This window comes from Henckelia pumila, unplaced genomic scaffold (genome assembly GCF_033568475.1).
Source record: "Henckelia pumila isolate YLH828 unplaced genomic scaffold, ASM3356847v2 CTG_461:::fragment_3, whole genome shotgun sequence".
NCBI lineage: Eukaryota > Viridiplantae > Streptophyta > Magnoliopsida > Lamiales > Gesneriaceae > Henckelia > Henckelia pumila.
Window position 1 is genome coordinate 15,229,218 of NW_027331831.1, and position 72,089 is coordinate 15,301,306.

Genomic DNA, 72,089 nt, shown 5'->3' on the forward strand with positions numbered 1-72,089 from the left:
TTTTGTGTTATTGCATGTAATTGTGTTTTGGGGTTCAGAGTAATTTTGAGAAAAAAATATGATTAGAACTTTCAAATTTCATTGAATGTTAATTCCTTTTCAAAGTTTAAAGTAAGGTCAAAAATCAAAATAAATTGGGAGAAGAGACTATATATATCTAATTGTCCCGAAAACAATTTGGTGAGATATGTTCAAATTACTAATAAGTTTACAAAAGAAATCTACACATAATAATTTTTAAAAATTGTGAATATTTCGAGTTCCGATGCATGTTTCACATGGACACATTTTAAAGTCATCCTCAACACTCGCTTTAGATTTCATATTCAACATAATTTATTATTATTAAGATCATCATCATGTTTATTTGGGGTGATTTATTAGTATTAAGATCATCATCATGTTTATTTTTTTTAACCAAATCCCGTGTTTATTTAATTTAAAAATAAAAATTTCTTAAACTTTAAGACACGTTAATGATTGGATTTGAGCATGATCTTTAGTCCTTAATTTCAGTAAATATAAATAATATATGATTGTTAGTTGTTACAAATGAGTAGAAAATTTTAAAACTCCTAATATTCATTTTCGTCCATTCTTTTCTATCATATTTAATAATAAAAAATAAAAATTGTGAATGTTTGTTTAGTCGCAATTCTAATCACATGTCTTAGAGAGTGTTTGTAATCATTAAAAAAATGATTGTTAGATTTTTGGCTTTAAAAAATACTTTTCTGTAGATTATGTGTTAGCTTATGCTTAACTTAATTGAAATCCAAAAGTTAATCAAATGGTGATCATGATTCTCCAAAAGTGATTCTAATAAAAAGGTCAATGCTAAAATCACTCAAATCACTTATTTATCGAACACTACCTAACTTTAATTTTTCGTTTTTCACTTTTGTTTTCAAACACTACAAACTTCTGATTTTTCTTCACTTTTTTATAATCTATAAATTTAATCACTTCTATAAAAGTATAATCTTTTGCAAGCATTCCCTTATCAATCAAACTAAACAGATTATTATTTATCTATAATCACTCTATATCATATATAACTAGTTTGATAATTACTTTACAAATTATATCATATCTAATTATATATATATATATATATATATATAGTTTCTTTCAAGTGCCCACCTATCATGCCCACTATCATGCCCACCAATAATGTGACACTATTCAATTGGATGTGATAAAGATGTGATAAATTGTAGGTCCAATAGAATAGTGCCACATCATTGGTGGTAGTGAACATGATAGGTGGGCACTTGAAAGAAACTCTATATATATATATATTAATGTTCTAAAAAGAGGTAGACGAGCGGTCACCCATCGCCTAGAGCCTAGACGATTAGGCGGTCGTCTAGGCGGTTTTTTTAAGCCTAAATATCTAATTCATCTGGATGATTTTTAGCCTAAATAACTCATTCGTCCTAAACAAATTTTCTTTTTAGCCTATATATCTAATTATTCTTGTTCATTTTAATATTCTCCAATAATTCATCTTTATTGAATTCAAACTCAAGATTCATAGCATATTCTCCTCATCTCCGTCAGATACAAATTTATTGAAAATCTGTCAAATAATCTTTTTAAAAAAATTAAAATTAAAAAAATAAATAATATATATGTTATCAAAATATGCAAACTCAAAACGCGAATATTACAGAAATAATATTATAAAAATGAATAATGATATTAGTACAACACAACAGTATAAAAGAAAATAGTTAAGCAAATCGAGGCCTGTAACTAGTACAGTTTTCTTAAAACAGATTCGTCCCCTCCGGAGTGTGCTTTGAGGATTATACGGACGTCTGTTTCCCAAGATACAACGGAGAAACCTTGTAGACACCTAGCACAAAGGAACTACACCGGTGAACTGAAAATGTACCTAAACAATATCACAACGGGACAGAAAAGCAAGAATAGAGCAACAACGAAAGCAGAGTGCAGGAACTGAGAGGGATTCATGAGCTGTGTTAGATTGTGATATCGTGTTCTGAAGTACTAGAGTCTGCCTCTATATATAGGCACTTGAGTTCCATATGGACAGTCACAGCAGCCAGCTGAAAAGTCAAAGGTCAGGCAGATGAAGCACCAACAGTCAGCAGCCAGATGGAGCACCAACAGTCAGTCAGACTGAAGGTCACATCTAGAAGGTTCGAAATTAAAATTCAAAAATTAGAAAAAAAAATTAACAAAAGGTGGCCAACACTGGGTAGACAATTTTGCCTTGATCGGTCTGACATTCGACGCACCCAGGTCGCGCTCGTACGCTTGCACATAAGTCAAGCCTTTTTCAGTGCAAATCGGGCCTTTGATTTGGACCCCCCTGCGCAGGCGCGCGCGAGAGAGAACCTCTTGACCAATCATTCTTACAACTTCATAAAGTGTAACATATTATAAGTTCACCAATTTTTCCTTTCCTATTCAATGTGGGATACTCCCACATTCCTTCCACATGGCAAGACCAATTTTCATTCATTATGGAAAAATCCCAATATAATCTGACCCAATAAATCTCAAAGTCCAACAATCCCCCACATAAATGGAAATTGAAAGACAAATGAAGATAGTCGTGATAAAGTTTAACAGTTGAATCTTGCATATGATAGGTAGGCATTATCCTTTGAACCTTCCCTTGTGAAAGTATAATAATTCATTGGTTGACAGTAGACGCGATCTTTTTGAACTAGGGGTGGAAAAAATTTCCGAAATCCCGACTGATGTGAATCAAAGTATCACGAACGCCAGAATTGAGAGAAATTCTCGATTTTCAATTTTATAAAATATCAAAAACTATTCCAAAACCCTCACAATAACCGTTTAAATAGAAAACTCAAACCCTAAGGAATTTCGACTTAACCAAAGAAAAGAAACACAATCTTAACTAATTCAAATTAAGGAAATAATCTTAAAGATAAAGCAAAAATAAAGAATAAAATAATATCCTAAGTGTCGGTTGCATCAGCTCCCCAGGGGTCAGAAAGATTTGTCCTCGAATCGGAAGGCACGTCGACTTCGCCCACATAAGGAACAAGATGTTTGACATTGAACACATCATAGGTGTGGTATCCAGACAAAAGTCGGAGACGATAAGCATTAGGATTAATCTTTTCAATAATCTCAAGGGGCCCAATCTTGCGAGCAACAAGTTTGTTGTACTCGTGAGCGGTGTAACGATCCTTAGTAAGCACAGCCCAAGCAAGATCACCAACAGCAAATTCAACATGGAGACGCTTCACATCCGCCGCCTTTTTATACTTATCAGTAGTAGCAAGCAAATTATCATACGTCTGGCGATGAATATCACGCAAATCGGCAACAAAGTCAAGGGCAGACGGATTAGAACGTTGAAGATCTGGAACTGGGGCTAAATCTGCTGGACAGCGAGGGACAAAGCCATAAACCACTTTGAACGGACTGAAACCAGTACTTCGATTAACCGCATGATTGTGAGCGAACTCTGCCAGTGGAATCTTTGTATCCCACGACTTGACATGATCTCCAACCAAACTGCGGAGGAGATTGCCCAACGAACGATTGACCACCTCCGTCTGCCCATCTGTCTGCGGATGGTAGGCGGAGCTAAAATCAAGATGAGTGTTCACAGAGCGCCAGAGACAACGCCAGAAATGACTGAGAAATCTAGTATCGCGATCAGAAACAATGGACAGAGGCAACCCATGCAAACGATAAACCTCCCGGAAATAAAGTTGAGCGACATGAACCGCATCGGTAGATTTAGTACAGGGAACAAAATGTACCATCTTTGAAAATGGTCAACAACCACAAATATGAAGTCATGATGCCGCTGGGTTCGAGGAAGACCCATAACAAAGTCCATGCTAACATTCGTCCAAGGTTGAGTCGGTATAGGCAGTGGTTGATATAAACCCGCATTAGTAGACATGCCTTTGGACACCTGGCAGACCCGACACCGTGCCACGTATGCCCAACATCCCGACGCAACGTCGGCCAAAAGTATGAAGCAGACAAAAGCTGGAACGTTTGGTTCACTCCAACGTGTCCCTCACAGTGCAGCTCTTGCAACAACTTAAGGCGAAGGCTTCAATCTGGAATACAAAGCTGGGAGCCTCGGAAAAGAAAACCAGCATGTAGGACATAAGTGGAGTCCAAACCAGCACGCACAAATGGCAACAACTTGAAAAAAAAAGGATCATCGGCATACACCTCAGGAAGAGAATCAAACCCGATAACAGAAACATGCAAATCCGTGAGAAGCGAGTGAAATCTGCTTAGGGCGTCAGCGACGCGATTCAAATCATCGGACTTGTGTTTAATGACAAAACTGAACTGTTGAAGATAGGCCACCCAAGAGGCATGGCGCGCAGAGACTTTATCCTGGCTCCCAAAATTCTTCAAAGCATCATGATCAGTGTATAAAATGAACTCACGATGAAACAGATAATGATGTCAATGACGAACGACATGAACTATTGCATAAAACTCGACATCGTACGTGTTGTAGCGTGCACGGGAACCTTGTAATTTTTGACTAAAATAAGAGATGGATGGCCTCGCTGACTAAGCACAGCCTCGATACCCAATTTAGATGCATCGCAATATAGCTCAAATGTCTCGACAAAATCTGGTAAAGCCAAAATAGGGGCGGAAATTAGCATGTTCTTAATAGTAGAGAAAGCACTAGCAGCCGCCGAAGTCCAATGAAACTGTCTAGAACGGAGGCAGTCCGTAATGGGGGCCATAATGGAACTGAAGTGCGGAATAAAGCGACGAGAAAATGATGCTAAGCCATGAAAACTACGAGCCTCGGTAAGCGTCGTGGGAGGAGGCCAGTCCCGAATGGCCTCAACTTTCGATTGGTCAACAGCAAGGCCAGCACTGGAGACAACATATTCTAAGAAAAGAACCAACGCCGTCATGAAGGAGCACTTGGGAAGAGCCGCATACAGTCGTTCTTGGCGGAGTGTAGTTAATACAATACGAAGGTGTGTAAGATGGGTCTCAACAGACACACTAAAAATAAGAATATCGTCAAAGTAGACAACCACAAACTTACCGATAAAAGGCCGTAAAACCTGGTTCATGAAATGCATGAAGGTGCTGGAAGCATTGGAGAGACCAAAAGGCATGACAAGCCACTCAAAGAGGCTCTCACGTGTCTTGAATGCCGTTTTCCATTCATCGCCCGGTCGAATACGGATTTGATGATATCCGCTTTGAAGATCAAGCTTAGATAAAATGGTGGCACCACTGATCTGGTCCAATAAATCATCCAGACGCGGGATTGGAAAACGATAGCAGACTGTAATCTTATTAATTGCACGACAGTCAATACATATATGCCATGTACCATTTTTCTTGGGCACCAGTAATGCAGGGACATCACAAGGGCTTAAGCTTTCCCGTAATAGGCCTTTACGCAACAAATATTCCACCTGACATCTTAGTTCCTCGTGTTCACTCGGACTCATGCGACAGTGTGCGCGATTGGGCAGGGCAGCACCCGGACATAAATCAATCTGATGTTGAACATCTCGTATTGGCGGGAGACCATGCGGAAGCTCTGTCGGGAAAACATCTTTAAACTCAGTAAGAATCGGCAAGACTTGAGGAGACGGAGACATACTGTCAATGGGGGCCGAGGAGGCGGATGGCATAACTATGAGAGCAAAGATCACAGATGTATCTTTCATAGCCGATTGAAAAGATGCACGAGATAAAAAGGCTGTAGTATTAGTAAGATGTGGCGGTATAGGAGGAGCGCTGACTGTGGAGGTGAACGGAGACGACGTAACCAATACAATAGTAACCCCATTGAATTGGAAAGTGTAGGAGTTAGTCTTCCCATCATGAATTGTGTGGCGATCAAATTGCCAAGGGTGACCAAAAAGAAGATGACACGCATCCATAAGAACCACATCACATAAGATTTCATCCGCATAAAGACGACCAATAGAGACTGAAATTAGAGCACGATGGGTGACATCAATTTCAGAACCCTGTTTCAGCCAGGCCAACCGATATGGGTTGGGATGCTTTTTTGTCGGTATCTGGAGTTTGGCAATTACGTCCGAAGACACCACATTCTCGCAACTACCAGAATAAATAATAAATCGACAGACACGGCCAGCTATAGTACAAGTGGACTGAAAGAGATTGTTGCGACACCAATCAGGCACGAGACGTGGGGTGAAACACGCACGACGAACGATCAAGGCGTGCCCCACATCACCTTCCACAAATTCTGTGGCACTCTGAGGTTCCAAGTGTTGTGTCGGATCGCCCATATCAAACTCCGGCTGTGATTCATCAGCAAAGAGACCCTGTTTAGCGGTAGCTGGACGCACAGAAGCACGATGGCCAAGCTCACCACAAGAAAAACATCGAAGCCCCGAAGTAGAGGCGCATCCCGGAGGGGGTAGCGCAGGGGTTGGGTTTCGCGGCAGGAGGGATGGTGGACTGGTCTTGGTCTCAGGGATTCCGCTAGTAGAATTATTTTGGCGTGGCAAGCTGTAGTGACCCTTACCGAGATCACCTACTAAACAGAACTTAGACATGCAATTAACTTAATAAAACAGTAATCAGAATTAAACTGCGGAAACCAAAAACAAAAATACAATCCTAAGGAAAGGAATCTGTAAATATCCAAATAGTTATACAACCAAATCGAATGCTGTATCAACCCAATACAAAGAATAAACCTAGACAAAGCTCCAGCTGGCCAACCATTGACTAGCCCCTCTTGGATCCACCCGCCTCGTCCAATCGCAAACCTGCCCCATGGAATAGGGTGTCCAGAAACACAGAGTACGAGTCGTGAGTATAAAATGCTCAGCATGAGAGTATGATTATACATGCTTACAAAGTGAACTCCCTAAAAACTCGAGGTCAAGGATCAGATAACAAAGACAGACCGGGCCCTGGTATGTAGCACGCTGTGCCGTCGCTTCAGGAGGTGGCTCACATATTGAAATACCAGTGGATACGCGGGACCCAAATCGATGGAAGTCCATCCACTAACAGGATAGTGTAAACCCTACTAACAGACATCTCAATAGAGATAGCTCAAGATGTAAATGTATGCAGCTTAAAATCATGGCATATAAATCATGCAGTCACATAATACATGCATACTCAGTCAGGATATCTCGAACAGTACTTTCATACCTCAAATACTAGGCGCGCTCTACCAGCTCTAGGTCTACGCTTATAATCCGCACTACACTGCCAAATGATACTAATATCATTATAGAGCTCTAAAAGCCTTAACTAGGCTATTGCATACTCCTAAATATTTTTAGGAATCAAAAGCTATACCTTCGTCCGTCGTTAGCCCTTTGTTGTCGATTGCCTCACAACTAGGCCACAGCTCCGCTACGATGTCAGGATCGCTATTGCACTTCCGGATTCCCGATTGGACGCCTAGAATTCCCTAGATCTGAGTTAGAAGACTAAGGAATCGAGAGAGAAGAGGTGAATGGTGTGCTTTGAAATGAATCTCGGCACCTCTATTTATAGACCACGAACGGAACGTCCGTTCCTCAACGTTGCGTCCGTTCTGCCTGACGAACGTTGCGTCCGTTCACCATCGTTGCTTCCGATGGTGCCAATGTCACATCAAGTACGTAATTAGTGACGTATTTCTGATGGCACAAACGTTGCATCCGTTCCTAAAACGTTGCTTCCGTTCTGCTGACCCTCCGAACCATTTCTGATAATTCTGGTTCTAATCCCGGGCTCCGTTAATCCATTAGAAGTCTTCTTAATCCTGTTTATTGGTTTAATTAGCAATTACTTACTAAAAATAGGTATGGGCTACTACACAAGCCTTGTGACGGATTGAACCAAGTAGTGCGGCGTGCGAACTGTGATTCAAGGGAAAGAGCTCGTTGGTGTGCCTAGAAAATGGTCACGGGATCAAAGAGATTTAAAACATCCTGGAATTGTTGACGGAGGCCACCGATAAAGCGAGAGACCAATTGATCCTCGGTTTCATTAATAGTTGTGCGATTAAGTAGTAAGAAGAACTTTGTAGCATAATCATCCATCGAAGTAGAGCCCTGGCGTAGATTATGAAGTCATTGATAAAGCACATGAGTGTAATTATAGGGCAAAAACATACTCTTCATGTGTTTTTGCAGCTTGGACCAGGATTCAATCGGTGTTTTCCCCTCACGAGATCGTGATATTTTTAGTTGTTGCCACCAAGCCGCGACGCGGCCCCGAAAACGGGTCGCCACAAGAGCAGTCTGCCTGTGATCGGGTACCTCTTTGAACGACAAAATCTCCTCCACCATCGCAATCCAATCGAGAAATTCATCCGGTTGCAATTTTCCAAAGAACTCAGGAATATCCACCTTAAAGGAAGCTTCCCATCGGCGATCCTCATTGACGTGAGGAGGCGCAAACAGATTCTCGTCGGCATCGGAGTCAACGGGGTGAAGGGGACGATTATCACGCAACTGTTCAACCTCCTGTCGAATAAGAGCTAACTCGTCAGCAAGGTTGGCAAGCAGTTCTTGATTAATTGTGGCGGGGAGGCATGATGGAGAGAAAATTTTCCGGGTAGAATCGTGGCTCTGAATACCAACTGATGTGAATCAAAGTATCACGAACGCCAGAATTGAGAGAAACTCTCGATTTTCAATTTTATAAAATATCAAAAACTGTTCCAAAACCCTCACAATAACCATTTAAATAGAAAACTCAAACCCTAAGGAATTTCGACTTAACCAAAGAAAAGAAACACAATCTTAACTAATTCAAATTAAGGAAATAAACTTAAAGATAAAGCAAAAATAAAGAATAAAATAATATCCTAAGTGTCGGTTGCATCACCGACCCTTCCCGAATCCCATCCCATTCCCGTCCCGAAAAAATCCCAACCCAAAATTTTTCCAACCCAAAATTTTGGGATTTTTCCCATCCCGATTAATATCGGGAGAGGGATCGGGAATAAAACCTTATCCCGACGGGATTTCCGACCCGTCCTGAAATAATATAATAAGGTAAATATTATTAGGTTTCAACTCATATAACACTTAATTGTGGACTTAATTCGCATAATTTTTATTGTTGGAACGATAAAATTGTAAAATCACGAAATGACATTTTATTTTTGTATATTTTTTTTAAAAATAAATTAATAATTTAATTAATTCATATTTATAATTATCTAATTAGAAAAAATATGTAGAACAAGACTCAAGAGATTAATTTGACAATATATTTAACAAAATTTATTTAGTAATTGTATCCGAACATTTTATTAATAATTATCCGATACATTTTTTCTCTTAGCAAAACCTTGAAACATCATCCAAAATATTTTAATATTATATATTTTAAGTTAAATATTTATTTTTATTTATAAATATAAGTTTCTAAATAGAATATTTAATAAAATAAACACATTTTTTTTATAATTCGGGATTTTCTCTCCCTACCTGACGAAATCCCGAATGTTCGGGTCCCAAAATGTTTCAGGTACGTGATCGGGAGAAAAAAATGTTTCTCGATTCTTTTCGAGACGGGAGTTGGGTAGGGGGTTTACGGGACGAGTCCCGATCCTATTTCACCCCTACTTTGAACTGTACATCCGTTTGTGTAAATTAAGATATAATTCACACAGGACTCTCCCTGATACAATTCAATTCTCATGATTGTGTTCGTTTTGGCCATGAACACACGTCTGGTTCTGTAAGAAGGTCTAGAATTGAGCCTTGCAATTTCTTCGAAGCGGTCCCATTTGTCTCTGACATAGATGATTCTATGTTGAATTCCATCAGAATCATTAAAAGCAATAAAATTATCCTCAATATTCACTGTTTGCAATAGGAATAGACTAGGGATAACCCCTACAGTGATCTACCCAACCAGTTCGATTAAGTTGTCCCATTGAACCTAGTTCTTGGGATCTCTAGTCAGCATAGGTTGGGTTTTTCTTTGTACCAATTTATTCCATAGGCTTCAGTCTCATTCCTTTTGAAAAATTTTCAACTAACTCTCTGTTTAAACTTTTGGTTAACGGATCCGCTATATTATCCTTTGACTTTACATAGTCAATAGAGATAACTCCAGTTGAGAGTAGTTGTCTAATGGTATTGTGTCTACGACGTATATGTCTAGACTTTCCATTATTTATCTTGCTTTGTACCCTTCCGATCGCAGATTGGCTATCACAATGAATGCAAATAGTCGTACAAGTTTCACCCATCCCGGAACTTCTTCTAAGAATAGACGCAATCATTCAGCTTCTTCAGCACACTTATAAAGTGCAATAAACTCAGATTCCATCGTGGATCTGGCTACTACAGTTTGTTTAGAAGATTTTCAAGCAATTGCTGCACCTCCTAAAGTGAATACAAATCCACTTGTAGATTTTGAGTCTTTCATATCAGATATCCTATTTGCATAACTGTATCCTTCAATAACAGCGGGATATCTGGTATAGTGCAACCCATGGTCACGAGTATATCTTAAATACCTGAGCAATCTGATCATTGTTTTCCAATGTTCAGCTCCTGGATTACTCGTGAATCTGCTCAATTGCTTACTGCATAGGCTATGTCTGGACATGTACAACTCATTAAGTACATCAGACTACCAATTACTCGATAATATTCTAATTAGGAGATACTCTCACCACGATTCTTCGATAGATGTTGACTCGTATCTATCGGGGTTCTAGCCAATGCATAGTCATCCTTATTGAATTTCTCAAGAATTTTGTCCACATTAATGTGACTGACATAGAACCATCCCTTCTGATGTTCTATGGATTTTAATTCCAAGAATGACATTGGCTAATCCCAAATCTTTCATGTCGAATTTTGAGTTCAGCAGTTTCTTAGTGAATTTGATCATCTTATCATTGCTTTCGATGATAAGCATGTCATCTACGTAAAGACATAAAATGACATAGCCACTTTCAGTTTTCTTTACATATACACATTTGTCACACTAATTGACTTTAAATCCACTTTCTAGCATGGCTTTGTCAAATTTTTCGTGCCATTGTTTTGGTGCTTGATTTAAGCCATACAAAGACTTCACCAATTTACAAACTTTATTTTCTTGCCCAGGTGCAGAAAATCCCTTAGGTTGTTCCATGTAAATTTCTTCTTCTAAATATCCATTTAGAAATACAATCTTTACATCCATTTAATGTAATTCAAGATTTCGCAATGCGGTAATTGCAAGTATCACTCGAATGGAAGTTATTCTCGTGACTGGAGAATAAGTGTCAAAGTAATTAAGCCCTTCACGTTGACGGTAACCCTTGATTACCAATCTGGCTTTATACTTATCTATTGTTCCATCTGATTTCATTTTTCGTTTAAAAATCCATTTATAACCTAGTGGTTTGATTCCCGGAGAAGGTCCACTAGTTCCCACGTATGATTTTGCAAAATGGATTCTATTTATGAATTTATAGCTTCTTTCCATTGAGGTCCTTCAGATGAATTCACAGCTTTCTTGAAGCTTTGAGGTTCACTTTCCATCATGGAAGTGATGAAATCCGGACCTAATTATTTCTCAATTCTAGCTTTTTTGCTACGTCTAGGTTCAACTTCGTAGTTAACCTCTTTTTATTTTTTCCATTGTCTCATGTAATCTTTTGGATGAACTTGGTTCTTCCTTAGATTTGCAAGGGAACACATGTTCAAAGAACGAAGAATTTCTTGATTCCATTATCGTATTCTTATGAATGTCAAGAATTTGAGATTCATACACAAGGAATCGATAGACGCTACTATTGTGTGCATATCCTATGAAAATGCAATCAACAGTTTTTGGTCCAATTTTTTCCTTTTTCGAAGTAGGTACCGCTACCTTGGCAAGACCCACACTCACAAATATTGGTATGAAGGTATTCTTCCTTTTCATAATTCATATGGACTTTTATATTGCTTCTTCCGGGGTATCTTATTTAAAAGGTAATTAGCTGTTAAAACAGCTTCCCCCCACATGTTCCGTGGTAAACCAGAACTCAATAACAGTGCATTCATCATTTCTTTCAAAAGTGCGATTCTTTCGCTCTGCGACACCATTTTGCTGAGGAGAGTAAGGTGAATTTCTTTTGCGTCTGATACCATGTTGAACACAAAAATCAGTAAATGGTGATTCATACTCACCTCAACGATCACTTCTTAGCACCTTAATTTTCTTGCTAAGTTGGTTTTCAACTTCACTTTTGTAGTGGACAAACTTTTCAATAGCTTCATCTTTACTTTTAAGAAGATACATATAACAATATTTTGTGCTATCGTCAATAAAAGTAATTAAGTATTTGTTTCCACCACGTGTTTGTATTCCTTTTAAATCACATAGATCAGAGTGTATCAAATCAAGGGTTCACTTTTTCTTTCAACTGTTTGAAAAGATGATCTTGTTAGTTTTGCCTCAACACAAGTTTCACATTTGTGTTGTGTATCAATTTTGAATGTAGGAATGATTTTCAAGTTAATTAATCTACGAATCGTATCATAATTAACAGGTCCTATTCTACCATGCCACAAATTGGAAGACTCAAGCAAGTAAGCAGAAGATTTCATTTTATTGATCACGTGCTTAATAGCCATTACATTGAGTTTGAACAAACCATTGCTTACATAGCCTTTTCCAACAAACATTCCACTCTTAGACAAAACAACTTTATCTGACTCAAACACAATACGAAAACCATGCTTGTTAAGAAGTGACCCAGACACCAAGTTCTTACGAATTTCTGGCACATACAACACATTGTTCAAAGTCAGCTCTTTTCCAGAGTCATCTTCAAAACCACTTTTCCTTGTCCCTTGATTTCAGAAGTTGCAGAATTTCCCATGAACATCATTTTCCCGTTCTCGGATTTCTCAAGATTTGCAAACATCTCTTTGTTAGAGCAAACATGGCAAGTGACACCAGTGTCAATCCACCACTCCCTTGGGTTTGAACCAACCAAATTCACTTAAAAAATTACAACACAGAGGTTCATGTTTGAAACCTCATGGGATATGTTCTCCACCATATTCACCTCTCGGTTTTTCTTTGGCTTCTTGCACTCAGAGGCCTTGTGACCAGTACCATCACAGTTGTAGCATTTTCCGAAGAAATTTTTTTCGAAATGCCTCCTTTTGGTCCCATTTTCATCCCTTTGTTTGAAGGATTGAAGTGTTTCTTTTTTTAGATTTGGCCATGCTTGACAAAATTTGCTTTAGCAGCAACTGGAGAAAACAGTCGTCTTTCAGAGCTTTTGTTGTCTTCCTCGATACAAAGTCGAACAATGAGTTCTTCAACATTCATCTCCTTTCTTTTGTGTTTCAAGTAGTTCTTGAAATCCTTTCATGCTGACGGCAGCTTCTCAACAAAGGCCGCCACTTGGAAGGATTTGCTCAACGTCATCCCCTCAGAGTGAATTTCGTGAAGAATCACTAGGATCTCTTGAACTTGGCTGATAACCGGCTTGGAATCCACCATCTTAAAATCCAAAAAGCGGCCTACAAGAAACTTCTTGGCCCCCACATCCTCGATTTTGTACTTTCTGTCAAGGGATTCCCACAGCTCTTTGGCCATTTTCTTTTCGCAATACACATTGTAGAACGAATCTGTCAATCCGTTCAGTACGTAATTTTGGCATAGAAAATCAGAATGATTCCATGCCTCCAAAGTACTGACGGATACAACATCTCCCTCACCCTCCTTGAGCTTAGGAGCATCCTCCGAGAGGAATCTGGTCAGGTTTTGTGTTGTAAAGTAGAAGAGCATTTTCTGCTACCACCTCTTGAAGTCCGCACCAATGAACTTCTCTGGCTTTTCTTCGTGATTATTTGGAACAGGAACGGCAGCACCACGTGGGGAAACAGGAGGAACGACACAATTTTGAACCGTGATAATAGGGGCAACCGGAGTAGTCTCACCTGAAGCAGAAGCCATTTTTGAAAAAATCACGTAATGAGTACCGAAAAATCTGTTTTAAGTTTGTTATCAAAATATGCAAACTCAAAACGCGAATATTACAAAAATAATACTATAAGAATGAATAATGATATTAGTATAACACAACAGTATAAAAGGAAACAGTTAAGCAAACCGAGACCTGTAACTAGTACAGTTTTCTTAAAACAGATTCGTCCCCTCTGGAGTATGCTTCGAGGATTACACGGACGTCTGTTTCCCAGGATACAACAAAAAAACCTTGTAGACACCTAGCACGAAGGAACTACATCGGCAAAATAAAAATGTACCTGAATAGTATCACGACGGGACAGAAACGCAAGAACAGAGCAACAACGAAAGCAGAGTGCAGGAACTGAGAGGGATTCGTGAGCTGTGTTAGATTGTGATATCGTGTTCTGAAGGACTGGAGTCTGCCTCTCTATATATAGGCACTTGGGTTCCATATGGACAGTCACAGCAGCCAGCTGAAAATCCAAAGGTCAGGCAGATGGAGCACCAACAGTCAGTAGCCAGATGGAGCACCAACAGTCAGTCAGACTGAAGGTCACATCCAGAAGGTTCGAAATTAAAATTCAAAAATTAGAAAAAGGTGGGGTCAGGCAGATGAATCACCAACAATCAGTCAGACTGAAGGTCACATCCAGAAGGTTCGAATTCAAAAATGGTGGCCAACACTAGGTAGGCAATTTTGCCTTGATCGGTTCGACATTCGATGCACCCAGGTTGCGCTCATATGCAAGTCAAGCCTTTTCCATTTCCTATTCAATGTGGGATACTCCCACATGCCTTCTGTTAGATTGCCGATAATTACTACTAATTAACATGTGTATATAGCTTGATTGTAGGCATTACTTGATTGTAGCAGTCACGTGATTATAGGAGATTTGATAGCTTAATTGTAGGAGTTAATTGTATGAGTGTGACTAAGAGATCCTCTTTTTATATTGATGTACGTACAGATTGTAAAAGTGAAGTGAATAAAAATGTTTTGTTCATCCAAACTCTCAAAGATGGTATCAGAGCGCCAGCTTATTCGTTCCATCCCATAAACTTTATTCACTTTGAAATCCTATCATTTCACCTTATTCCTTACTCATTCCACAACCCATTGATATATATATATATATATATATATATTAAAAAAAATGAGTGAAAAAATGTTGAATCATCTGGAACAAAAACTGTTCCGGTCATTGTACAATCTGAAGGAGTATTTAATGCTGGAATCACTCTCAATGAATCAAACTATGATGTTTGGTCTCAAATAATGGAGATGCATCTTGCCGAGAGGGAAAAAACTCTCATATGTTCGTGGAAAAAAAAGTCCACCGGCAGAATCAGAAGATGGTTACGAAAAATGGTATACAGAAAATCAAAGAGTCAAAAGATAGTTGCTAATGTCCATGTCTTTAGAAATTATGAAGCGTTATTTACGCATACCAACAACATATTAAATTTGGAATGCGCTGTCAAAAGCATTCTATGATGGAAGTGATGAATTACAGGTTTTCTATTTGAACCAGAAAGCTTTCTCGGCCAAACAAAATGGAAAATCAATCTCCGTATATTATGGAGAGCTTACTGAAATTTTTCGAGAACTAGATCACCGTGATAAAGTGGTCATGAAAAATCCGAACGATGTGAAGACGTACCAGAAGTCGATTGAGCGACTGAGAGTGCACATGTTCCTTGCGGGATTAGACGATGATTTTGAACAAGTTCGTGGAGAAATTCTGTGAAAAGAATCGATCCCGGATCTAGAATAATGTTATTCTCTAATTCGTCATGAGGTCGTACGTCGTACTACTCTAAGCAGTGACTCCACAAACTTCGAAGCTTCTGCAATGGTGGCTCATAACCAATCTAATCAACAAGAACGATCAAGGCCTAACCATTCTAAAACAACAAAAGATTTCGATAGGTCTACCTACAGATGCACTCAATGCAAACGACCTGGTCACACAAAGAGTAGATGATTTGAAGTTGTGGGATACCCAGAATGGTGGGATCATAATCGTGATTCACAAAAGAAAAACTCAAAAGGGACATCTCTTGATGCAGTTGTTGACACAAAGGTGGAAGATGATGGAATGAAAAGACATCGGCATTAGCAGCAGCAACATCAAACGGTGGTAAGGGTCTTAATCTGCATACATTTATGTCTAATAGTACATGGATAATTGATTCGGGGGCCACAGATCATATGACATTTGATTCCAGACAGGTCTTAAACCTTAATCCATCATCACAAAAATTTGTCTCTACAACAACTGGTACCATGATCCCAGTTACCGGGGAAGGATCTTTATCTCTCACAAACAATATAAACTTGGATTCTGTTTTAGTTGTTCCATCATTGGATTACAATCTTTTATCAATTTCTCAAATAACTGCAACTTTATCTTGTGTTGTCATTTTTTGGCCTGAATTTTGTGTCTTTAAGGATATTCGAACAAGACAGACGATTTGTTGTGGTGTTAAGTGAGGGAAGCTATACTATTTGGATGTAATGCCTTTAGACAAGGTGCAGAAGGCTTTTATTGTGGACATCATCGAGAAGAATAAAAGGAAATCTGAAATTTGGTTATGGCATCGACGTCTCGGGCATGAATCATTTGGTTATCTCAAAAGATTGTTTCCTAGTTTATTTTCAAAGTGTGATATCTCTGCTTTTCGATGTGATATTTGTGAATTGGCAAAAAGTCATCGTGCTTCATTTCCTTTGAATTTAAATAAAAGTACAATTCCCTTTATGATCATACACTCTGATGTTTGGGGTCCATCCAAAGTAACTACTCTCGGTGGCTCACGTTGGTTTGTTACTTTTATTGACGACTGCACTAGAATGACCTGGTTATACTTGATGAAATCCAAAAGTGAGGTGACTTTATTATTTAAAAACTTTCACAAACTGGTTTGTACTTAGTATAATGCACAGGTTCAAGTTCTACGTAGTGACAATGGAGGGGAATACAAAAAATTCAGAACTTCAACAATATTTAGAAGCACATGGCATCATCAATCAAACCACTTGTCCCAACACTCCTCAACAAAATGGAGTCGCTGAGTGCAAAAATCGTCACTTGTTAGAGGTTTTCCGTGCCTCTTTAATAGAAGCACATATGCCATTACACTATTGGGGAGAAGCTCTTACATCTGCAGCATATTTAATAAACCATGTACCTTCGAATTCTATCGATTTCAAGACACCTGCTGAGGCTCTTGCTGAAACTGTGGTTGCCCCAACTATCTCAAATTTACTGCCTCGTGTATTTGGTTGAGCAGCATTTGTACACCTTCACAAGCACCAGCGAGATAAATTGATTCCACGTGCGTTATGGTGTGTTTTCGTGGGGTATGCTGCCCATTAAAAGGGGTATCGATGTTATCATCCTCCGACTCGGCGTATGTTTATCACAATGGACGTCGTATTTCATGAGGATTCAATGTATTTTTCATCCAAATCTGAACTTCAGGAGGAGTACCAAGATGAAATTCAGTTTTTGACCCATGAATCTGAGGAAGATGAATCCCTTGGCATTGGTAGTCAAAATTTGAGCAACCGAGAAGTAAATAGCCTAAATCTAAATTTTTTTGAGGAATTTGGACATACAAGTGATCAAGAGATAAGTGAACATGGCTTGAGTGGTAATGAAATACAAGAAACATCGGCTTCATCTCCATCTCCACTTGAATCCAGATATGATTCTACCGCACCACACCAATCGTCTGCCGAAGAAGATCCGAATTCCGTTTCTGAGCCATACAAAAAATTGTTATCACAACGACTATCTAGAGGTATTCCAAAACGCTCATATGAACATGAACTTTCTAGTAAAGTCAAATACCCTATGAGTCATTATGTGTCTAACCATCGGCTGTCGGAATCAAATAATTCATTTGTAAATCAATTATCTGTTGTATCTATTCCTAATAGTGTGCAGGAAGCCTTATCCGATCCAAGGTGGAAGGCTGCTATGAATGAAGAGATGAACTCCTTGCAAAAAAATAAAACTTGGGAACTTGTTGATCGTCCATCAGGAAAAAAATCAGTTGGATGTCGTTGGGTCTATACTGTTAAGTACACAGCAGATGGTACAATTCAACGATTTAAAACAAGATTGGTGGTAAAAGGATATACCGAGACATATGGTATTGATTATACAGAGACATTTGCACCTGTAGCTAAGATTAATACGGTGCGCGTATTGTTGTATTTACCTGCAAATTTGGATTGGCCACTAAAACAATTCGATGTCAAAAATGATTTTTTGCATGGCGAGCTATCTGAAGAAATCTACATGGATCTCCCACCTGGATGCACATTATCAGAGAAACAAAGTCAGAAGGTGTGCAAATTAAAGAAATCATTGTATGGTTTGAAACAATCTCCAAGAGCTTGGTTTGGACGGTTCACCAAGTCAATGACATCATTTGGCTATAAACAAAGTAATTCAGATCATACTTTGTTCCTAAAAAAACAAAAAGGGAAGGTAACTGTATTGATTGTATATGTTGATGACATGTTGGTTACAGGGAATGATCCAGAAGAGGTGAAAGCTTTACAAAAGTACTTGTCTGAAGAGTTCAAAATGAAGGACCTAGGCCCATTGAAATATTTTCTTGGGATCGAAGTGTCACGATCAAGCAAAGGAATTTTTTTGTCGTAGAGAAAATATGCCTTGGATTTATTGGAAGAGACTGGTATGTTGGCATGTCAACCAGCAGATACACCAGTAGAAGAAGTTTTGAAGCTGTGTGCTGAAAATAATCAAGTACCAATCGACAAAATGAGATACCAGAGACTTGTTGGAAGATTAATGTACTTAGCACACACAAGACCAGATCTTGCATATTCATTGAGTGTTGTTAGCCAGTTTATGCAAAATCCCGGAGAGCAGCACATGAATGCAGTCATGCGAATTTTGAGGTATCTCAAGTCTGCTCCAGGAAAAGGGATTTTATTCTCAAAAAACACAGGTGATCAAAGTATAAATGTATATACCGATGCTGATTGGGCTGGAGCAATAGATGATCGTCGATCTACTTCGGGATATTTTACCTTTGTGGGAGGTAATCTTGTTACATGGAGAAGTAAAAAACAAAATATAGTCGCACGTTCGAGCGCAGAAGCTGAATACAGAGGTATGTCACTTGGAATATGCGAAGCATTATGGCTAAGACTACTACTTCATGATTTGGGTTATTTCTCTAGTCAACCAATTCGGCTATATTGTGATAATAAAGCAGCATGTGACATTGCTCATAATCCTGTTCAACATGATCGTACAAAACATGTCGAGGTGGATAGATTTTTTATTAAGGAGAAATTGGATGACAAGATTGTGGAGCTACCCAAAATTCGATCTGAAGATCAACTGGCAGATATACTCACCAAAGCAGTTTCATTCAAAATATTTTCAAAGTTTTTAGACAAGTTGGGGATGCACGATATCTACGCCCCAACTTGAGGGGGAGTGTTAGATTGCCGATAATTACTACTAATTAACATGTGTATATAGCTTGATTGTAGGCATTACTTGATTGTAGCAGTCACTTGATTATAGGAGATTTGATAGCTTAATTTTTGGAGTTAATTGTATGAGTGTGACTAAGAGATCCTCCTTTTATATTGATGTACGTACAGATTGTAAAAGTGAAGTGAATAAAAATGTTTTGTTCATCCAAACTCTCAAAGACCTTTCATATAGCAAGACCAATTTCCATTCATTATGGAAAAAACCCAATATAATCTTAACCCAATAAATCTCAAAGTTCAATAATATATTGTATATTAATCTAGACTGTCAGTTAGATTGATTTTTAGCCGCCTAAAATGTCACTTTTTAGAACAGGGGTATATATTACGTGATAGCGGTGGAGTAAGATTGTAGACTTCATTTAAAAACAAATTCCCATCGTCGTGTAAATAAATAAATAAAATCCATTAGTGGATCTGGTTCCGTGACTTCTTCTTAATGTAACGGGCTAAGCCTATTTCACGGGCTTCAGGTCTTATCGGGCTCTGAGAATTTAAAATCATTTTCCGGCCTGGTAAAATGTTAACTTCGGCCCACCAAAAGTGTTCCATCATAATTTAATTCACAAAATCTCAATTTTACTTGTGTATATTGTGATGTGGTGTAAATGAACCCAATCAGAATCGAATATGATTTAAGCATCGAGTTCTGCTCAAATAAAACATATTTGAGTTCGAACTGATTTGATATTCGGAAATTTTAAATCTTTTTATTTTAGTTCGGCTCGAAATAAAATTTGGATTTGACTCAAAATATTCAAAAATATTCTTAAAACTGTTCAAACTATTGCTAGATGATTAATATCTAGTTGGACAAGAGGTGAGAAAAAATATCGAATTTTTGGTATATTGGGGTTATCGTACCGAAAAAATACCGAATTTATCGAATTTTCGGTATACCAAATTTTTCGGTACGATAACGGTATGAAATTTGAAAATTTCGGTATATACTGCTATATCGATATACCGAAATATTATATAAAAATTTAAAAATATATAATGTTTTTAAACAATAAATTTTAAATTTTTTTTAAAAAATAAGACTTTTTTAGGTATAAAATCGGTGTATTTCGATACCGTACCGAAATTTTGATATACCGTAAAATTTCGGTATAATCGATATGCTAGTTATAAATATCGTAAAATTTTTGTATAATCGATATGCTAGTTATAGATATCAAAATTTTCGATACGATATCGATAATATGATATATGATATGCATTTTTGGGTACAATACATTAAAGTATGCCACCCCTAAGTTGGATTGAGAATTTCTAGAAAACTACCATAACCGACACACAGTACGACATATACTTTGTAGGCCAAATTGACCTTTTGCAAAATATATAATAAAAATCTGGTAATTCGCTGTGGGGGGAAAATCGAGTGCCACTCAAATTCCCCGTTTCAATGGTGAAGACGACGATGCCGATTGCATCCCCGGTTTCCATGATTCCGTCCTGTTCGCAGCTGCCCGCGGTTCGTGCGACGGCTGCCGGAAGTGGCCACGGGCTTTCCTCTCACGCTTCTCCGGCTTTCGGTGGACTTTGCCGGAACTCGCTGCGAAATCGGATGATTACGCCCCTGGCGAGGTCTTGGAAGAAAGCCTTGATCAAGTGTGGTGCCGCGGTTCGGGAGATTGACGAGAGTGAGTTCAACGATGTCGTCTTGAAGTCGGAACGCCCAGTCCTTGTTGAGTTCGTGGCTACTTGGTGCGGTCCCTGCCGTTTGATTGCTCCCGCGGTTGAAACCCTAGCAAGGGTACGGTGGCTACTCACTTATTTTTCCTTTTTTCACTTGTTCAATGGTAATTAATGTTACATGTCACGTGGGTGATTGATTTTTGTTTTTGTTTAAAAAAAAAGGATTTTTTGGTGAAACTCAAGGTGAGATTTTGGCGTGCATTTTACAAGTGTTTTCATTGTTTACTGGAACTGGATCACGGGCATTGATCCAGTGATGATATACCACTATTGTTTTGGCATCACTTTCTTGGATTAGCGCATTAATTTTAGGACAAGACAAGAAGGGGTTAGAGAGTTCATCTGAGAAAGGGCTAGTTTTTTAAATGGAGGAGAAAAGGTTTAATATATCTGTTGCAATTGCAGTCTTTATGTCTGATTTGAAGCACACCATTTCAGATTACGTAGCAAACCACTGTTACCTATGGATTAATTTTGTGAAATATTTTCTATTAATACGAAGTAGTTGATATGATGTTTAAACCGACATGTAATTTAGGCACTCTTTAATAATTTTCAAAATTTTTGCATGGAAAAACAGTTATATCAAATAGAGAAGAAATTTCTTATCGAATGGTTTTCAGGAACAAGGGAATCATAGTTTAGCAAAACTGAGAAATTGATTATGCCATTTGCCGCTGATACCTTTTCTTTAAAATCAAGAAAGGTTGGTGTTCTGGTGTGCCTGGAAATGTGTATATTAATGTAACTGCGAATACTACTTTTTACTTAATAACTTCTATTTTTCTTCTGGAAATAATTATTTTTGAAGGATGCAATGTTTCTGCACACATGAAAGGGTGATATACAGATTGTATTCGGGGTGTGCCGTGAATTCTGCATAAAATTACTTTTCTTGTGTTCAAATAATGTTACATCAGCTAACAAATGCCCCTATTGAGAAACTGAACATGGTAATGAACAACATATCTGCATGAAACCTTTCTGCATAATATTCTTCTGTAATTTTTTCCTTTTACAAAATTCCCAGGAGTATCAAGAAAAACTGATGGTTGTTAAAGTTGATCACGATTCGAATCCACAACTGATTGAGAAATACAAGGTTTATGGATTGCCAACATTGATAGTCTTCCAAGATGGTCAAGAAGTTCCCGGAAGCAGGAAGGAGGGTGCAATAACCAAAGCTAAACTTAAAGAGTATGTAGACAAACATCTGGACTCGGTATCCATCTTATAACCCTCTTTGCATGGGTAAGCAATCCATTACTGCATCTCCTTCATAGAAATGATTACATTTTTATGTTGAGGTAATAAATGCTTTGTATGTCCTGTATATTTATATTAAGTCATGTTATTGTACATTAGAGCAATTCCTAGGTATATATTTAAATAATTGTAATTTTCAAAAAATAGTAGACATTACCTTGTACCTTTAGATCGATCTTAGTCTTACTTTGAGAGGAGGCGAATAGGTTCTGATCAATTTTAGCATACTAAGCCGATATAATTTTTGTGTTTATATCGCGAATGACGAGTTCTGTTATTTCTCGTACATTTTGATTGATTTTCGCTGGATAAAAACACCAAGGAAACATGTTATACATTTGGAAACAAGTCAAGGAAATAATTTTACAAAAATATTTAGGGATGTTTCTTTGATAAGTATACTTGTAAGGCCCGGTTTACTCACTAAAATGCATGCAGAATTTATTAAAATAAATCCAATTGTTAGAAAACTATTGCCATCTTTCTAAATGATCTCATCCTATTTTTGTAATATTTCCAAATAGAAATTTTCTTTGGATTATGAAAATTCTAAATACCCAATACCATCTATTCAATTATACAAAAGAAAATAATCACGTCTCCAAACCCTACATAGGTAGTGTTTAGGAGTGTTTCTAGGAAACATTTCTCAGCTTTTACTTAACAAAATTTCACAAAATTTCAAAATTTTGTTAAAAAAAAATCTGAGAAGTGTTTCCTAGAATCTCTTCCAAACGCTACCATATTGTGATATTGACATCTCAAATTGTCTTCTTCTTTGACTCTTCCACGCAATATACATTCATCTCCTTCATCTAGACCATTAACTAATACCAAATTATTCAGCGCACTCCAAAATCTGAAAACTAATTCGACATCACTGGTACAACAAAAGCTTTCATAACAATAAATGCAAGATATACATGTCAGAATGCCAGAGTTCAGATAGAAGTAGAATCACAAAATCCAGATCAAAATTTTTGTCATATAGCCCGTTGATCACTGGGAAGTAAGAGGTTATTCACATACACGTAGTACATTGACCCATAGGAAACAAGAGGTGACTGGCATGTCCTATCACACATGTAACACATCGACTCGCCGAAAACAAGAGGTGACTCACATTGCAGACAGAACAGAACACAACTGGCATAACATAACAGACAGAATGCAGAGTTCCAGCAGATAAAAGATCAACAAAACACAGAACAATCACTGAATCACATATGCCTCCAAATCCCTTGGAACTTCCAATCACACGTGCATATCAAAATATTAAGGGATGATTGTATAGACAGTAAGTAGGATTTTTTTTTTTCTTTTCCTTCTCCTTTTCTTTATTTCATTGCTATATATTTTTTTGGTGAGGGTTTTGAAGTGTAATTGTGATAGAAAAGAGTATTTGTTCAATTCATATATATTTGTGGGTTGTATCACCGAGCTCAAGCTCAAGGAAATAAAGAATTCAATTAACTTAAATACTTATACTATTTATCTACAAGCCTCATGATTATTACTTATATATTAAACAAAATAACATGTCATTCATAATTTAAATTCAATATTTGCGGTGTTACAATACTTGCATTTACATATCTAACTGAATATGAAGTGTCTTGTGAAGTTGAGGTAAATTTGTTCGAAGAAAAAGTTGACTGAAAATAGCTCTCTTTTGTTTAGGTACTTTCACAACAAAATTCTGGATAAGTTGCGGTAAAAGGAAAGTGTGATGATGATTTACAATATTTGTATGAATATGTTGTTAGTAATATATTGTTTCTAATCAATCTTATTTGCAGCGCAGTCTGAATGCATAATTTGACTGGTAACATACATAATGTGAGAAAATAAACACCAAGAAAGAAGGCAAAAAATAAATACAAATTATTTTATTAATTTATAAATCTTAAAATGAATGGAACACACATTGAAATATGAATCCATAAAACCTAATCTGTTAAATATCAGATTGTTTATTGAGTAGCAATGCTAATAGTTCAGGCATTTTGATGGTTAATCTTGTTATTAGTGTGGTGTCCCAGACCCACTGCATCATCGGGAATGTATTTGCCCCAGAACCAGTGAGCCTTCCACACTCTGTTCATCTCTTCAATCGGCATGTTCTTTGTCTCGGGCACAAAAAAGAACACGAACACTGTCATCAACAGCACGAATCCGGCGAAGAAGAAGAACAGGCCGAACTTCATGTGGCAGAGCATTGACAAGAACAGTTGCCCAATCACGAATGTGAAGAACATGTTCACGGAAACATTGATGGATTGTCCTGCAGATCTGATTTCCAATGGGAAGATTTCACTGGGAACCAGCCATCCCAAAGGTCCCCACGACCATGCGAAAGCAGCGACGTATATGCAGATGAATGCCAGCGCAAGGTTGCCCATTCCCTTGCTGAATGCCCCGTCTCCTGAAACTCCGAAGACGGATCCAATGAGACATCCAACACCAATCTGGCAGATGATCATCTGAATGCCTCCCTCCAGGAACAACACCCTTCTTCCGAATTTGTCCACCACTAAGATCGAGACTATAGTGGCCAACACGTTGACGAGGCCAGTCACGACTGCTGACATGAGCGAGGCGTCGTCCCCGAATCCCAAGGTCTTGAAAAGAACAGGGGCGTAGAACATGATGACATTAATGCCAGTCAGTTGCTGGAAGAAGGGAATCAAGCATGTGATCACCAATTGTGGCCTGTATTTTGTTTCTAGGATCTGCTTCCATGGGTGCTCCACCAGCTTGGACGCCTCGCTTGCCGCCACCAAATCTGAGTATTCAACGTCCACGTTGGACGTGCCACGGATCTTTTGCAACATCTCACGTGCCTTTTCTTTCTGTCCTCTCTCGATCAGGGAGTTGGGTGTGTCAGGCAAGAAAACAGCACCGACGGTCATGATCACAGCCGGGGCAGCCGCCAAGGCAAGTGACACCCTCCATCCATTCTCCTGCATCTTTGATGTCCCATAGTTGACAAGATTTGCTGCAAAAATACCAATGGTGGTGGCCATTTGGAACCCAATGTTGAGTGCTCCTCTCAGCTTTGGTGGCGCCATTTCCGAGAGGTAAACTGGAACCGACTGGTTGGCGTAACCGATACCCACACCAAGCAATATACGACCAATGATCAACATCTCAACGTTGACAGCTGCTCCGTTGAGCACTGCACCGATGAGAAAGATCAAACCTCCTGTGGTCATGGAGATCTTCCTGCCAAACACGCGGGTCGTGACCGAAGCGAAGAAGGAAGCAATGAGTGCCGCCAGGTAGAGTGAGGATGTGAATAAGGTCAACAAATGGTTCTCGAATTTACAGTACTGGTTGTAGTTTCCTGGAGCCTTTTCCTTTGCATACACAGAAGGGAAGAATTTCTGCAAGAATTCGTCCATCGATGTAACTCCTCCTGCAAATTGGTTAATATATATTAAATTTGGATCATGTATATATTTTCCAACTTACAATACAATACTTGAACAGATACGAACCTGAGATACCAATGTCATAACCGAATATCAGACCACCCGTGGCCGCGACCAGGCAGGCCACGACCACGAACGGCGTGACCCGGGCTTCATAGTTCGCGCCAGTTCCCACGTCAATACCTCCAACTGCCATCTTTACAACTTATTATTCACAAATAAATCAACAATATTATACTTAGCTGGAAACTAATAATAGATAAAATCTTTAAAAAAGAGAACTTTATACAGATAAAGAGGAGCTCTCAAACCAAAAAATAATTACACTTTTATTGCTATGTACTATATTTGAGAGACCTCTGTTATCTTTTTATTCTTCTTTTTCGCTTTTTTTATATATTATTATTTATTCTCAGCTACAGCTTGAATTTTTCTCAGTTCACCCATGGCTATTTATAATCATTTTTTGGGATGAACAAGCCATGAAGGGCCTTATTTTTCTCAGCTATTTGTTCGGGAGACCAATATTTTTTATTCAAATTCATATCGACTGGCTGTTTCTTATTTTGTCCCCGATTATTCATGCTAACTCATGTATTATTCCAAGAAAATAGGTAATTAGTTTTGACCAACTTTTTTTTGTCCTAATTAATCACTTCTTTTATTTATTTATTTTTTTGGCCACTAAAAGTGAGTAAAGATATGAGAATGTGACTAGCTTTGTTATCATATATAAGAATAAAACCATAATTTATATTTAAAAAGATATTCATATAAAGGTATATATAAAAAATATTAGCGAAGGAGTTGTTAATTTTTCTATATGTATGTTCTTGCTGAAATATCGAGTCCAATTGACAAAATCTCTCCAATGATTTGTGTATTAACATTACCAAAATATTCATTTAAAAACAAAAGTTCGACTCTAGATTTTTTTATTGCATTAAGAACATCGATCGATATTTTAAGTTTCGTATCAAATATTCTTTATTAAATAATTGTAATTAATATTAAGATTGATTTTTTTTATTTAAGTTATTTATACTTCATCTTGCTCCACAGCAACATGTCTTTCATTTTTGTATCAATTTACTTTCATATAATTTTTTCCCACGAGTTTCAAATTTGAACTCATTTCTGTTTCTGAGCTTCTAATCTTAGTTGAATGAGGAAATTAGTAATAATATAATCTAATGTACTATTTTCACCAAATGTACTATTATTTATGAATGTAATATGAAAAATGTATAATATGAAATAATAAAATATAAACGGAATAATACATCAAATTCATCAAATTGGTTATCTGAACAGTCATCTCATATTTATGGAGATCCATTGTTAAATATACATTATTTATATTCAAAATATTAAGAGGTTTCTCGAGTGCAAAACTGATTTGTTCCCCTGAATTTATGATACATTATATCGTAATTAATAGGCCTGGAAGTGGAATAGTCTGGCGATTTCTGAACTTATAAAGTGAGTTCTTTGTAGTTAAGGAGACATACTATTATATGGCTACAATTATTTTCCAAAGGCACTGTGGTTGTCAACCACAATGCTATATGCACATTGTTTTATTTTGCAGATCCAGATATGCTTATCGATTATGCTATTTGCTGCAACATCTTCCATTCAGTGTATCGATCAACACAACTCTGTTGACACAAACAGGGTAGAGCAACTAACCGACATAACACAACTGTTGACACAAACTGTTAGCAAATATTGTGTAGATATTATTAATATTTGATTTTATCTTCATTCTTTATCTATCGGTTTGTTACCGTGTATATAGTATTGTTACGGTAGCGAATTATTTTGTAAAATCTTTATATCTTTATAGACCTTTGTTGTACTATATATTGGAGTGTTAATATCAATAAAATCAATTCGATTTATATTTCTCTATATCGTATCAGATTAGCCCACCGGCTAACGCCTCAACCAGCCGATCAACTTCTCCCCTCCACCCAACTCCATGGCCGATGCTGCTCAGGCTTCCTCTGCACCAGCCCCTCTTCCCTCATCACCATAAATTCCCTTGCTCAACTTCCCCTTAAACTATCTTCCTCTAATTATGCGGCATGACATCTTCAGTTTCGGTCTCTCTTGATCGGCTACGATCTCTTGAAATTCGTGGACGGAACTCATCCTTGTCCGTCACCCACCACCTCTCAAAACGATGCCCTCATCCCTAACCAAGACTACTTCTTTTGGATCCGGCAAGACCAACTCCTCAATGTTATCACCAGTTCCCTCACTCCTATACTCATCCCCTTCATCGCCCAACCCCAAACCTCACAAGAAGCTTGGTCGATCCTAGCCAAAACGTATGCTACCCCGAGTCGTGGCCGTATCTTACAACTAAAGAACCAACTTTCTCATCCAGTTAAGGGCTCCAAATCGATCACGGAGTTTATGCATGGCATTAAGGCAACTGTCGACGCACTCACCCTCATGAGTGTCTCCTATGACATCGAGGATCTCACCCTTAAAGTTATCAATGGACTTGATGGGGACTATAAGGAGCTCTCCCATGCCATTCAAGCCCGAGACTCCCTGATATTGCCTTCGCTGCTAATCGTTTGTCTCAGTTCATGCATTCTCCTTCTGAACATCATTAAGGTGTTGTCAAGCGCTTACTTCGATATCTTAATGGGACCATGACTTACGGCCTTCATCTTCGGAAAGATACAACTTTATCTCGTCATGGGTTTACTGATGCTGACTGGGCTGGCAACCCAGATGATCGTTGTTTCACTGCTGCTTATGTGATTTTCTTAGGATCCAACCCGATTTCATGGAGTTCAAAGAAACAACTGTCGGTTGCTCGCTCTTCTACTGAAGCCGAATATAGGGCCATTGCATCAGGAGCGACTGAACTAACTTAGATTCTCTCTATTCTTCGTGAGATTGGCGTGCAATTATCCACTATTCATGTTCTGTACAGTGACAATATCGGGGCTACTTATTTATGTGTTAATCCGGTCTTCCACTCCCGCATGAAACATATAGCTCTGGATTATCATTTTGTTCGAGAATTAATTCAAGGATCACAATTGCGTGTCTCTCATGTTTCCTCTCAAGATCAACTCGCCGATGCACTTACCAAGCCTCTATCTTCTGCTCGACTTTGTGATCTCACTTTCAAGATTGGTGTTTTTCACGAATCACTATCTTGAGGGGGTCTGTTAGCAAATATTGTGTAGATATTACTAATATTTGATTTTATCTTCATTACTTATCTATCGGTTTGTTACCGTGTATATAGTATTGTTACGATAGCGAATTATTTTGTAAAATCTTTATATCTTTATAGGCCTTTGTTGTACTCTATATATTGGAGTGTTAATATCAATAAAATCAATTCGACTTATATTTCTCTACACAAACGGGGTAGAGCAACTAACCGACATTGCATTGTCACCATCGCTCTTTGACTTATTTAAGTAGTGTTTGGGAGAGCTTTTAGTAAGCGCTTCTCAGCTTTTTCTTCACAAAATTTCACAATTTGGAAGAACTTTTAGTAAGCGCTTCTCAGCTTTTCTTTCACAAAATTTCACAAAAATTGTGAAATTTTGTGAAGGAAAAGCTGAGAAGCGCTTACTAAAAGTTCTTATTGTGAAATTTTGTGAAAGAAAAGCTGAGAAGCGCTTACTAAAAGTTCTTCCAAACACTACCTTAGTCTACAAGGAATAATGTATAGTGAATTCCGCTGCGTGAAGTTCTCATCACAGTGGTTTGTAGCCATCAAAATTGAATAAAATTAATAATAGTGCTCTATTTATATTATATATATATATATGAGAAAATAATGTCTCCTATCTTGTTCTTTCGTTCTGTTTTTTCTAGTCAAGTTTTTATCTTATCATTCCATTATATTTCTTTAAAATAAAAATAAATATATGATCATCGAAGTATAGCACACAAAACATTCGTTCACATTATCTGATATATATTTCAAATGCGATAATAAATACAGAATTATTGCAAAGCATATTAAAATATTACTTATTAATATAAAGTGTTGATACGGTATATTAATTTATATACTAAAAAAATAGAAAAATAATATTCCTCAATAAAAAAACCATGATTGGAATTTCACCAAATATATCCAAATTAATCACAGTTTAGTTGTCAAGAATCAAGATATACACAAAAATAGATGATTTACAATATTTAAAAAATGGTTAATGATCATAAGTATATATGCTTCGATTTGTCAAAAAAAAGTATATATGCTTCGACGTTAATTTTAATAAATTATATTCCAATCAAATTATTGATATTAATAAAAAATTAACATAATTAATTATCGTTAGTTATGAATATCTTTAATATAAAATTAATTATCAAGCTTTACATTAAAACAAAATAGCTAATCCTATCGCAAACTAACATTAAAATCATATTTTTAACTTTAATAAATAGTAAAGAGAGTCGAGGATAATTAGGAAACTAATGCTATATGTATCGTCATCAAATTACACAACCAAACTCAAGCAGTTCGAAGACTATATTATCAAATTGACTTAACATTCAATTATTTTTATACATAGATATACGTGTTAACAGAATGCTAAGCAGGGGTGCAAACGAGTCGAGTTACTCGCGACACAAGCTCGAGTAATTCGAGCATCCATCGAGCTCGAGCTCGAGCTCGAGCTTTAAATATATTTGTTCGAGTAGCTCGCGAGCTACTCGATAACACATAAATATATATAATATAATATTTATTTATTTATTTATTAATATATCTTTTATTCATATATATATATATATATATATATATAATTTTCGAGCTCGAGTTCGAGTACTCGAATTATATCCGAGCTCGAGCACAAAATTTACTACTCGATCGAGCTCGAGCTCGAACTCGAGTAGTTAAATATGAGTCAAGCTCGAGCTCACTACTCGGCTCGGCTCGACTCAATTACACCCTTAATGACAAGGACCCCATTTCTGAATTACACGTGAATACTTATCATAAAATTCTCCATCATTATCATTTAATTGCAGCACTTAATTTAATGAGAATGGGATACATACACATTTACGATTTAATTAATAGTCTACATGCTGTGAATGAAGAAGATAAAGTTAATTGATGCAATGTACAATGAAATAATAAATAGTACTCTTAAATAATAATTATTTAATAATAATAATAATAATAATAATAATAATAATAATAATAATAATAACAAAACGACTTTTCGAATGCATCATAAAACTTATAAAAGCCAAGCAATTAGGGAGATTTTACCCTACCGTCTATATTATCCATTGACTGATTTGAATATACAAAGAAATAGCTTTTGTAGATTCAATAAAATAACTACAATGGATAATGTGAAACACACACCATTGAAAGAAATAAAAAAACGATGACAAACATGTTGCTCTCAAGATATTTGTACTTCGGCAAAGTTACGAAATTATACTCAAAGGAGCGAAAACTATCCGAAAAATGATATTCATAGATGAAGAGGTAATTACTTTGCTATTATCACAAATGTTTCAAATATACATGCTTTTACAATTACATAAATTGAACTTGCCTTTAGTTTTAAGTACAGGAAAATATATTATTTGCTTTTTTATTATACATGATATTATATCATTGCATTTAATATCTAGCCATCACAATTTATTATTTGTTTGCTTTGTGTTTTTATTGCAGGGAACACTTATTAATGGGCTTATTTTCTCAAATCTAATCCACAATTTTCGAGAACTACTTGAGACAAATAAAAACTACATGATCTATAATCCACAAGGCAGATGCATAAACACTACTTATCCAAATGTTAACTCAAAATTTGAACTATTCTTCCAACGAAGTACGGTTGTCAAAGAGCTATAATACAAGCTAACGTTGCCTCGGATACATTTTGCTTTCACAAGATTCAATGATGTAACATCAGATCTTAGCGAAAATGAAGATAAGCGTAAGTTATAAAAAACTTTCATTGATTAGTTTTTTTTTCGATAAATACAGAACATGTCTTTCAATATTTAATAATAATATCATTTTGCTGCAGATATTATTGTAGTACTAAAAAACGTTGGATCTTTGCGTGAATTTAATAAAGAAGTTGGATCAATCGGTTACAGAAGAGATATACTATTATTGGATACGAAGTAAGTAGTACTTAAACTATATTATATACATTATTCAGATAATTGAACGATCATTTAAAAAAAGTTTTGTGGTAGACTTAATTTGATTAGGATAAAAATCTGGGATGATCTTGCTGTGAAGGAAGGTCAAATGATGAAATTATTTATGGAATCAGAAAAACCGATCATTGCTTTCATCAATCTCAGGATGCAAACATACCATGGTTAGTCTTATCTCATAATCAATCATTTCTTGATTAATATTTACTCACGTACTTGAATTATTTTTTTTTACATTATCATTTAGGAACTTCTCAATTGAGGTCTACTCAAACTATAACGTCTTTTTTCAACCCTTAATGTGATGATAAAAAAATTATAGACTCATGGTAAATGATTAATTTTTTGATATATCAAAAATTTTCATCAACGTACACTGCATTTGATAAATTTATTCAACATAAGTGTTTTAGACTGATTGATGCATATATATAACGGAAAGTTTAATCATTATAATCACTTTTTTTTTGCACCATGTACAAAACATTATAGGTCATAATTTTGTTACATTTTAAAAAAAAATATTTGACTTTGAGAATAAATTATTTTCTCCATGATGTGATGTTATTCATATTTTTAAAATCAACTATCGAACCGAATTAATTTTGAAAATGAAACAACAAAATCTGTTTTTGAGTTTTTTTACATATTATCACAAGATGATTAACGTTGACAAAAAACAAAAGCATCTACACAATATTTGGACCAAGAAGATGTTTGAGACCTCAACAAGGGTGACGACAAACGAGATATTCAACAAGAAAGGGAGTTTCACAGAGGTTTGGACAGTTCCTTATAAATTAATATACATATAATACAACTGTTTCCATTCTAAATGATTCAAAAATATAATTACCATAAGTAATTTAAATATCATGCGAATAATATTTACACAATTAAAATGAATTAAGCTAATACAATTTTTCTTTGAATGTATAATTCATATTACTTTTTTGAAAGTAGAATAAAGGAAATAGAAAATAGATCATCAATTTGGTATGACACATGCGATCATTGCTTCAACCCAGCTACAGAGACGACACATCGTCTTAGTTGTTTGAACTGCAAAAAGTTAAAGATAAAGATAGTCCCAAGGTAATGTACTTCTTATATATTTTTATAATCATACAACTTTATATACAAAAACGAAAATTAATTAAATGTTAATTTTATTTCAAGATATAAAATATCATTGTTAGTAGAAAATGGAGATGATGTTGCTAGAATCATAATGACGACGATGTTGCAGCAACGTTCATTGGACATCCTATTCAAGACTACATCAACATCCAAAAAATGTTCACATTATCTACCATATATAACTACTTCGTAAAATATGCACTTACAATTATATAAAGTAAACATATTATTTATGTGTTGGTTGTTTGATAAATGATGCAGCTTAACTCAAAAAAAGCAAAGGTTGTTGATCCATTGAATGATGTGGCCAAAGATAATTACAAATTTTTGTTTATGATGGGAGAATCAGTGGATACTAATAATAACATATTGTCTGTGATAGTTGATGGATTTGAGATGGAGCCTAAAAACTTGGAGAAACCCCAAAAAGCAAAAGCACGAAACAAGAAAAAATTGTCCAAAATAGAAAGTGTCACGGCCAAAAGCAAGCGAAAAAAAAAAAATACTACATATTGATGATGAAAAATCTTTGGGTGATTACAAAAAGAGAATAAAGTTGGGACCATCTGCATCAATCAAAATAAAGGAAGAACATGATTGATTTTCTGACTTCTTAATTAAAAGCATTGATATTCATTAACATTGCTACATTGAATTTCGTTTTTTTCATGCATGTATATTATCTACATTTGTTACATTTTATTTCAAGTATTGGAATTATCAATCCTATTATAAGACTTCAAATTTACAATGTTTCACGTGCAACACACGTGCACCTTTCTAGTTTATATAAATATATCAAAAAATTTTGCTCACCATACCTAAATAAATTAGAAAAACTATCTGCAATCAGCGAGAACCCTGCTCAGCCTTAACCATTGAGGTAAGGCCTCATCGGCGTTTTCCTTTTTTCTCATATGAGAATAAAGAAGCAGTAATTACAATGAATCGATCTAAATCATATCCTGTGGAGGGGTAGGTTTAAACTCGATCAAACAAGTTGCGAGACGGGTCTAAAATCAGTTGACGTGTCTAGATTTGAATGAACCTGCCCCAATATATATTGAATGTGGGACCTTACCTGCATCACCTACTAAATTAAATTTCTTAGGCATGCAATAAAAATTAATCAAAATAGTTAAGCAACAGAAACTTTAACCGAGTTTACAGCGCAAACCGATGGAATAAAACTGCCACTAAAATCCAAAGCAATAAAGTTATACAACCATATCGAATATACTATATAAAAAAACTACTCAACAAAACGACACCTCACTGCGATCATTGGTGCTCTCAACCCTGTCTCGATCTTTCACTCTCTTCCATCCCGAAACCTATCCCGTCGAATAGGGTGTCCAAGAATAAGAACAAGGACGTGAGCCACTAACGTTCAGAACATAAAGTACGAGTATACAAACCAATATGATGCATGAAAATGACCAGGTAACTGGTCAACTATAAAGTCCTGCTCTGTAACGCCTCATTTTTATCTTAAATAAGTTTATTTGAGTTAATCGGAGATTACAGAGTTCAAGAGCCGACTCGATTTTGATCAGGGTCTATTTTGCAAATTTTGGAAATTTCAAGGACTAAAATGTAATTATTGGATTTTATATATTATCTTGACTTGGAATGACTTCTATCATTCTTCATCTCCTCCCTTACACGCCTCCTCCTCCATTTTCATGCCTCCAAGCTTTTTCAAGCTTTGGGATTTCAGTCCGAGCTCAATCCGGCCATTGAAATTTATTTCTGAAGGCAGTTTAGGGGCTAATTGCATCCACACCTCTTGTGAAAAGTCTAAAAGACATAAAACCCCCTGTGTAAAATTAATAGCATGTTAGACCCTATGTTTTAAAAAAATTAGCATAAAAACCCGTATGAGAGGGTATAAATGTGCCCTAGTTTTTATAACATAGGGGTGAAATGTGCTACATTTTAAAAAACTGAGGGATGCATTAGCCTATTAATATTTCTTAAGGGGTTTTATACCTTTTAGAATTTTCACAGGGGGTGTGGATGCAATTAGCCCGGCAGTTTAGCGATCACTGCAGCGAGAGCTCCATTATATCGTAAGTTTTTCTACGATCCGATACATTCTATTTTTCGGATGTTGTTAGAATCGTTCGAGATTCGAGTATGTTGTTCTTGACAGAGTTATGATCGTTTATTATCTGTCGGTTTTGAAATAAAGCGATGTTCAAAATTGTTTTGATTTTTGGAAGCCTTGTTAAAAAATTTGGAGTTTGAGATTGATGGGTTTGCTTTGTTGTTGTTGTTTTGGGCATTGATATGAGTTGATATCGATATTGAAATGCTATCTGCGTTTCCGGTTTGTTCAGTTTATAGCCGTTATGCCGTCGGTTTGAGTTTCGAGATTTCAAACCGTTTTTGAGTTGTTGAAACTTTGGCTTGTGAGTGATCGTTGTTATTGATCATCTCTTGTATTCGTACAGATTCGTTGGAGTTTGTCGAGCCCTGTGTTAGCAGCATTTGGTCGTCGAGAGTTGGACGAAAAACGGTAAAGAGATTTCCTTGAGCCGTTGTTGTTGTTTAGGTTGTATAGTTTTTGATACAATCTTTTGTTGTAGCTTATCCAGAGTGTGAACTACTTGCATTGAAAGGTAAAATCAGTCATCGTTAGCGGGATAGCATACTCGGGACAGTTGGTTCTCGAGTTTCCCTTAAAATCACATACTGCATCAATACTTGTTCTAGCATGTGGAACTTGTATTTTGCTTATTGATTGAGCTTTTGTTATGTGGCTTATGTTTTATGTTTTGTTATGCATTCATCTTGAGCCAACTTTGATTTCAGCGGGCAGAACAGCCCTTTTTGTTTAGACGTTTTGGGGGCTATACTGTGAGTGGTCTTGGTGTAGAGGTTCACCTAGTGTCAGCATACTCCTTATAGTTGCACCAAAGTCTAGGGGAGTGGGATACGTGGCACCACCTTGATTGGGAGAGTCGGTGAGTCGTTACGTGATCTCATCCTCGGGATCCCAAAAAGAACAACAGCAATCCCTCGTTTATCAGAATTGATATCCCGATTTAAAGACATGCATTTCATTACATTGATATTGGTTACGTTGTTACCTTGAAAGCATGTTTGTTGTTGTATTACTTGTTATGTTGATTTTACTGGGATTATCATTCTCACCGGTTTATCCGGCTGTTGCTTTGTTTTGTATGTGTACTTGGAAACAGGTGGGGCAGGATCGAGTCAGCGAAGACCTGGTTAACAGCAAGAGGGAGAGTTAGTAGTGGGACTCGGTTTAGAAGTCGAATCAACATGTTTATCTAGTTTAAGATTGAAGCATGTTAGAACTCGAACTTGTTATGTTTGTTATTCGAATTTGTTTTGTATTCGGATTGTAATCTAGAATCGAAGCATGTTGGTGTTGTATCGATTTAGATTCTTGTTGATCTTAGGCTTTATGAAAGCATGTTTGATTTTGTGTATTCTTTACACCCTGTTTTAGTGTATGTAATTGAATGCACGTCAGAAGCAAGCGCGGGATCTTTTTTTTGTTAGCCTGAGCATTCTGCCCAGACCTTCCGCGCGCGAGCGAGGTGGTACCTCACGCGTGCGCGAGGCTTTCCAGGGGGCTCGGGTTTGTTGGCCTGTGCGCGCGGGCACGAGCCCTCGGTTGGGCTCGGGTTGGATAGCCTGCGCGCGCGAGGCGTTTCTTTAAAAAAAAAAAAAAACTTTTGGCTTGATTTTTAATTTTGGGTTCTGGTTTGATTAATTGTTTAGAACCAAGGTCTCACATGCTCGGTCTAGGCGCCAATGATTGTGTAATTCCATCTGGAACTCCGCTAGGTAAACTTTCGCGCTCGTCAAGATCACCTTAGCATCAGTTTTCGTCATCACGGTGTCTCCCAGTGTTCGACCATATAACAAAGGTGTAGGGTTGAGTGACCCTACTAGAAAGGCTATACAGCTCAACATGAATATGCACATGCAACATAATATAATAAAGCAATAAAACATATATCATGACACATAAATACAATATTTAAGCATTACATACTTACTGACAATCTCAGTAAGTATTTATGTACCTTTCTAAGGCACTCCTAGCAATATAAGTCTAGGGTCTAAGCCTACAAGACAATAATTATCATCACTGTTACTGATCTAAAAGCTTTAACTAAGCTATTAGATACTTCCAAATAATAACAGGGATCTCGGACTATACATGCGTCCGTCGTCAGCCATTTGATGTCGAAGGCTCTAACTCTTGGACACGGCTCCGTTGTTATGCCAAAAGTGTCTTGCTACTTCCCGACCCTTGATAGAATGACCACAACTCGCAATATAGACTGAAAGAGGGAGAGAAACTTATGAATTGGCACTTAGAAATGAGCCTCAGATGGCCTATATATAGGCAAATTTCGGATGTTCTGAACCTCACTTCGGAAGTTCCTAACTGCGCATGGCTGCCACGTTCCAAATTGCTGACTTCTGAAGCTCTGATCCCTATTTCAGACCTTCCGATCTCCTGCATGCATTGATGTGTCTAGTGCGTCTTGACACCTAAGAAAAAGCCTGAGTTCGGACATTCCAAACCCTAGTTCGGAGCTTCCGAACTCCCATGTGTTTGTGTATGGTTGTCACCTCACACTGATAGGATCTTCTTATCTTAGTTCGGACCTTCCGAACTCTTCGGTGGTTCAGAAGCCTTATTTTCTTATTCGTGATCGATTAAACACATGGTTAATTAGAATAATGATTTTTTAATCATATTTTACAATTTAATCTTGTAAAATAGAGTACGTGTTACTACATTAAAATTTTATTTTATACTAAATAATAAATATCCTAATTTCTAAATTTAATTTATAATATTGTTGTCCTTTATTGCTAATTTGTTATTAAAATGTTATGGTTTGTATGTAATTTTGACGAATTTATTAATTTTTAAACTTTTCATTGTTATTTACTAGAATTAAAAGCAATCTGATTTGCAACAGATTTGCGGGTCCACCAGAGAGGTACGTCTAAGTACAATTTTTCTTTGGTGGGATAAGTTATGTGATTGGCCAAACATGTCTCAAACTCATCTCCTTGTCATCCAGGTAAATAAGAATGATTGATGTAACCTAGCTAGGATAACATCATAAGACTAACATCTCATTAACTCATACAACCCTCCACTTCAACTTTCTGTGGCTATTGATTAATGATAATATTTATAGCAAGTAGAGATAGTGGCTCTTGAAACATGGTCACTTTTAATTATTTGAGATTACAACTTTTTTTAATAACCAAATAGAAATACATGCCGAAAACAAAGGATTAAACACCACATTGTCATTGATGGGAACCGTGATGGTTATAATTGAAAACTGGGTATGAGCCGTAGTAAAGAAAGATGGAGAATATGTAAAAATAGAACGTCTTTGTTAAGGTTAACTATTTTCAGACGAACCTATGGTTGGTGAAGGAATCTTGCATGCATTATGTTAGGTATCAAAGAAAATCTATTTTGGCTTCAAAAGGAACGTCTCTTTTTATGAATAAATGGAAATGTTACCTTGTAACTTTTTGGCAATGGCATTTTTCGCTGTGGTTTCATCCAAGAAGAAAAAAATTATGGTATCATATGCAATGTTCTAAAAAGAAGTTGACAAGTGGTCACTCATCACCTAGGCGATTAGGCGGCTATCTACGCGAGACCTATGTCAGAGCAATCTCAACCGAACCAGATCCTCTCCCAATTGGTTGCAACAGAAGATCAGATACTTAAATTTATGTTTATCTTTTACCTTGTATATTGGATTCCTGTTAACAGAAACAACACTATAAATGATGTAACATGTACTTTAATTCAAATACAATACAAATATATTTTGCTGGTCATTCTATATGGTATCAGGCCAGCAGTCTCTAACGAGCTTACAAATGGCTTCTGAACCCACTCTTGTCAATATTTCTTCAACCAATCTTATTACTATTAATGCATCAGCTTAACTTCCTCTGAAACTCACCAAAGAAAATTATTTCTCATGGCGTGCTCAGTTCAACTCTCTATTTTTTGGGTTGGATCTCCTTGGCTACCTTGATGGGACCTTACCTTGCCCAGCTGAAACCGTGACTAAAGATGGCAACACTACTCCAAATTCAAGTTATCTTCAATGGCGTCGTCAAGATCAGTTAATTCTTCATGCCATCTTCGCCTCCTTGAGTGAATCTGTTATTCCTTGGTATATTCAGCCACATCGAGCCAGGAAGCATGAACCCGTCTTTCTCGTATCTACGCCAAGAGATCTACCACCCACATAATTCATCTCAAAGATAAACTCGGTACGGTCACTCGTGGTAATCTCTCCATCACTGATTTTATAGTGACGATCAAACAAATTGCTGATGAACTCACTATCCTTGGTGATCCGCCCAGTGACGCCGATCTTCTCGTATATGCAACTTGTGGTTTAGGCTCTGCTTACAAAGAGTTAATTACGGCTATGAGGACTCGTGACTCCGTTGTTCCATTCGAAGAATTTTTTGACAAAATCATTGACCATGAAACCTTCCTCCTTCATCATGATAAGCACCATGCTGATCCAATAATACCCACTGCAAACTTGGCCAAACAATCCTATGCACAATACCGACATCCAAGATCTCCTTTCTCTTCTTCTGCCCCTGGTCTCCTTCCCACTCGTCGGCCTCAAAACAAATTCTCCAAACCAATTCCCACAAATTCATCCCACTATGAAGTGACTTGTCAGTATTGCGACAAGTCTGGCCATACAGCCAATAAATGCTTCAAACTTTTTCCACATCTTCGTCCACGATGCCCGTTTGCCAATCATATTTCCTTATCACCTCCAGCACCCGATCAAACTCCTTGGATATTAGATTCTAGTGCTTCTCACCATGTTACTCCGGACATGTCAAATCTATATCTACACCAACCATATGAAGGCCCCGATGACATTCACGTAGGTGATGGAACAGGTTTGCCCATTACTCATACTGGCACCACCTCTCTTTCTCCCTCCTTCCATTTATCACATGTTCTCTGTGTCCCATCCATCCAGAAAAACTTAATTTCTGTCTCCAAATTTTGTCGTTCCAATCACACTTAAATTGAATTCTTTCCTTCATACTTTGTTGTCAAGGATTTATGTACATGGACTCCTCTAATTCACGGAAAGAATCGACATGATCTTTATGAGTGGCTGTCACGCCCCGCTCCCCGGTCGGGTGACACGGCGCTGCTTTCAAATAAAATTCGAAAACAACCAGCCTCTTAGTACAGAATTTAACTAAAACCAGTCTATTTGATAAATAAACTCCAAAACATTGTCTTTACAACTCGATAAATCCAAAATAACCAAACAAATGCGGAAGCGTCTAAAAACTTAATAATAAAATATTAATGCTAAAATCCCGAAAATAAACATAAAGAAATTTAGTCTTATTGATCATCTATCACCATCCCCAAAATATATCTTGCTCACGAACTTCTACATCATTATCTTCATAATCTGGGAGGAAAAATTAAGGGGTGAGTGTTTTGGGAAACACTCAGCAAGTGGGGGCCGATCGATCATACCAAAATATATACATATATATATATTTATTTCAAAAACTCATGAATTAATTTAAATCATAAACATTTCATATCATGTCTCAACATAGCATAACATAAATAACATCATAACATATTTGACATGACATAACATAATCTTTGACAAGACACTGAAATTCCTCTCATTATTCATGGCTAACTGATCAGTCCCCTATATGTAATCCCTCTAAGGGGTGAGGTCATAGAACAGTTATTATTACCCACCGCATCAGGGTCATAACATAACATGGTTTGAAAATTCCCTTTTCAATCTTAATTTGAGTCATAACAGTGTCAAAACATACTTATAACAAATTCATCAAGAATATCAATTACATAGCAAAATTCGAAGGAATATCATGAACGATCGAAATTTTAAATCATACATAATATTTTAAAACAAAGCCCACTTACCGTGTTGATGCGAAAATCAATACTCGAATTGGTGAAGCAACTCTCGAATTCCAAAACCAAATCCCGAAATTCAGCCTTGACTTTCTCGAACTATTGGCAGATTACTTTGAGCACTATTTCTCCAAATTCCTATAACACTATCACGTGCATAATCGGAGAAATGGTTGACTGACGCAAGAAAACCCAATTGGCTAAGCTCACTTCTCGAACGAATGAGCGAATTCTTTCCCCCCTAATTTATAGGCTACTCTTCGAGAGAATGGAGAGAAAGATAGCTAATTTTTGTGTGTGGTTTTTCTTGTGTTTGCTCCACTATTTATAGGCACAAAAAAATAAGTTTAACATATAACAAAATCTTGATATTTCAAGTTTGAATAAAATTTCTATATCTCGAGATTTGCTTCCATCTATATCTTTACTTATCTTATTTTTGTAAACTAAATATCTCACAAAATTAATAAAATCTGAATATATACTCTATCTCAAAAATTATCTCGGAATATATAATTATACCACAAATTAAAATATAAATTCTAAAAATCCGGGGTTTCACATCCCTCCCACCTTATTGGAAGTTTCGTCCTCGAAACTTGATTTAACTTAGTTGAAACTAGAATCTCATTACCGTTAATTCTAGAATAAATCCCAAAATTATGACTTAAATAATTCAATTTAACTTAAAAAAATAATTCACCAAAAAAATCAATATCAAATTTTATATTGCCTATACAATATAAATACTACTCTCAAGTTGTTCATTCTCATTCTAAATCCTTGTCTTCATCAAGATCATATATTCTAAATCATAATCTCCCATCAAGATCATGAACCTGATTTTGCTTTGATACCATTTCTGTCACGCCCCGCTCCCGGGTCGGGTGACACGGCGTTGCTTTCAAATAAAATTCGAAAACAACCAGCCTCTTAGTACAGAATTTAACTAAAACCAGTCTATTTGATAAATAAACTCCAAAACATTGTCTTTACAACTCGATAAATCCAAAATAACCAAACACATGCGGAAGCGTCTAAAAACTTAATAATAAAACATTAATGCTAAAATCTCAAAAATAAACATAAAGAAATTTAGTCTTATTGATCATCTTTCACCATCCCCAAAACATATCTTGCTCACGAACTTCTACATCATCTTCTTCATAATCTGGGAGGGAAAAGTAAGGGGTGAGTGTTTTGGAAAATACTCAGCAAGTGGGTACCGATCGATCATACCAAAATATATACATATATATATTTATTTCAAAAACTCATGAATTAATTTAAATCATAAACATTTCATATCATGTCTCAACATAGCATAACATAAATAACATCATAACATATTTGACATGACATAACATAATCTTTGACAAGACACTGAAATTCCTCTCATTATTCATGGCTAACTGATCAGTCCCCTATATGTAATCCCTCTAAGGGGTGAGGTCATAGAACAGTTATTATTACCCACCGCATCAGGGCCATAACATAACATGGTTTGGAAATTCCCTTTCCACTCTTAATTTGAGTCATAACAGTGTCAAAACATACTTATAACAAATTCATCAAGAATATCAATTACATAGCAAAATTCGAAGGAATATCATGAACGATCAAAATTTTAAATCATACATAATATTTTAAAACAAAGCCCACTTACCGTGTTGATGCGAAAATCAATACTCAAATTGGTGAAGCAACTCTCGAATTCCGAAACCAAATCCCAAAATTCAGCCTTGACTTTCTCGAACTATTGGCAAATTACTTTGAGCACTATTTCTCCAAATTCCTATAACACTATCACGTGCATAATCGGAGAAATGGTTGACTGACGCAAGAAAAGCCAATTGGCTAAGCTCACTTCTCGAACGAATGAGCGAATTCTTTCCCCCCTAATTTATAGGCTACTCTTCGAGAGAATGGAGAGAAAGATAGCTAATTTTTGTGTGTGGTTTTTCTTGTGTTTGCTCCACTATTTATAGGCACAAAAAAATAAGCTTAACATATAACAAAATCTTGATATTTCAAGTTTGAATAAAATTTCTATATCTCGAGATTTGCTTCCATCTATATCTTGATTACTTATCTTATTTTTGTAAACTAAATATCTCACAAAATTAATAAAATCTGAATATATACTCTATCTCCAAAATTATCTCGGAATATATAATTATACCACGTATTAAAATATAAATTCTAAAAATCCTGGGTTTCACAGTGGCCGTCTTCCGCTTGTGTCAATAACAACACCCTCACGGCACTCTCCACTGGTATGGTTGTTAATGTTTCTCCAGCAGTTTGGCATGGGCGCCTTGGTCATCCCTCGTTCAAAATAATAAATAAACTAGCTCAATCTGGTCTAGTGTCACTCTGCTCCTCTTTGAATTCAAAAATTCTATGTAAATCTTGTTTATGTAATAAAAGCCATAGACTTCCATTTAGCAATTCAAGCCTGCACAGCCGTTTGGGGTCCCTCTCCTGTTCAATCTGTCGATGGATTCAATTATTATGTAATCTTTGTTGATCACTTCACTAAATATGTTTGGCTTTATCCTTTACGCTTAAAATCTGACGTCTATTCCTCATTTCAAAAATACAAAGCTGTCGTAGAAAAATTCTTCAATCACTCAATAGTTAATGTTTATTCCGATGAAGGTGGTGAATATACAGCTCTTAAAAATTTCCTAAGCACTGTAGGTATCCAACATCTAAAGACTCCACCCCATACCCCTCAACACAATGGCACATCTGAAAGACGTCATCGACACATTGTTGAAACTGGTTTAACTCTTCTTCATCAAGCAAAATTATCTATTAAATATTGGTCTTACACTTTTCAAACTGCGGTTTATCAAATTAATCGTCTTTCGACTCCAATTATAAATTTTCTTTCCCCTTATGAAAAATTATTTAACAACACACCGAATTACAATAAATTTCATGTCTTCGGATGTTTATGCTTTCCTTGGCTTAAACCATACACTACTAATAAACTCGAACCAAAATCCTCTCCATGTATTTTTCTTGGTTGCTCCCTCAATCAAAGCGCTTATCTATGTCAAGATTTAACAACACAAAAAATATACAAATCTCGGCATGTTCGATTCCTTGAGAAAGAATTTCCTTCCTCAAATTTATCTTCCTCGATATCCAGTAGTGCTTGGCTTGAGTCCTTAAGTTCTTCTTCCTGCCCATTGTCAACTGCTGCTCAACAACAACCTCCAGATGGTGACAATAGCGTTCTTCCCCTTCAACTACTGTCTTGTCACTCATTGGATCCAGTGTCGACTACGTCTGTGAATTCCAGTCCCTCTACATCATCTCTAACACCTCCCTTGACACAAATTAATAACTCTAATCATACCTTACCTCTCTCAGAATCAACACAACCCCTATCCACCTCAAATCACCCTTCTCATTCTATGATTACCCGCTCAAAGAACAAGATCTTCATGCCTAAGAAATTATATCAAGTCAATACGACCCATCCTTTTCCTGAATCTGTTGAACCTTCTTGTGTCTCCAAAGCTATCAAACATATTGAATGGCGGCAGGCCATGGCTGATGAGATTTCAGCACTTCTTCGAAATGGAACATGGGAACTGGTTCCTCCTAACTCTACTCAAAATGTTGTTGGTTGCAAATGGGTCTATCGCATTAAGCGAAATCATGATGGCTCTATCTCTAAATACAAAGCTCGCCTTGTTGCTAAGGGATTTCATCAAAGACCGGGCATTGATTTTCATGATACATTCAGTCCCGTCGTAAAACCGACAACCATCCGACTCATTCCCACCCTCGCCTTATCCCATGGTTGGCCTCTTCGCCAATTGGATGTAAACAATGCCTTTTTACATGGTATCTTATCTGAAGACGTGTTTATGCAGCAACCACCTGGTTTCATTGACGAATCTAAGCCAGAGTTTGTCTGCAAACTTCGGAAATCAATTTATGGTCTAAAAAAAGCTCCTCGTGCTTGGTACAATGAACTCAAAAGTTTCTTGATCTCCTATGGGTTTGTAAATTCGCACAGTGATACCTCTTTATTTATTTATCAGTCACATGATTTTACACTTTATTTCTTAGTCTATGTAGATGATTTAATAGTCACTGGAAACAGCCCCCATCGTGTGAATCATTTCCTTACGGCTCTGGCTGCTCGATTCTCCATCAAAGATATTGGTGACCTCCATTATTTTCTTGGTATTGAAGTTCTGTCAACAAACTCTGGTCTATTTCTCACTCAGCACAAGTATATTCGGGATCTGCTGGCTAAAACAAATATGGCTGGTGCCAAGGAATGCACTACACCCATGTACTCAACTCAGATTCTACAACTTACCGATGGTTCTAAGTCAACAGATGCCACCCAATATCGTCAAACAGTGGGAGCTCTACAATATCTCTCTCTTACCAGACCGAATGTGTCTTATGCCGTAAACAAACTAGCTCACTTCATGCACTCACCAACTAAACACCACTGGACAGTAGCTAAACGTGTTCTCCGCTACCTGAAGCACACCATGCACCATGGTCTTTTCCTAAAGAAAAATCAGAATCTTGCTCTCACAGCATTCACAAACGCAGATTGGGCAGGTAATCGTGACGACTTCACCTCTACCTCGGCCTATATAATCTATCTCGGAGTTAATGCTATCTCTTGGTGTTCCAAGAAGCAAAAGACAGTAGCACGTTCTTCAATCGAAGCTGAATATCGATCTCTTGCCTTCTGTGCTTCCGAGGTTATTTGGATCAAAAACTTGCTACAAGAGCTACATGCCAATTGTTCTACCACTCCGACAATTTTCTGTGATAATGTTGGTGCTACCTATCTATCGGTTAATCCAATTTTTCATTCGAGAATGAAGCACATCGCTATTGACTATCACTTCGTTTGTGACCATGTTGCCCGTGGCACATTCTATGTCTCACACATCTCATCCAAGGATCAACTTGCATATGCCCTCACCAAACCATTGTCTTCTGTATCATTTCAGGCTTTGCGCTCCAAGATCGATATCTCCAATGAGAGCACCGTCTTGCGGGGGATGTCAGAGCAATCTCAACCGAACCAGATCCTCTCCCAATTGGTTGCAACAGAAGATCATATACTTAAATTTATGTTTATCTTTTCCCTTGTATATAGGATTCCTGTTAACAGAAACAGCACTATGTAACATGTACTTTAATTCAAATACAATACAAATATATTCTGCTGCTCATCTCTATAACCTAGACAGTTTTTTTGAGTTTAAATATTTAATTCTACTTCTTCATCTTAATATATTTTTCAACGATTCATTTTTATCGAATTCAAACTCAAATTCATAACATATTCCTCAACTTCCTCCGTTATAAATTGATGAGCAAATATGTCAACAATTTTTTAAAAAAAATTTAAGTGAAAAAATAAAAAATATATATTATATTGATCTAATCTTCCGTCTAGATGGATTTTGAGACGCCTAATCTAGACTAATAACACCCTGAGACATCAACTGTCGGAGTGATGGGCAACCACCTACCGCTGTTTTGATCGTATGTAATAACTGATAATGAAGTCTACAACTATAACCAAAAAAAAAAAAAAAAAAAAAAAACAACAACAACAACAAAGATACTAAATAACAATAGAATGAGTGAATCCTGGAACATTCTGTTCGAGTTACACACTTTCCAACTACAGAGGCTAAGCACTGCAGAAAGATGACATTGATTTTCTACGCTACAAAAAATGTTACAGTAGACAATAAATGGCTGTGCTAGTCATCACAGGATCAAATAAATTACAAATGGTCAAAAACAAAAATACTGAGGATGCAAATGCTCCAGTTCTAGACTTGGAACTTTTGCGAGATGTACATTTCTACGTACTTGGTGCATAAAATATTTGGTGCAGTGTTGTCATAGTTTGCTGGACAAACATCCCGTATGAGAAATAACTTCGGCTCTGATATGATCTCTCCTTAATTTCCCCGTTGTCGTAAGTGGAAATGTATTCCCCCATAAGATTATTTTTTTGGGAATTTTATATCTGCATGGACAGACAATTTTACACCAGGTCTCTGCATATGAGGTAAAAAGAGAGAACAGTATTTTTTTACACACAAACACACTTATATATCATAAGAGAGCATACCCTGTCAAATTTTTCTCTCTGCAAAACTGTTTGAGTATCTCACTGGATACAGATTGAACTTTGTCTTTGGATGAGTGGTTAAAGCCAATATCGGCCCAGTGCCAATTGTCTTTAAGTTTGATACAAGCAACTACCATCTCAGTCCACCGAGAGTCTGGAACACCAACGACAACAATCTTGGATATTCCTGGATGTTGGGATAGGACAGCCTCTACCTGTCACAAAAAAGTGGAACGATATGCTTCATGAGAGTAATTTCAGAAGTGATAGTTTAAAGCACAAGAGTCGTGGCTAAGTATGTGGCACGTAAAGGTCAATAGCATTCTGACCTCTTCAGGAAAAATGTTTTCCCCTCCACTCTTGATCCTATCCTTTGCACGCCCCATGAGCCAGAGATTACCGTGATCATCTATATGTCCTATATCTCCTGTATCAAGCCAAGCTTCATTCACAGGACCCAAATGCTTGGATGGAGTTTGACCCCAATACCGGAGCATTACATGGGGTCCCCTCGTTAAGATTTTCCCCACACTGGAAGAGTCTTCAAGACTTATTCTTAGTTCAACATGTGGTGCAGGCATCCCTACGCAAATACCCTCTTGACAACTTGAGTGGGATTTCTGAAAATCAAGTAGTTGCTGGAAATGGTTTTCTTTTTTAGGATCGTGAAGCATCATGAAGGTTAATGAAGAACACGTCTCTGTCATTCCTTGATGAAATAAAAACATGGAAGATAGTATCAGAGAAAAGATACGGGTAATTTTTCCCTTTTTGTGAAAGGTAAAAGAAAAATGATGCTGGCATTGATCCAACTTATTTGGATATCGATTTATGTAACTAAACTCAATCCAAACACAACTTTGTGCGTATAATCCCAAGGAAATAATATTTGCACAGTACAGTTAGTCTGCCAGAACTTAGAAAACAGGAATGTGAAGGAATGCATAGTATTTCACCAAGCAAAGTTGGTTCGATCACATTCAAAATTCTCAACGCATGTGTGATTTGCATAATGATCAGACCCCTTGTTATTTTCACGGTCATTTCTTCAGCCTCAACCACATACATTTTCAGTTTTCTTGTGATCATATTGAAATAAAGAAATCAGGATAAAGTCATAAAACATACCATAAGCTGTGAGAAGCATGGCTCTTGGGAAAAGTTTGGTGGCATTTTCAATGAGCTCAACTGACAAAGTCCCGCCTCCATTCAGAATCTTTTTCACAGTTTCAAAATTTTCAGATGTTTGCTTCTTCCTGTGAGTAGTTTCTACAATTCAACTTATGGCCATATGCAGGTACAAACACGAGTACATCATATGATAACTTGTAATCAGTAATACACAGCAACAGAGCATTATCTTCAAAACATATCACCAAAATCGTTAGCATGAAAGGATTAAATCTAGATTGCAACACAAAAAACTGCCTCTTCCAAACTGGAGAAAGGAAATGTTATTTACCTAGTAAAGGAGATTAAATCAGCCATCATTGTGGGTACAGTGATAAAAGAAGTAACAAGGTGTTCTCTGATGGCTTCACTGGCTTTATTAGCGTCGAATTTTGGTATTATAACATGACTACCCCCTGCCATTAACACGGCCATGGCTGATGATATTCCACCAATGTGGCATAATGGAGCAGTGTGCAGATAAACCTATGAGATTTGTGTGATTGTGAAGTTAGGTGTAGGTGGCAGGTACTAAGCATCCAACAAGGAAATAGACTTTTTTCTGGATTTTATGCGAATAGATATATGGAAACACCCCAAACCGCTTTTCCTCTCTTTTAACAAATCTTTTTCAGACTTTTGTTAGAGATGCTAAAATTGAATCATGTGGGAAATAAAATGGCAATATCACAAGGAAATGTATACATCATCCTCGTTATAGCGAACAATGGCAATCTTTGCGAGGGATTGCACAACTATAGCTGAATGGCTTATGGTAGCTCCCTTGGGCCTTCCAGTTGTACCTATGGTCATTAAGGGAAAAAAAAACGGATATGTGTTAATATAGTAATTGTACAGCCACGAGATTTAGAGAGTTTTTGGATACAGCGAAATCTTGCTGCAGACACTTTTACTCTAGCAAGTAAAATTTGGTAATATTAGACTTGGCTATTTAATGCTTAAAGAAGCTTCACAATTCTATTGAAAACTATAATACTATTTACATTGACAGCTAGATCTTCTTTGATTATCTAAAGAACAATCAGGAAATTTGCAATATTTTTTATCTGAATTTAAATTATGACTTTGCGTTCTCTAGACCCTAGTAAATGAAAGATGCATTCAGTTTGCAAAGTAGAGAGCTTGGACACCAAAGTATTCGATATCTTTAATCATGAAAATCGGTTTTATATAGCCAAAACACAGATTCACGTGGTAATAATATTGTTACATTACTATGTCTCTCGTTTAGCCTGGGTTTTTCTTTAGAAAGTTCAAAAATTTGACATTAATGGCCACTCTTCCGTGCAAGTACATTGGTGGCACTCTAAATTGCTTTCATGCAATTATTCATGACAAGGCAGAATCAAGCCTTTAAAGTCCTCAAAATTTCTTAAAATTATTTGGATTGGAGCATGCGTGGAAAGAAAAAAGAAGAAGAAAATTGATTATTACCTGAGGTAAAACATATGATGGCAGCTCTTTCAGGCGCCCAAACATAGTCCAATTTGACCGATCTTCCAGTAGGCTCCTTCAGTAATTCAGCAGCAAAAACTGCATTCAAAAGCAAACATTACATTTAAATTAAACATCTTCATAAGATACTTGCTACATACATCTAGCATCTATCTACTACTGATTTAAAGCTTATATCAACATCATACTGGTTGCAGTGTCGTTTGCAGCAACGAGCATGTTATCTATTAATACATGCCACAACAACGATGGCACAGAATCAATGCGGAACTTGGAATGCCAGTATCCTTGGCTTGAGTCAGTTACCAATAATACTGGCTGTGCTACTTCCATTGCCAACAATGCCTCTTCCAGGCTCTGCAGGATTATTAACAATAGCACAGTTACAAGAAGTTGGTAGAAAAGCATTTACAGTGATCAATTCAGGACTTACCCATCTGTAGTTAAGTGGAGCAGCAATGCCTCCAACATAAGTAATTGCAAGCATCCATTCCATGTACAAATCACTGGAATCGAATCAAATCAAATCTGGTTTTACAATCTCAGCTCAGACCCATGAGAGAAAACAAGAGTCTAGTAAATAATCGCAAAAAGTTTAGATTTTTTTTTTTTAAATGTAAACTCTAAATTCTCGGGTCCACCAGCAGATGAACCTTACAAATGGCATAAGAAGGTTGGAAAGGGAGATATTGATTGGAATTACTTGAAATGCCGCACACTGATTATAGAACCAGGGGTCAAAAAGGTGATTGACTCACATCACAAGGTTGTGTTTTTGTCCATTGGGTAAACAAAAAGCACGATGAAAGTTGAAATTCAGAGTCACCTGTTGAGAGCAGAAATGGAGACGACGTCACCAGGATTGAGGCCGAGCTGAAGCAGACCTCGCGCGATGCTCAAAACTCCTTGGACGAACTGCATCCCCGTCTTGCGACGGTGGGCGTAGACCGTGACAATGGCGTCGCCGCGCACGGTGGCGAGGCGACTCAAGCATTGGCAAACGTGAGCCTCCTTCCAGTTAGCCATGGGTGTTCAGTGTTCTGTGATATTATGATTCAGATAGACACGTTGGACAGGAAGACGCTGAGGCACACAAACGGATTTTGTGCAATCCACGCTTTTTTATATGTGTATATATATATATATACACACTAGTAAACAGCACGTGCGATCCACGTTATGAAACTTTGTTTATACAATATATTTATTTATTATATTTTATAATTATTGAGATTTTCACTGCCTCATGATAAAAATCAAATAAACTTTAATTATTAATTATGAAAATCAACTGAAATAATACAATGATTTTATTTTCACTTTTAGTCATGTTAATGGTGAATTTGTATTTTCAATCCTGTAACTTGAATGTTTTCATTTTTAGTCATATTACGATGCATTTTTATTTTTAATCATGTCACTTGTGTATTGTTTTTATTCCGATCATTTAACTCGCATGTTTTTTTTTGTTCTGTTGTGGTATATATATTTTCATATAGTCATATAACTTAATATTATTTTTATTTTTTGTCATTTAACTTGTATTATATTCATATATATTTTTATATCATTACTTAGCATTATATATATAATCTACATATATACAATGAATCGAAATAATACACAATCTAAGGATAAAATAAAAAATTTAGAGTGAAAATATTTATTATGTTAATTGTTTTAGATTGAAATAATACACAATCTAATAAAATAAATATTTATTACCTTTAATAATTTTAATAAATAAAAAATTTTATTTTGCAAGGTCTAATCATTTTTATGTTAATCGAAATAATACACAGTCTAATAAAATAAATATTTATTATCTTTAATAATTTTAATAAAAAATACATGGATGAAATGAAAAAAATCATATAATAACATATGAAATTTATGTATAACAAATTTTATGACAATTTGACACAATTAATAATAGAAATAGAGTAAAGTGGAAGTTATAGGTTAATGAACAAATTTAAAATGTAAAAAAATAAAAGAAAATAGGCTAATGAACAAATTAATTAAAAAAAACTCTTAATTAATCTCATTATTAATTTAAATAAAATAATTTATATTTAATTTTTAATAGAATTGCTGCTCAAATTTCATATAATAACATATGTTTATGTATAATAAATTTTTTTGATAATTTGACGCAATTAATAGTAGAAAGAGAGTAAATTGAAAGTTATAAAATTAAATAGACTCCATTTAAATGAAAGTTATATGTGAGAAATTATTACACCTAATTGTTTTGTGTATTTTTCCATCTTTGTTTCTTTTCTTTTTTTGGCATTTTACTTATATAACTCTCATTATTATTTAATATATATAGAATAAAAAGATAAACATGTATATAGACAATGAAGAAACTTTACTCCTACATTCATACTTTTATAGTAAAATTAAAATTTTTAAATACTATATAATTTTTACTATAATAATTTATTTATTTTGCAAAACTTTTTATTAATATATATATTATTTGAAACAAATTTGGATTTTTGAATCTTTTTTCTATTTATTTAAAATATTGTAGTCTAACTGTTATGCACCATAAGAAATTTGAGCAGCAATACTGTTAAAAATTCAATATAAATTATTTTAATTTAATTTAATAGTGAGATTAATCATTTATTTTAATTTAAATGATTAAGTGTTTTTTTAATTAATTTGTTCATTAGCCTATTTGTTTTTTATTTTTTTCTCACTTTAAATTTGTTCATTAGCCTATAACTTCCACTTTACTCATTATTATATAATTTATATAGAACAAAAGAGTAAATATGTATATAGACAATGAAAAAACGTTATTCCTACATTCATACTTTTATACTAAAAAATAAATTTTTTGAAAATACTATATAATTTTTACTATAATCATTTATTTATTTTGCAAGACTTTTTATTAATATACTATTTAATTTGAAACAAATTTGGATTTTTGGATTTTTTTCTATTTATTTAAAATATTTTATCAGAATTTGTCAAAATGCTATAAAATTTTTACGAGTAAAAATTATTTTGGTACATGAACTATTGATAAAATTTCAAATTGGTACATGAACTATTGAAAATGGTTTAATTGGTATTTGATCAAACTCAAAAGTTAATTTTGCCCTTTACTTAAGTTGCTTTTAAGTTGAATATTGTTATTAAATTGATTAATTGAACTACATACATATTTTTGTATTTTAAATTATTATATTAATTATAATTGTAAAAATAAATGCATATTTACTAATTACTATACTATAAGAAGAAGATTATATATCATGTATACGAAAAAGTATTCAACGTAAATTTGTAGATCATAAATGAAAAGACACACACATATATATCAGTTTTATTTTTATTAATATAAATAATAATATTATAACATAGATAAACCTAAAAATATCTTTTATTATATATTTTTAATATATATTATTTTTGAATATATAATTTATCAATTATTATATATATGTGTATGTATATGTTTGTATTAATTAATATTTACAATGTTTCGTACAATAAGTACGATCCCTTATTTATAATATAAAATTTAAATAAATATAAATTTATGCTTATAATTCTATTAGTAAAATAATTTTTAAAAATAAAATGTGTATCTATTTTAATTTAACAAAAATATTAGACTTTAAAATAATGTATATAAAGGGTAAAATTGACTTTATAAATTGATTATATACCAATTAAACCATTTTCAATAGTTCATGTACCAATTTAATATTTTACCAATATTTCGTGTATCAAAATGAATTTTACTCTAATTTTTACCATAAATATTTATTAATTTTTCAAAACTTTTTAATATAATTTTTCAGTTACAATAATCTATTCCTTTATCGAATATTTATTTCAAAATTTTATATTGGAATATTGAAAATACATGGATGAAATGAAAAAAAATTATATAATAACATATGAAATTTATGTGTAACAAATTTTGTGACAATTTGGCATAATTAATAGTAGAAAGGGAGTAAAGTGGAAGTTATAGGCTAATGAATAAATTTAAAATGTGAGAAAAATTAAAAAAAATAGGCTAATGAACAAATTAATTAAAAAATAACTCTTAATTAATCTCATTACTAATTTAAATAAAAATAATTTATATTTAATTTTTAACAATATTGCTGCTCAATTTTTTATGGTGTGTAACCGTTAGACATTCGATTTGTGTTATTTAGTAGTCAATAAACATTTGAATTTTTTTCACCTTCCAAAAGTAAAATAGTTTACATTATAAAAATATTAGCCAAATATTGTGTGTAAAATTTTATATTATATAGTATGCATAGTTTATCAATAATTAACTTTGAGGTAATAATTAGATATAAATAAAAATTTAAATCCATATTCATTACTATGCAATAAATCTTCTCCTAAGGTTTGACTAAATTTTTAATCCTTTTTTGCCCTTGTTTTTTACCTCATTAATTTTTTCATAATTGCCCATAAATATTTTTTGATTCCTACACAATTTGGGGGCAAAGTTATAAATTCACAATGAAAAACTTTGTCCACCATTCATATTTTTATAGTAAAAAAATATATATATATATATATATATATATATATATACATACTAGTAACCGGACGCGCGCGTTCCTACTATTGTCCATTTCTTTTTAAACTGAAAATAAAAAAAATTAGTAAAATAAAAAATGAAATTTTTGTAAATAAATATCTATAAAAAGGTAAAAAAAATATAATGAAAGTGTCATTTTCGTAAATAAGTAGTTATCGATGGACAAAATAAAATGGCATGTTGGTACTTAAATATATACTAAAAGGCAAAATAAAAAAAGGTGAGACATACCAACATACTAACCCCTCAACTTTAATAAGATAGAATATGTATATATATATAATATATATATATGAGTTCTTTTATGGTGCCCAACATTATATGCCCACTTCATGCCCACCATGTACAAGTCAACTCATCTATTGTACATGGTGGGCATATAGTGTTGGGCACCATAAAAGAACTCTATATATATATATATATATATATATATCAGCTTTTATATTCGCATGTGTCTCACAAATTTTTATTCGTAGACGGGTGATAAGTTTCGTTTTTATTCAGTATTTTATGATATTTTTGAGTTCATTTTGCATGTGTTTTTACGTCATTAGAATCATTCATGTTTGATTTCTTTTTTATTCATGCATTCAGTCTACTCCTCATTTTTCCTAGTTAAATTATAGACATAAAGAAGAAATTCTCAGAGTTGAGGCAGAAAATCTCGAGCTCGAACTGTCATGTTTGCACGCTCGAGCCAGGGGAGGTCCAAAGAAAAATGAGTCCCGGGGCGAAAATTAAAATAATATTTCTTACATTAATTTAAAAAACGATTTGATATTTACATTTCATTTTTTTTATTTGCACTACATTTGTGAATAAATTTGTACTTCATTTAATACATGAAGTGAAGTGGAGGTAACACAAAATAGAGTGTAAATATCAACTCCCATTTAAAAAGTCAAATATAATTGAACTATCCACGATTATCTTCATATTTTGTGAAAATAATTATGAAATTATCCAAAAAAATCACATTGAACCATCAAAATTCACAATTTAAGTGTTAATTTAATTTAGAAGCAGTTATTTTAGACATTCAAATATACATTAAATAAAACTCCCAATTTTCAAAATTATGTTTCGAAAATTCGTACCTTCAACCCATAATTTTTCAACCACAATATGAAATTAACAATAAATATTAAAATCTAACATTAAATCAAAATTAAATTGAATGAGTCAAAAGTCAAATTTTCTCACACAGATGCCAAGGAGAAATTGGTCGAACATCAAGCTATACAACTCAAGGCTAAGAACAATGATAATCAAGGAGAGACGATGAAAAGTGATGGTCGACGATAAACAACACCAAATTGAGAGCTGATGAACGAAGCGAAGATTGAACATATCAATTTTGGTGATAGCTTTGTTGTTGGCGATGCACTAATATTTTTTCGATTTTTTAATAATTATAATTATAATAATAATAATAATAATAATAATAATAATAATAATAATAATAATAATAATAATAATTAATTGAACTACATTTTTTATTAATTGAACTACATTAATACATAATATTTATAATATAGAGTTCTTTTATGGTGCCCAACATTATATGCCCACTTCATGCCCACCATGTACAAGTCAATTCATCTATTGTACCGGTCAACTCATTTATTGTACATGGTGGGCATGAAGTGGACATATAGTGTTGGACACCATAAAAGAACTCTTATAATATATATGTATAATAATTTTTTAAATAAATTTGGGGCCCCACCAATCGTGGGGCAGGGCCGCCCCTGGCTCGAGCGTGCTAAAAGAATTTTAGGAACTAAATAGAAAACTCCGCGCTCCAGCGGGTGTTTTTGCGCGCTAGGTGAAGAAATGAGAAAGAGACAAAAAACTTCACGCTCGAGCACGCGTGAGGAAATATTCAAGGCCAAGACAGAAAGTTGCGCGCCCCGGCGGTTGTTTTTGGACGCTCCAGCGCACGCGAGATAAAGAAAGTTATCTTGTGGCGGATCTAAAAAAGAAAGACAATGAGCAAGGATTATAGGCAGTTTAAAAGGAGATTTCTACGCAAAAATAAATGAGATTGGAGATTAGGGAATACATCTGGCGGCTAGGGCAAGAGAAGAGAAGACTTTTGAAGAACACGCTGAGATTTTCTTTCATCTTTCTTTGTGAAATTATTTTTTGGATGTTGAAAACAATTGTTATAGTTATGTTTATATTTTGAGTAGATTTTTTCTTCGACTAAGGCCGCGAGATATGGACGAGACTGATTTGTGTTTGACACGTGGTTTTATGTTTAGGATATTTTGATTATTTTCAATTATTCATTGTTGGATTTTCGTATTGTTCTTGTGAATGATTTGGTCAATTATTTCCATGGTTTGTTGATTGATTCTAAGTTGAAAGATCAAGAATTGATTTTTGTCTCACTTCAACAATTAACATAAGGTTAAATCGACTAGAAAGAGTATTCGATTTCATTGTGCGGTTTCGGTTGAAAAACTAAATTTTCATAAATATTTAATGCATTTGAGTTTGATTAGAATTAATTAAAAATAATTAATTCGTCCAATTTGAATAGATTTATCAAGTCTAGAAATAGATTGTTAAATAAAAGAGGAAAATTTACCGTGAAAGGAATAAACTCATATATTAGCTTTTGCCACGTGGATGCATGAATCAGATCGGTACCTTCATGTATCTTGGTCGTTTTGTTTGAATTGAATTTCTCTTTAAGCTCTAGTTGCAAGATATTTTCCTAATAATGTATTAGTTTAAATCATATTTTTACATTAATTGAATCTTTATTAAATTCATCACAACTCTTTCTTATTACATTGTCTAGATTAGGTACAATAATTAAATCATGGTAATCATATATCGGTTTTTGTGGGACGATCCGGACTCAAATCCGGTTTATTATAATTTGACCTATTACACTTGCTAGCCCCAATTGATTTTATCGATCAAGTTTTTGACGTCGTTGTCGGGGACTGTTTAGTTGATATCAAGATTGACAATTTCTTGAGACTAGATTTTTATTGGTTAATTCAATTAATTTACTAGTGTTGAACGTTCTTCTCTGTTCTGATGTCAAGTTTTAATATATGATAAGTGATATGAATCTTATATGCATGAAAAGCAAACACGATTATAGATAATATCGCACACTCGATTCAATAACAAAAAGATTTAAATTGTTGTCCCAATCTTTTTGACACAAGTAAGTTTTGGACATTCACCTCTAGTTTACAAGAAACTAGCAATAAATAATCAATAGATAAATAATTGAATTCAAAGGAACCTTCAAAGAACTTGTCTTTGACAATCTACGATGAATAACAATCGACAAACGCCACAAAGTTAATAAACTTTGATAAGTTTGATTTGGAAAACAAACCATAGCTTTGGGTAAAATTCTAGAGAGAATTTTGGTTGATAAAAATCAATAATCTGAATAATTCTGTATTGAATAATGAATGTATCTAGTTGTTTTATATTACAACTTGAAAAAGTAAAAGATAACGCAAAATATGCCAAAAAATAATTTACTAATGGCTCTCAAACATTCAAAATAGGCAAAATATCACAAAATAATAAAATCCATCGAAACATACACAAACATGCCGCACTGTGTGTTCACGGACCCTGGATAAGGGTCCGGACATAGGTCTGTGTGCCCACGGCAAATGTAACTCGAAATTTGACGATGACGTCTTTAAGGGCACGAACCCTGCGCATGGTCCGTGCGTAGGTCCATGTGGTCTTTGTGGCAGCTCCAACGGATCCCTAACACGCTTGAAAATTTGACCATCTTGCGATCCATCCATAATTATCACAATCCCTCTTAGCTTGATTACATTGAGAGCTTTCCATGATCGCATCAATAAGTAAATTATCGTTCCTACGAGGAGTATGTATTCAAAATTATCTTAATCCTTGTATTTAAAATAGACCTGATTTTATCTAGAAAATTAAAAAAATCAGTTTTATTCAAACTTAAATAAATTAACTAAAATAACTGGCAAGAAAACACACACAATTGAGATATATCAATGAGAGAAAATTATCTAGAGGTTTGATTTCACTTAGTTTTGATGACGACTACTTCTATCGAATTTATGTTCATGAATTTCACTTATTTAATAGCGAAGAGCACTTACTTATTTCTATTTCTCTTTCCCATGTAACATATAGAATGTATCAATTAAGTTTTGATTCCAATATCCCTAATAAAAATCTATACTTAATGAATTGTGAAAAACAATATTCTTACTTAAGCTCTGTTGACGTTATATGCCTTCCGAACTAGTATATAAACATTCAACAGTGTGTTTTCATATGATCGTATTCAAAATCCGATATCCTGAGTGTCAGATTCCACATAAATTTAACATTCAATCTATGACCGGTCAATTGAAAGACAATCGAACCTATAAAACACAAGTAACTTAAGGAATTCAATCACATAAATCAAAAAGTCATAGAAATCGTCTCAACTAAGCTACGCCATTCCTCTAGAATCAAAAACATAGTTCATAATGCAAAAAAAAAACAAAAACAAGGCATGTTTATGAATCTAGACATCGAACTTCAATAATAGGAGAGAAAAGATAAAGAATGGCGAAGCAAAATCCGCGTCTCTGTCCCCAGATTCAGCATTCTTCGTCTTCGCAATCGATCTTTCTTCAAATCCTTACTTGCATCACTCTGCTCTGTTGCGTGCACGTGTTCTATGGTGTTCGTGTGTTCTCTGTCTCCCTCTTGTAGGTTAGAGTCTTTCTTTTATAAGTCTTGAAGCCCGACACGTAAATCCCAACACGTCTAATCTTTTTGATTACTCAAACTCTTTTTCCTCCTTTTTTTTTCCGCAGGGGGTAGCGCCTAGGCGCTCTTCGTGTTCAAGTATCGCCACCTAGGCGCCACCCTCTCACACCATCTCAACATTTAGGCGCCTAGGCGCCACTCTTTGTGCTTCCTCCGTTTTTATAGAGCTTAAGCGTCTTTTTTTTGTGCTTAGGCTCTTCCTTTGTGCTCCCAAAATAATGTCTTAATTCTTCTTCAACCTACTTTATATCCTCAACACATCTTTTTTCATGCAATTCATATATCTTGTTAACTTTCTGCATTTCACATAAACAACAGCGAAATATGCATAATACCTTTTGATTCATAACAAAACCAAGAAAACTCATATAGCAATTAAGTGCATAAATTGCACATATCATGTATACTCAAATCAACTTGCTGATGGATGAGGTGAATGAATATGTTGAGAATAAAGTCGACTTATTTGATAAGTGGGTGAAATTCCAAACAGCCACCCTAGTCAAGAAGTTCAAAAACAAAGTAGTATTGGATCGGTTTATCTCACTGTAGAATGCAATTTTAAAGCATCAAGGCACTGCAAGCAGGGGCGGATCTAGGAATTTTATCGAGTGAGGACAAAAATCCAAAGGAGAACACACACACATGTATATATATAATCATCGATAACAAAAAATAAAATATAATAAATAAATATAAATAATATTTTTAATTTCAGATCTAACTAACAATATATCTCTTACAACTTGAAATTTTCCAAAACTAATTAGTACTAACTATATCCTACATGATACAAAATATAATATTTTTAATATAAGTAATTACACTATCATTCAAATATTCATCTTATGTTCGATTGATTGATAAAGACTTTTGTTTGGAGTAACAACAAAGATTAATTAAATTAATGATGAAGAAAAAAATTTATTGTAACTCTTCAAACATGGGTTGTTGGTTAATGATATAGCGTTTTGAACAATATTTTAATGTTTTATTAATAATAATTTATGGATATCATTTTTAAAAAACTAAGGGTATGTTCACACAAAAATTTAAGGGAGGGCAACTGCCCACCCTTGCCTCTATATGGAGCCGCCCATGACCGCAGATGAGAGATTACTTGTTTGATCTTTCGAGGATCCAAAAACTGACTCCAATTTGTGCTGAGCTAAGGGCAAACTATGATCATGTGATACTCCTATCCCACATGGTATAAATGAAAGATATAAATGAGTTTATAATGGGCTACAATGGACATAGCAATTTGGGTTAATCATTTCGTAAGGCGAGGACGAATACGAAGTAGTTGTTGTAGGGGCCCATTGTACAGTCGTGCAATTGCGGGCCTAGGCCCAAGGCTTGACAGAATGGTATCAGATCACCAGCAGGAACCTCAAGAAATAAGTGTTATGCAGGGCAAAGTGCTACTTGCATGGGAGCCACCTCTTGAACCGGCGGCGCAAAGTGCTACATGATGGGAGCCACCTCTTGAACCGATGGCGCAAATATTTAAAATGAGTTTATAATAGTCTACAATGGACTTATATAAACTTGGGTTAATAATTTTCATAAAATGAGGACGAATATGCAGTAGTTGCCATAAGGGCCTATTGTGCATTCATGCAGGTGCAGGCCTGGGCTCGGGGCGTGACTGATCCAGTTTGCCCAACTGCTTTTGATGATATTACAATGTTCAACTAACTTCAGATGGATAGGGTAACACTCAAGATGAAGGTGAAAAATTGGGAAAACAATAAAGATCTGATAGTTCCAGTTGAGAAGACTTATGTGGCTGAGACCACTTCAGAAGAAAATAAAGCAAATACTTATACTCAATCTCCAGCTCCCAACAGTCCAAATGCAACAGTCTCCACTGTTAGATCAATGGAATTCGGATATCTCCACAATGGTATGATATTATCCACTTTGGGTATAAACCCTCATGGTTTTGTTTTTGGGAACCCACCCAAAAGGCCTCATACCAATGGAGATATTATTCCATATATTAATCCATGATCTTTCTCTTAAATTTCCAATGTGGGACTTTGGTTGATTATTCCTAACAATCCTCCCCTCAAACGAAGTCCCACCAGGCCTCCCCTCAATCCGTCCCTCCAATCGAGCCTACTCACCTTCAATGCGTTGCAGCACATGCCTTACATGAATTTTCGGGAGCGTTCCTCGAGAGCTTTTTCACGGATCTTTAATCGGGGCCTCAAACTTCTTCTCCTTGAGTCTCCGAGGATCCCACCCACATTGGTTCGATCAGACCATGGCTCTGATACCACTTGTTAGATCAATGGAATCCGGATATCTCCACAATGATATGATATTGTCCACTTTGGGCACAAGCCCTCATGGTTTTGATTTTGGGAACACACCCAAAAGGCCTCATACCAATGGAGATATCATTCCATATATTAATCCATGATCTTTCTCTTAAATTTCCAATGTGGGACTTTGGTTGATTATTCCTAACATCCACAGCTCCATCCAGTCCAATTATTACTGAGCAATCTGTAGGACCAAGCCTGGCTGAACCCTCCTCCAGTCTGGCTGGACCATTCCTCTATCTATCTTTGATGAATTTAGTTTCTGAAATTTCACTAGAAAAAGTAGATGGGGATGTTCATGTCGTCGCTCATAATATTGAATAAGAGCATGAAGAGGCAGTTCAACAAGCAGTAATTCCAGAAAATACAATGACTGAGCTACCAGGAACGTCAGTTAATAAATAGACGAAAACATCTTGGCCGAGATTGAAATTCTATGATTGAGACAACAAACTGCTCAATCATCTCGCATGTCTAGAGATTTGGCCTCAGAAAAGCAGTTGATTGTGTTTAAGATATTTGAAGAGTCAGTGAATGAAGTAAGTAAATTAGCTGAGATTTAAATTCCAGAAACAGTTGAGCATAATGAAGTTTCAAATAAGTTGTTGTGCCAATGATTCTTGAATCAGTTCATGAGATGAAAGAATCAGTAGAGCAACTTGTAAGTTATGAGACAGTTTTGAAAAATTCCTCCAATGTTCCAAGTTTCACCAAGTGTTCAAAAACCAGTTGTGCAAGGGGAAATTATTCAAGAACCAATGGTACTAACAGAAGAAGTAGTGACACCCGAAAGATAACAAGCTGTGAATACTAAATCAATTGAGGACCAAGTATCAAGTGAGCCAGTAAAGAATTCTAACGCACAAGAGGCAGGTCCAAGCAACTGCTTGATTGTATTCACTGCTAAGTTCGTTCCTCAACTTTCTGAATCTCCTAAAATGGAGATCTTATATACATTTTTTTTATGGATAGCATAACAGTCAGCTTGAACTCAATCACCTCCAGTCTCTCAACCATTCGGGCCAATCAAAAACTGACCAACTCAGATGTTGAAAAGTTCAAGGAAAAAGTCACCAAGTAATTGATCGTTCTGTAAAAAAGATATCAATGATGTTTTCGATTCTCTAGAATGTTTAAAGAAGAATTTAGAAACTTCCTCCCAACTGACCAGCTCACATCAAATATCAATATTCAAGTAAAGACCACTAAAATAAAAAAATAAATCCGTTCTAAATATAGTAGCCATTAAATTTGTCTTTGTCCATGTCACTGTCTTTTCTGAGTAGTACGCTTATATTTGCAGCATCAGTTTTGTACGAAAAAATTTAGCCAATTTCTGCGGTAATTCTTGAGGTAGACTGAAGTCCTTAGTTTTTTTTGTTGAGATTTGATATGCCTCGTCTAGTTTTGGTAGATAATTTAAGTCCAGTCTAGTTCATCCAAATTAGTTCGTTGTCCAGCCAATGTCTAGTTCAGTATTTTAGTTAGACTTAGTTATTTCAGTTCAGTTTGACTTAATCGGTTTGGCTTGATCAATTTTTTCCTTAAGGTTGTTAAACACCAAAACTTTATTGATCCAACAATTTTCCCTTTTAGGTGTTTTGAAAAAATAAACATGACAACCATAAGTTTGAGGCAAATAACTGGTGAACTGATAAACTCAAAAATTCATTGAACTGATACTCAGAAACACAAACATATAAAGTGATACCTTGATGGAACTTGAACATAAATAAATTGATCATTCTTCTATCCGTAATATATGCTCTTGACTCTTGTGACTTTGATCTCTTCTCTTTTCATTACTACTCTTTTCTTCTATGCTCTTTTCTTCCTTGTAGGACCGAACACTTGCCGCTATACCAAAAACTGTATTTGGTGGTAATGGTGCAACTCAAATATTTTAAACTGCACAGCAGCCTAAGAGCCATGGTTCGATCGCTCTAACCTAGTAAGGACAATTATTGTACCCCAGGAATCTCCCTCTCAATAATTGCACTCCTTTCAACCAATGAGAATCGAACCCATGGCCTTAGCTCTATACCTATTGTAGGATCGAGCTCTTGTCGTTTTACCAAAAGCTATAGCCGATGGTAATAGTGTAACTCAAATCTTTTAAATCGCACAATAGTCCAAGTGTCATGCTTCGATCGCTCAACCAAACAGAGACACTTATTGTATACCAAAACCCTTTTTGTCAAAACCTAGGGCTTTTAGTATCTCCAAAACTGAAGTCAGTTGAGTAGAAACATTGTCAATTTTTTGAAAAGAGATCTACATGGACTAAATCAATTTTTTTGGACAGGGCTTAAGTAAAGATCAGTTTTGATGAAGCTCTCGAACAACTTCTGCTATCTGTGTAAATTCTCAAGTCTTCAAAGAGCTAAATTGATAACAAGTATTCAAGCACACTATGCATAGATTTTATATCTTATCATTCAATTCGTGCTTAGTATTTTACTGTAAATCAATTGTAAGTTGGCAGTTTCCACATTGTTCAAAGTTGTAAAGTTGAGTGTTAGGAGTTTGGTTTTAGGCAGTGTTAAGACATAAATTGGACTGGGATTTTTCAAATTGTTGTAATCTTTAAAGTCTTCTGGTGTATATCTTTCTCAAAAAGAAGAATGGGTAACGTAAAAGTTATTCAAGTCTTCGAATATCCATAAACAATTTTGTGTTATTTACATTTCAGTCAACCTTAATATCATTTATTAGTTGGCCTATTTTGAATGTTCAATCTATCAGTGAGTTTATCTTCTGCACAAATTTATTTATTAGCCAACTGATATTAACATACAAGAATCACAAATTTTGCTGTTAACCCAACTGAATTTATCTTGAGAAAAATTTAGTGTGATTGTTTATTCAACCCCCTTCTAAACCAATCACCCAATACTATCATCATTGATATTATCTTCAGAGTTCGAGTCTCCCATTATTTATATGTATTATTTCAAAGTTTATATATTTAGGTATCGCTTGGTTTGAATGATGGGATAAACGAAATATGGATAAATGAAGAGATTAAAAATTGAAATATAAGGATAAATAGTACAGTGTGATAAATTTTTTGGTGTTTGATATGATTTTAATACGACGGATTAATTTTGTATGTTGAATACAAATGACGAAAATACCCTTGAATATAATAATAATATAAAATAATTTAATTATTAGAATAATGAAAAATGTTAATGATTAAATAATAGATTTGTATAATAATCTATTATTTAAAATAAAATGTAAAATAATAATAAGATGATAATGTTAATAATAATATTGATATTACCTGTCAATAATAATAATAATAATAATAATATTAAAATTAATATTTTATTTATTAATTTTAATTTTTTTTTACTCTACAATTTTTTTCTTACACTCATGATGTTTTTTATTAGTAATTGAAATAAAATAATTATAATTATAATTACTTATTATTCTTATTACTATCGTGTTTAGACATTAATTACGAGAAGTTATTTTTATTATTATATAATCATCATTCTTATAATAATATTATTAAATTTTTTCATATTATTCCATTTAATATATCTTATTACTTCATTTTTATATTGGTTATTAATTTTTTAAATTTTTTTTGGTATAATTCAATAATAATATTTTATTATTGTTGTTGCTATTAATAACAATATTTGGAAAAAATATAAAAAATCAAAATAGTGAACAGTGTAATTCGGCAACCGGGTTAACGATTCTAATAATTTTATTATATTTTCAAAATGAGTAGATTTATATTTTATTAGATCAATTTTTATTTATTAAGATTGAATTTTCCGATTCATCAAAAAATTTCATTTCATTTTCCTCCTCCAGCACTATATTATCAACGGAGGAAAAGTTTGACTTCTTTTTCAAATTTCAAATGTAAGGGGTATAAAAGTAAAATTCTATGTTATCATTAGATTTGTAAAAATAATACCACGGTCATGAAGAGATTAATTGTCTCTCTCTTTGGGTGCACAGTGCGGGCTTTCAACGGGCCAATGGGAAAATTTTGAATCGTCAAAACTCCAATCAAACGCAGGACAACAGATGATAATTAGCTAATCTGATATTTATCACCCCTACCAAACTTACCCTTACCATGTAGATGTCCCATGTATTTGTATTATGGCCGAGAGTTTTATGTAGTCGTTTGGATTTTATTTTGGTGTGTTTGAGTTTGTTTGCTCTGCGTATGATTTTATTTGTTTAGTCATGCCTAGTGAGGCTGTAAAATTATGTGAGAGTATTTTATTATAAATTGTAGTTTGTGTTTTTCGATATGTCTTATTTACGGAATGGTCATACCAAATTTTTCTAGACTCGAAATCTGTTTTTAAATCGCACATTAGTTTTGATATATGTGTAATTACATTTACGTCGAAATTTATCGATCTGTCAAATTTCATTCTTTATACAGCCACACGTGATATATATATATATATATATATAACGAGAGACAAATACTTAAAACATGCACTCCTATTTTTAAAGGAGGGATTATATAATTGTTTTGGAATTATTAAAAAATAAACCATCATTTATAATCTTATCTTATTTATCTGAAACGTAAAAAATATGACATTTTAAATTTAACTGATTCCGGAAAAAAATATGAACTTAATGTATATAAATTTTTTTTGTTTTGTTTTGTTTTTATAGCACAAGTACAATCTTGATCTAAATTACAAATATATAATGTAACTACTCGCACTATTGACAAGTATACAATATACTAGATGAAAGTGAAATGAAACATAAATTTTTATTTATCTCATGTTCCTCTCATTTTTTTGTTAAACCAATAACATCTCATCGCCCGCTATAACATTATATGTGGACTAAATAAAAAAATCTCTCACAATGATGATGAGCTTGGTATCATTGGAATTTCACTATTGTATTTTTCTCTCCGCAACAAAAGATTTTATTATTCCTTTTGAAAGACATTTTTTATAATAAGCTTGTAATTATGTGCAATTTAAAAGAACTATTAAGAGAATATAAGAGAATATAATAATCACAATAATCCTTAAATCAAATACATACAAAACAACATATTTTTCATCAATGCATATCGCTTTCTATACATCATCATATTTTCATCATACTTCTACTCATCCCTCATATATCTCATCCATAAACATACATACACGCTATTAATTTTTTAGAGTTAATGTATCTTACTATTCGTATCACATTTCCTATGAGCCATTTACCAGCAAGCGAGCGAATCATGTCCCCAACTACGTACCCCCACTATTTCCTTGCGAAAGCAAATAAAAAAAAGGGTCAGAACAAGAAAAAGGAAAAGGAAAAAATTTTAACATAGTCTGGGACCGTAACCAATGTTTTCAATCTCAACTGACACTAATTCCCATTTACTTCATACATTCAACAACAAATGAAGAGCAAGCGCGATGCCGCAATTCGAAAACCAACGGTTGAGGGAAGATGTCTACATTGGAGAGAGAAAGTGTGCCCGAGTAAGTGCATATTCTCTCCCAGCAATCCAAACCCCAGTTTGGGACCATGATATGTCGTCCCATTCGAGGTTCTCCTCCAACACCTACCCAAATCAAAAGATATCCACACATATCATTCCCCACCAACGTTTTTAAAAATAAAAAGGGGAGGAGGGGAAAGAAAAAGTATGACATTTACATATCTTACATCAAGGCAGAAAAAACGGGTAAGAATGTTCACCTCCAAATATTCAATAGGCAATGGAATCCCCATGTTCTGCATTATTTTTTGAGGAAGAGGTCTTTTACAGTGTGACCATCGAAATATATCCACCATGGTGCTCTCACCATCCAAAACATTTCTTTCGCCATTAGAATGATGTGAGTTGTAGGTTTGTGTTTTCCCAGTTTCTGATCCATGAACATATGGTGTTGTTGGGACCTTGACCACCTTCTCCATATTAAAGCAAAGCTCATACCTAAACGACAGACTAATTATTAACAATTAAAATGTACAAACGGGGTTGGAAATTGTCAAAAGTGTAGTTGTGATAGAATTATATTGCCAATCCATCACTTTAAAGAAAATAGTAGAAATGCAACCGAAGAATCACGTCTATTATTTATCAACACTGAATCAATAAGCAAATATGACGGAAGAAAAATAAATTTACATGATTAAGAACTTGAAAAAGAGATAATAAACATATAAAGCAATAAGATTGAACTAACTGGTTAGGCTTTTCCTTGGCCTTCACAACTTTGCATAGGAGGCAAGTTGTGACTGCTGGTATGTGGCTATGAAAATATAATAAGAGACCAGAAGTCACAGCAGAAATAGGTGAAAAAATTCATGGATTAATTTGCAAACATACACAAGGAGCTTTGCTCCTTCGAGCAATATAATACTTTGATTCGTGTGTGTGGATAAGTCCAAAAGAGATGATAGGAAGCACATGATTAAGCTTTTGACTTAAATAAATATATCCCCCTAAAATACTTTCTGGAAAGATATAGCATTATCAAACAAAGTGCTTTCTGGAAAGATATAGCATTCTCAAACCAATTGCTTGAAAGCACTGCACAAGAATTAATTATAGTTCCTCACCTCTGCGAATGAGTTTCTAGGTACAGAACTTCTCCTTTCTTCAGGCGTGACGATGTAAAGAGAATCTTTTTCAGTCCTTTGTCAGCAACAGCACTTATGCTATATTTAAGCCTAGGAATCCACCAGAAATCACGTATAAGTGGAAATATAATGAGAGAAAACTCAATGTTTGGGTACTACAAAACATACCATGTAATCTAATAGTAAAAAAAAAAATCAAACCACATAAATTCCATCAATTAAGCCTATGAAATCTGAAATGTGGATTACTCTAAAATGTATATTGGTGGAGACTGAAAATGAGAAGTTCTAGTAGATAACACTACAAGATCCACAACCAGCTAAAGCAATAATCAAGAAATATCATTCCGTAAGTTCTAGTAGATAACACCACAAGATCGACAACCAGCTAAAATAATGAAGAAATCTCATTCCATTACTAAAGCAGAATAAACTTCTACAAATTCTGGAAAACAGGGACTGCCAAAATATTGAGGAGATAACAGATGAAATTGCAAAGAAAGAGAACAAGTAGCAGTATCAAGAGAATGAGTAGCAGTATGAAGCGATGACACTCAAATCCAAAAGTAGTGGTTGATAGGACAATGAAAGGCCTATTGAAAAGTTATGGTTTGAATACCAAAAGTAGTAGTTACAAAATATAACACAATTCGGATTTGTCATGAGTTAATAACAATGAGATGAGTAATCAACTTTTAGAATGAATTTTCACTCATATAAAAAAGTGCAGTAGTATGAAGGATCAACGAGTTGAAGGATCAACCACTAAGTCGCCCTATAACTAGATCCTTTAACAAGGGCCATAACAATATACTAATAGAGATAAAGCTTAAGAAAGGTAATCAACAAAAAGATGAACGTACACTTACCAGGGTTCCATGCAGAGATTGAACTGAATTGTAACTTCCCGCACAAATCTTTGTTGGCGTAATGCATTCTTGATCGCGAAAACAGGAGGCACAGAGATAATTCGTCAAGTGAAGTTCATTTACATACAAAATTCAATCAACAACATTATACAGCAAAGCAATAAGAGTTTGTAAAATTATTACAGATCAGTCTGATTTTAATAGAATCCGGAACTTAAGAGGGTAATTTAATTATCCGACATTTTCTAAAAATGGATCATGTGGCATGCAAAAAAAATTTCCAGCGAGAAGAATGAACCGTTGGGAAAAAAAACTGTTGAATATATTTGCTTATCAAATTAAAATCCGACGAACAACGAGCAAAAGAACCGTACATGAAATCCAATGACATGAGCAATCAAGCAGCTTTAACAATTAACATATAGGTGTACATCATAATGAGAACTTGGACAGTTTTTGGATCCGGAAAAAATACAATCAGCATAAAAAAGACAGTACCGAAGCGGCTGCTCTCGTAGTCATTGTGCGCTCCACAGCCACTGGAGCTAAAGTAGGCTCCATAGTTGACGAATGTGTAAGACAAGGTTCAAGCTCAATTATTCCACCTCCTTTCTGCCATGCATACAGAAACAAAAAAAAAATGTACATTCAAATTGATAGCAGAATAGAGTACACAAGCAGACATTGTGAACCAACCCTCTACCCCATCCCTCGCGACAATGGTAACACTCATATAGTACGTGAAATACATTACTAACCTTCACGATGCAACATCGCTCAACACGATAACTGCAGCCAATTGCAGCTCCCCATGCACGTGAACGAACATTATTCCTCAATGTAGAAATGTAACCTTAAAATGTATGTGGCAGAGTATCAAATTTAACACGAATGACAAATACCGTGCATAGAACAATGACACTAAACCAAATTATGCCCAATGTCACACATTCCATTTCTATCCATACTGTCATATACTATATGCAAAGCCTCGAAAGAGTTTCAAAGATGCTCATGAGTTGCAATTCCAAGAAATTAACAAAAGAAATCAAACAATCAAGATACCGGTGAGCCACAAAAAAAATAAAATGCAATATTATGCGATAAAAATACGAAAATCCCAGAGAATATGTTGGGCTGCTAGTTACTTGGCCATGACGATTTAGAGATATGACACAATCCAAAAGCGCTTATGAATTAATATTGATCGAACAAAAATGAAATAGGAAATTCTTTCCCAGAGATGAACTCTATATATAAACAGCCAACCCTAGATAAATGCTAGTTTTCCCTAGTCTAAGCTAGCCTCGATACTTGAGAAGACAAAAAAACTGAATGACCCCACCATTCTCTTCTTCACGTATTTAATCCTTTTCTCCCTCTCTAGATTCTTGCAAGGCTTTGTGACTCTTAGGCCCACTTTAGGTTCGGGCTCAAAACATTAAAGCCCATAACTATATTTGAGTCCCTAACAAAATATCTCTATACAAGTTCTCTCGCACTACCCTAGCTATGCTAGTGATCACTATCAAAATTATCACTACATGAAAATGACAGCATCCTTTCCTCGTACTTTTTAAACCCCTTTCCCCATGTGTGTGTTCTCTATTACATCTAGTTTTTACATCCTTGATAATGGGCCTCTCCTTATTTTCTTGGCCCAATTACTCAAGCCACCAACACGTCCCACCCCCTCTTCTAAAACAGTCTTGTCCTTGAGACTGAAATCTGGAGATTGTGAAGTCAATATATCAGTGTCTTCCCACGTGGTTTCATCTAATGGTCTCCCTTCCAACTCACTAGCACATGATGAATCTGCTCATTCCCCTCTTCTTTGTCCTCCTGTCCAACACTTTTTTTGGGACAAATTTTTGTTGCCTAGGCTTCTTCCAAGTCAGCTGGTAATTTTACGTAAAATAAAGTGTCAAGTAGGATGCAGTAAATCTCTTGTATTACATTTCTTCTTATTAGCTGAAGCCGTATGTATATGAACTTCAAAGTGTTCAAGACTATTTGTACAACCACCTTTTTCCATGGACAAAAGGAAACATAGTAGTCACAATTCAACTCTACTAGTTTACTACTTTACTGAGAGACTAAATTTAGCTAGAAGGTAGAGCTATGACTTAAAGAGTTCAATATTTTAAAGACAGGATATTGTTTGAACATACAATCTTGCGGAGGCAAGACTCTGATAGTAGCACGTAGCTCCTGAGCAGCAGATGGAGGAGGAGAGGCAGTTGGGCGACAATAGCCTGCATGCATAAGAACTACAGAGCAGAACGCAGCATTAGTCAATCAATATCAGAATGATCTTGTTGGGTTTTAAATACATAGACTGTAAATAGCATAATGTCAACACTACATATACCAGCCACCAAATCAGAATCAACAGTATATACATCTGTTCCCCACAGCTGCCCACCCCTCACCTGCAAAGAAATTGTTTCTAAAAGTTGAAAAAATCACAGGAGATAAAATATGAAAAGCAGAATTTTTTTTTTTGAAAAAAAAAAAGGAAACCAGATCCTCAAGGAACTAAGGATATGTGATTATGTTCCAGTGTTTCCGGAAAGCATTTCCTCGAAATGTATTTCTGGAAATCAAGTTCGGGGATGTGAAGCATGGTCGGTTTTTTTTTAAGGGAACATCTCCTATCATAAATTTTCGAAGTTTCAGATTATTTCTACATGTATGAAATTCAAATAATCGATTCTCAACATCTCAAAATACATGGCCTCACGAATTGTTCACTCTGTACTTCGCTTGCATTAATACATATAACTCAACATGAACAAAATAACAAATATGTTCTGGCTTATTCAGATGTATGGACATGCATAAATTAAAATTATAAAAACAAAACTAAGACATCATAATCGATTGCAAATAAAAGAGGTGGTTC

At 35.1% G+C, this 72,089-nt stretch overlaps 5 protein-coding genes across 7 annotated transcripts in view; 2 read left to right on the plus strand and 3 right to left on the minus strand.

Annotated features, from left to right (window-relative positions):
- Nucleotides 1–18,647: 18,647 nt before the first annotated feature.
- On the plus strand, nucleotides 18,648–19,412 carry LOC140872052 (secreted RxLR effector protein 161-like). The gene has a single exon (XM_073274786.1). It carries the CDS (start codon nucleotides 18,648–18,650, stop codon nucleotides 19,410–19,412), a length of 765 nt encoding a protein of 254 aa, XP_073130887.1.
- A 1,384-nt stretch (nucleotides 19,413–20,796) lies between these two features.
- On the plus strand, nucleotides 20,797–24,260 carry LOC140871468 (thioredoxin X, chloroplastic-like). 2 transcript variants are annotated; one of them, XM_073273992.1, is made up of 3 exons: nucleotides 20,797–21,242; nucleotides 22,215–22,435; nucleotides 24,131–24,260. In XM_073273992.1, exons 1-2 carry the CDS (start codon nucleotides 20,892–20,894, stop codon nucleotides 22,419–22,421), a joined length of 558 nt encoding a protein of 185 aa, XP_073130093.1. In that variant the 5' UTR covers nucleotides 20,797–20,891; the 3' UTR covers nucleotides 22,422–22,435; nucleotides 24,131–24,260. The 2 variants fall into 2 exon arrangements, with proteins under 2 accessions (XP_073130093.1, XP_073130092.1); XM_073273991.1 differs by lacking the exon at nucleotides 24,131–24,260 and having other exon boundaries at nucleotides 20,798–21,242; nucleotides 22,215–22,619.
- Nucleotides 24,261–24,319: 59 nt separating this feature from the next.
- Nucleotides 24,320–26,304, minus strand: LOC140871467 (sugar transport protein 10-like). The gene is made up of 2 exons (XM_073273990.1): nucleotides 25,951–26,304; nucleotides 24,320–25,868 (listed from the first exon to the last, which is right to left on the minus strand). The coding sequence occupies exons 1-2, from the start codon at nucleotides 26,078–26,080 to the stop codon at nucleotides 24,448–24,450; spliced, it is 1,551 nt and encodes a 516-aa protein (XP_073130091.1). The 5' UTR covers nucleotides 26,081–26,304; the 3' UTR covers nucleotides 24,320–24,447.
- A 20,564-nt stretch (nucleotides 26,305–46,868) lies between these two features.
- On the minus strand, nucleotides 46,869–51,072 carry LOC140872119 (2-succinylbenzoate--CoA ligase, chloroplastic/peroxisomal-like). Of its 2 annotated transcripts, none has more exons than XM_073274876.1 (10): nucleotides 50,821–51,072; nucleotides 50,428–50,500; nucleotides 50,183–50,351; nucleotides 49,974–50,072; nucleotides 49,224–49,321; nucleotides 48,811–49,004; nucleotides 48,477–48,604; nucleotides 47,678–48,057; nucleotides 47,349–47,563; nucleotides 46,869–47,243 (listed from the first exon to the last, which is right to left on the minus strand). In XM_073274876.1, the coding sequence occupies exons 1-10, from the start codon at nucleotides 51,018–51,020 to the stop codon at nucleotides 47,114–47,116; spliced, it is 1,686 nt and encodes a 561-aa protein (XP_073130977.1). In that variant the 5' UTR covers nucleotides 51,021–51,072; the 3' UTR covers nucleotides 46,869–47,113. The 2 variants fall into 2 exon arrangements, with proteins under 2 accessions (XP_073130977.1, XP_073130978.1); XM_073274877.1 differs by having other exon boundaries at nucleotides 50,428–50,522; nucleotides 50,821–50,952.
- Nucleotides 51,073–66,725: 15,653 nt separating this feature from the next.
- LOC140871286 (uncharacterized) overlaps nucleotides 66,726–72,089 on the minus strand; it is an 11,108-nt gene continuing 5,744 nt past the window's right edge. Inside the window, exons 5-12 of the mRNA XM_073273724.1 lie at nucleotides 71,556–71,616; nucleotides 71,356–71,454; nucleotides 69,943–70,037; nucleotides 69,683–69,796; nucleotides 69,185–69,252; nucleotides 68,295–68,405; nucleotides 67,428–67,665; nucleotides 66,726–67,290 (exon numbers count right to left, since the gene is read on the minus strand). Of these exons, the coding sequence (XP_073129825.1) occupies nucleotides 67,180–67,290; nucleotides 67,428–67,665; nucleotides 68,295–68,405; nucleotides 69,185–69,252; nucleotides 69,683–69,796; nucleotides 69,943–70,037; nucleotides 71,356–71,454; nucleotides 71,556–71,616 (897 nt within the window). The 3' untranslated portion in view covers nucleotides 66,726–67,179. The remainder of the gene's footprint in view (nucleotides 67,291–67,427; nucleotides 67,666–68,294; nucleotides 68,406–69,184; nucleotides 69,253–69,682; nucleotides 69,797–69,942; nucleotides 70,038–71,355; nucleotides 71,455–71,555; nucleotides 71,617–72,089) is intronic.

What these genes read in the sequence shown, in the direction of transcription:
- LOC140872052 (XM_073274786.1), top strand. Translation starts at nt 18,648, where the DNA reads ATGTTGGCATGTCAACCAGCAGATACACCAGTAGAAGAAGTTTTGAAG.
- LOC140872119 (XM_073274876.1), bottom strand. Translation starts at nt 51,020, where the DNA reads ATGGCTAACTGGAAGGAGGCTCACGTTTGCCAATGCTTGAGTCGCCTC. An exon ending in TTCGCTATAACGAGGATGAT is followed by an intron (nt 49,005 to 49,223) that starts GTATACATTTCC and finishes CAAATCTCATAG; the next exon opens with GTTTATCTGCACACTGCTCC. An exon ending in AAAACATTTTTCCTGAAGAG is followed by an intron (nt 47,564 to 47,677) that starts GTCAGAATGCTA and finishes TTTTTGTGACAG; the next exon opens with GTAGAGGCTGTCCTATCCCA.
- LOC140871468 (XM_073273992.1), top strand. Translation starts at nt 20,892, where the DNA reads ATGGTGAAGACGACGATGCCGATTGCATCCCCGGTTTCCATGATTCCG. An exon ending in CGGTTGAAACCCTAGCAAGG is followed by an intron (nt 21,243 to 22,214) that starts GTACGGTGGCTA and finishes CAAAATTCCCAG; the next exon opens with GAGTATCAAGAAAAACTGAT.
- LOC140871467 (XM_073273990.1), bottom strand. Translation starts at nt 26,080, where the DNA reads ATGGCAGTTGGAGGTATTGACGTGGGAACTGGCGCGAACTATGAAGCC. An exon ending in TTATGACATTGGTATCTCAG is followed by an intron (nt 25,869 to 25,950) that starts GTTCGTATCTGT and finishes ACCAATTTGCAG; the next exon opens with GAGGAGTTACATCGATGGAC.